Raw genomic sequence first — 72089 nt, 5'->3', positions numbered from 1 at the left:
GGTGGGAGAAAGCGGTCAACACAACGCCTTTTTCCCACCATAATCCAGTAGAGACAGGAGACCGGGGATGAGAAAACGACAGCAGAAAAGATGGAGGAACGGAGTGGCGGGAGGAAAATGGTAGAACGTGGTAGCGTTGCTCGTGGGCTGCAGCTGGCTGGCAGGCTTTTCACAGCATTGACCCCATGCGCAGGCCAGCCCTAGCCAAAAAAGGCTTTTGGGGCTATGCCCGGCAGTTGCTGCGCATCACGGACGCAGCGATACAAACATTATGGCGCCTGTAAAGGAAATAAAAAAAGTTAAAAAATCAAGAAGAACAGTAGTGGTAGTGCGCCGCTCAAAGTGGAGTCACTTTCATCGGGGAGAGCTCGGAGTTACAACGGCTCCTCAGCGGGCATGCGAAGCATCAGTAATGAACCGGAGACTCGCTAAGCCGTGCCTGGCGGCAAGGGCGCCCTATTACCGTCGCCCAAAGCGTCAAAACGAGTCCGGAAGCGGGAACGGATGGCTCCGCCGTGCACCCCCTACCAGCTACTTCCACCTCGGGGCCGGAAGAAGTGTCCGGACCACCTATTTCCGAGATGAGGCGCCGCCCCCTCCCTGTCTTTCTTGCCAAACTCACCGCGTTTTCTCACTGCCGAAGGGCCGTCTTCCTTCACGTCCCTTATCTAGCCCCAGCGGGAGGTGTACGTACGTGCTTTGTCGCTTCTTCTAGTTCTTATTCCTCGTTTGGTAAAATTCGTCTCATTGCTGCTTTAGCCCACTTAGCCGCCATTCCTCGGCTCTTCTCTTATTGTTTCGGCTCCCCAGTGCGTCTCTGTCGCGAGCGTGCTCCCGATAGTAAACCGCCGTGCCCTGTTACTTGCCGTTAATATGGATTGTGGGCTACGCGCTTAAGGAGCAACACCGTACTCGGGCTCTGGTCCTAATTTTCCCTGCATGATGGAGGTTTCCGCCCTTCTAAGCGTGACACTCATAAAGGTAGAACTGCTAGCCTGAGGAGTAGGTGACCGGCTCAAGGAATGGGAGGCGTGGAGTGCTTTGTTCTGATTGAAATATTTCAGCTGGATGGATCATTGTCTAAACGGAGATGTGAAACAGAGAGCAAGTTCAAGTTTAATCATTTATTCATTCATTTATTTATCCGTCTTCTGTACAGGATTAATTTTCTGGTCAATCTAAGCCCGCAGTGCTTGTAAAGTGACCAGGCAGCTGGTGAAACAACACATTTCAATTATATTTCATAAAAAGTAACGGAATAATACTTTCGTATATACACTGAACACATCGCAGTGCATGAAACGAAACAACACATAAAGCGAAAACACAAAAGCAGCGTTTACTCGCTTCCAAACATTAATCAAAAGAAATGCGCACGGGTTCAGCGATTGATAGACTTGAATGCTTCTGAGTTGTTTTGCCGGCTTTCTCCTCTAATAAAGAGCCTCTCTCTCTCTCTCTCTCTCTCTCTCTCTCTCTCTCTCTCTCTCTCTCTCTCTCTCTCTCTCTCTCTCTCTCTCTCTCTCTCTCTCTCTCTCTCTCTCTCTCTCTCTCTCTCTCTCTCCTCTCCCTCTCTCTCCTCTCTCTCTCTCTCTCTCTCTCTCTCTCTCTCTCTCTCTCTCTCTCATTTTTCCGCATAATCGCACGCGCTTACTTCAAGCGCGAAGAGAATGACCGCAGTTCGTTGGCGACTTCGCATCTGAAATTTCTGGACGCCTGACAAAGTACAATAAAGTTCGAAAGCAGGGAATAGAAACGTGCTGAAGCATTAAAGCTCCTTATAAAGTTGCGCAGTTTTATCACATCCGCCGTGGTTCTCTTACCACTTCTGTTCTCCCCGGTTACGCTGCAGTTCTGGTGCGTTCCTCCGTAGGTACCCAGCAAATTTTTTCTAGCGAATTTAACTCCAACAACCATGAAGTCGTCGCGGTGCACACCCGCTTACCTAGCGGTAAGGCTATGATCGTGGCCACTGCCTATTACAAACCTGTCAATTCAACAAAAACTAACGCCTCTTTCGCCTGGCTTCCTGCTCTCATGGCCCAATTTCCCGGTACCCCAATCCTTCTCGGTGGTGACTTCAATGCACAGAGCACCACATGGGGCTATGCCCACACTCATTCTCGTGGACAAGCGCTAGAAGACGCCGCCGAGGCCTCAAATCTCATTTTAATTAATGAACCAGGCATGACCACTCGAGTTGGCCTTCATTCCTCGCAGCAAGATACGACCCCTGACCTAACCTGGGCTACTCCTGGCCTTACTCGCAAATGGTTACCGTTCTCTACAACTTGGGGCAGTGATCATCTCCCAATACTTATCCACCTCCGTGGGAAGAAGATCCGGCGACGGAAGACCATGAAGCGAATTGATTGGGATGCCTTTCGGGAGGCTATAATTAGTGCATCCCCACCAGCCTCATTACGGGACTTCTGCTCCTTAATCACCACAACATCTACCCGGGCACAGGAGGACATCGAATGTGCTATGGAAACACCGCACATGGACAACCACATGGCTAACCTTTGGAAAAAAGTACATAAGCTCACTCGCACCTATAGATCTAATGGAAAATGCCAGAAAGATCTCCAAAAGATTCGGAAACAGTACCAACTTATTACCGCTTATCAAAAAGAGCTCAACCAATATTACTGGACAAATCTATGTGACACCCTCAGTCACGCGAGAGGCTTACCGGCGCTTTGGCGTCTGCACCGCAGCCTCACTCAGAAGACTGCCAAACGAACGCCTCTTTTCGCTACCCTAACCCTCAGCGCAGACCCGTCAACAGTGGAGCGGCGACTTATAAGTACCTTCTTTCCCCATGCTTCCACCTCTCCCCCCTCTCCACTTCCAATTATTCATATTCCTCAGCCTGACCCTGACTTGGAGCTACCTTTTACAATGGCCGAGTTACGCATCGCAATCCGCCAGGGACGGCTTCATTCTGCGCCCGGTCATGACGGTGTCACGTGGCAGCACCTCCGAAACCTCCCATCTGAGGCCTTGGAACAGCTTTTATGTCAGATCAATGACCTCTGGGAGCACGGCCACGTGCCAGAACACCTTAAACTAACGCTTATTTTCCCTATCCCCAAACCCAACAAGCATTCCAGTGAAATCAAGAACCTTAGGCCGATATCCCTCACGCCCGTTATTTGCAAATTGATTGAGCGCCTCATCAACAATCGGCTCACACATTATTTGGAATATGTCCAACCGTATTTTCACCCAGCCCAAACAGGTTTCCGGCCCAATGTTGGTACGCATGATAGCCTCTGGCTTCTGCGTAGGGTAATTAACCGCCCCCACTACCATCGCGGCACTCCTGACCTGATCATGGCGGTTGATCTGCGAAAGGCGTTCGACAACGTTAGCCACCCGGTCATTCTAGAGGAACTTGCTCGTGCCTACCCCAGTGCCCGCACGCAAAATTGGATTCGAGCATTTCTCCAAAGCCGGCCTGTACGCCTTCACGGTTCGCAGCCTGGATGGGAACCTACAACTTACTACCTCGACCGCGGTGTTCCCCAAGGGTCGATTTTAGGCCCTCTACTTTTCAACCTGGCCATGACCAGAGTAGCTCGACAACTTGAAATTGACACAGGCGCCCGCTTCACCATATACGCCGATGATATCACGGTCTGGACTGAATCGGCCGACTTTGATTCTTTAGAGGGCCAGGTTGTTGAGCTACAGGCCGCGGCTAATAGCCTTGAGCTCACTCTGGCTCAGCTAGGTCTAGAACTCGCACCTGAAAAAACCGAATTTTTGGCAGTATATGGCTGTAAGCCACCTGACCCGCCCCAAGAAATTGTAGTCAACCTAGTCAACTGCGATGTATCTGCTTCAACTGAGCCCATTACACTCCTAGGCCTTCCAATTGGAACAAAAAACAGTCCTGGCATTTGGCTCAAAAGATTAAAACAGAAATGGAATGCCATACTGCACTCCATTCGTCGACTGTCGAATAAATATGGTGGAGCATCGCAGAAAGCCATCTTGAATATGGCCAGGGCTGTCACTGTGAGCACCCTCACGTACGGTGCAACGGCTTACGACCTCAACAAGACGAACACCAAAACCATTCAGGTGCTACATCGGGCGACCCTCAGGACAGTCACTGGCTTACCAAAGCACACACCCATTGGTAAACTGGAGCAAGCTGTACCTCTTCCTCCTATTGAAGCCATCATTCAGGAGGCCAAAGCCCAGGCGGACTTCAAAAGACCCCTTACACACCAGGGACACGCCTTAGTAGCGTGGGACGCCAGAAGACCACCAGTATTGTCAGATTACCCAGTCCCCATAGCACCCTGGCAGCGACCAGCAATTGATACTTCTACGCACAGCAGACCTATAGAGCGTGCTAATACTCTATTGCGACAGCGACGAATCCGACGCCTCGAAAGGGATCGCCTTCAGAACGAAGTGGACATTTTCACGGACGCAAGCGTAAACCAGTACGGCGCGGGCCTTGCTTGGACATGCCCTGAGGCACCGGTTCTCTCAGGGTACACTACCATACTTGGCAAAGAACTTTCCAGCCTCGATGCGGAGCTGTACGCTATTAACAACGCAGTGTCAGCTATCGCTTTTGACTGTGACCCACCTCTACCGCCCTCCATACGCATACTCACAGATTCGTACGAGGCCCTCACAGCTTTGCGATCGTATGATTCGACCCACCCTGTCGTCCACGAAATTCTGTTTCAAATTCAACTTCTCAAACGGAACAACACCAACATCCGCGTCGACTGGGTGCCTGGCCACGAACCATTTTCTTCAGGCAACCAGGCGGCTCATGTGGCCGCTCAGGAGAGTTCCCCCTCTTATCCTCCACTGGTGCCTGGGGTAAGGCCGTCGCGGTCCCCCTCTACCTCCCCAGCGATGCGTATTCATCAGCACAAGAAGGACCGACGCACACGTCTAAAAGCCCTAACTCCAGCTGGCTACCTCAGCCGCCTACCTCCTATTCCCCGCTCAGGCGAAATTTTTATTAACAAATATATTGCAAATTCAGCATACACACCTGAAACACTTCGCAAGTGGTACACCCCTCAGCTGCCCCCTCGATGTCCTTACTGCCGTGCCACCACTCCATCAGACCTCGCACACCTAGTTTGGTGGTGCCCAGCTTTCGCCACGCACCGTACATTTAAATCTCCCCAACCCCATCCCGATCCACAACAAACTGATGCACAACTATTATATGAAATAGCGGTTTATTCATTTAAAAGCGGTCTGGCACGGGTTGTTTGAGCGGGTCCTCCCCCGAACGAACTGGTGTATGTGCTCTAACCCTATTGCGATCACCATGAACTGGCCCATGAATTGCAGGTTCTAAGAACTGGCCCAGTTATTGAGTCTACTGAGAACAACCAGCATTTATTTGTTTTTTTTTCTCTTACCCTCCCTCCCCATTCCTTTCCCCCATCGTGACCAGTGGTCATCCTTTTCTATTAAAGGCTGTCTCTCTCTCTCTCTATTTTTCACCTCTTTATGAGGTATTTGCTAGAAACACCTAGAAATACCAAACCGCAGTTCCGAACTGGTCAATACCGTAGGCAATTGAGTTAATTGGTAGTCCATTATGAACAACTATTCAGTGAAAAAGCATACAAAGGACACCACACAAAGGAAAGTAGGGCTAGCGCCACTTCTTCCGGATGACGTCCTTCGTCTAAACATTTTACGCGCTGAACGGTGGTTGGACATGGTTAGGCCTGTTCTGCACAGCGCGCCGTACCGAAAGAGAGCTGGTCATTTGCACAGGTTAAATACCCGGCCATCGTGGGAATGTTTTATGCACAGATGAATCGTATTGGAGCAATACCAACAATCTCTTTAAATTGGTATAATATTTTTTATCCTGTAGTCGGTATTCACCTTGTGTTGGTCCCTGTGACGAAATGAGGCGGCTGCCAGAGACGGGCCCCTCCTGAGATATGGCTGAGAACCACAAAATATTTCTTTTGTAGTGGTGTACGGTGCTTAGGGCTTCCTGATGCAAAAACAAGTGCTCCAATATCCTATACATCGCGGATAACAATTTTGCCGATTTTTTGTTTTGCTGCGAAACAAACGGATAGAACTTTGGGGTAAGGTTGCACAGCCAGCCACTGGCAGTGAAACTCGCAACGTCGGCGAACTATCCCTTAACTCTCGTTTAACCAGGCACGCCACAGCTCCGCTAAAGGGTACGCCACTTCCACGCAAAGGACTCTGAACTTCCCACTTAGCAGTTAGCGGCATTACAACCACTTAACGCTATTACGGCGCGATGGCATAGGAAACACAAGGCTTCGAGAGCAGTGAAACGCCACTTCATGAATGCGTAAACAGACACCGAGCACGCCCGGGAGCATGCACTAAAACAGGAAAGAGAAAAAAAAAAGTGTATGCTTCCTAAGCACGGAACGAGAAGCACACTGCACTCGGTCGTGAGGAAAAGAGGTAAAAGGAAGCTATAAATTACTTCCGCTGTTTATGCGTGCACTGGGGCCACCAGCTCTGAGCCCAGCGCCAGGAGAACTTCTTCACGGAGTTCACGGACTTCTCGGAGCGCGCTATCACCCTTCGGGCAGTGTTGTAAACCCGCAAACCGCCCGGAGACGCGAAACGGAATGCCAGAGGACCGAAAGAGAAATAAGAGAGCGGATGGAAAAAAAGCCGAGAAGCGCACAGCGGGAGGAAGCAGGATGGAAATTCAATCCCGGGAGCACCAGTGGTGGCGTCTCCAGAAGCAAAGCTTTTGCGCTCAGAAGGCACGCGGCAGCACTTTCCCCGCATTTATTCCTTTCGTCGCTCCGGATTCTCAAGCAGCCTGCGGTCTCAGCAGGTCTCCCTGTCGGTCTTTTTTGCCCCTACCAGGCATCAACGCTGGCTGTCTGGATGACTGCCTTGCCGTCTTCGCTCTCTTGCGTTGACATCCTGACTTGGTTCTCACTTGGTGGATTTTTCGTTATTCCCGTGAAGAATTAGTTTCAATGGTTTCGACTTGGCTTATTCATTCACAGGAGTTTTACGCACTGGCCTGCGTACGCTGACTGACAGAACTGCTCGCAGATGCACTGTTTAAACCAACTTAACGACGTGAAGTCCACATAATACATTGACTTTGGTGTTGCTGACTACGTCAGTTAAAACAGCAGAAAACAAACCCATGAAAACTAAACATTTGTTTTCACCCAGTGTAAAATCTCCTGAAACAGCGGATCTGCAGGTTCTTTTTACGAAGGTTCCACTTGCCTTAGGGTTCCTTCATGTGCGTAATGTTAGAATTGTCTTAGCGGCTGCTTGCCATATAATTTGTTTCTGGACAGTTCTGGCAGAACGACACTTACAGGCATCTTCTGTAACCGTGCGCCCTCCAAAGATGCACAGCAGACAGTAATTCTGTAACGTTTAAAACTTCCCTGTGAACTAACTAATTAGGACAAGCAAATGAAACCAGCAAACTGGTAGACTCTTCTCACGGGATAATTTTCGTGCAATTTGTTTCGGGATAATTTTTATGTCACAAGTGTAAAATCTGTTTTCTATAATCATACTCCCTCCGTTGATGACCATGCTTCATGCGCAAGAGGTAATGGGAAAAGCCTGCGTACAAAAACCAGCTTACATTGATTGTCCTAAGGTAGGCTTCACCCTTACACACAAATGCAGTGCCAGAAAAACATTTTTTAGAAAAATATAAGCCGTTTTATGTCAAGTTATAAAGGCCGCAGGCCATTTTTTATATTTGATGTTTTTTTTATATTGCGAACCGGTTTTTTAGTGTTTATTTTGCCACAGGGCGTAGATAAGGTGTATGATATGATGATGAGGAAAGTTCATTAGATCAACATGAAAATGTTCGCTTCGCGGATAAAGTATAGGAGCGAACTATGATGGGGTCCATATATCCATGCGTTGTATGCGGATGCGCCGTCTACACGGAGACCCGCCGCCGCAAGATGTCGCAGTCTCGTAGGACCCAAAGCGAGGCAAGCCACAGCAAGTGGTGTATGTCGGCTATTGCATCGCTGCGGTGTCGAACTGGGCAACCATGGTTTGTAAAACAATCTTGTAAGTGAGGCCATTGGCGGATCACGGGGGGAGTTAAGGCCACCTCCATCCGGATCCTCCTAAGCGCAACCTCTTCGGCATGGCTAAGACCCGGGGGGAGGGTGGCAGCACATGGTGGAATTACAGCTAGTGTGCGGCGCCGGAGAGGTGCTCCTTTCTAATCAGCAGGAGATTCGAATTATCATGCTTTAACGGGGAATGGAGATGGAATGGAGGCTGCTAGCCGTGCTGCTACATCTGCCTCGCAGTGGGCCGTCGGTAGGTAACCGGAACCCATTCAATTAGAATCTTGTGAGCAATTCGTGCCGCAAGGTGGTGAATACTCTAGGCCAGCATATATCGGCTCATTAACCGTAGTAAGTGGACTGCTTGAAGGGCTTCGTTGCGAATTACGATGCACGCCCCGGGCTGCAAAGTGATTCCGGTTACAGCCAGCAGAGCCTCTCTAATGGCTACAAGTTCCCCACAGAGTGATGCTGGAGGTTCCGTAACCTTAAAACTTAATTTCTTAACTTAGGGCTGGGGGGCTAGTCCAATGAATGGCAGTGGCAATCACAGTGTCTTCAATACTGGCATCTGTGTATAATATGGTGGAGCCGAGTGGAAGGTTCTTGCTCTGTGCAGACACAACCTGCTCTATAGAGGGCGCGACAGGAGACCAGCAGAGACTGTCGTCAATGCCAGCGCTAGACCAGCTGTGCTGTATAAAAATACCCAGAGGTTCTCTGGAGCAAACATCCGGCATATGTATCGGGACTGGTTGTTTTGGTCGCGCCAAAGAATGGGTGCATCATGCGTTTTACCGTAAAGCAATATGCTTGAAAAGTTTGTTAAAATCTTTCTAATCATGACTTTCCTACCCTCTCGAAACAATCGTTTTAACCATTGCTTACACTGTACCTTCGAAAACAGTAACAAGTGGAATTTAATCCGTTGTATATAACCGACGTTTGACAATGCCACACGGAGCTGATGACCAGGAACGTCGTGTAACAATTCCTCTAATTACACTCCGTATGGAAGCTCTAGAAGACTGATGTTTTGATAATGATTCGGTGCACGAATGGTTAAAAGAATGGTTAAAGCCCGTGTTAAATGATAACTCACAAGAAGTTTAGCATTTCGACATTTGTAACTTGGTACGCGGATACGAGTATGAGACTGCATTCCCACCAAAATAAAAGATTCCAAGAAATCGATTCATGGCGGGGCATTTAAAAAGCCAAAGCTCTGTTTCCTATGGTGCCCCAATTCAACGTTGCCACACTGTCTCAAGCAGGGCTTTCAAAATTGGTCGCTTCAGGGTGCATCTGTTTCGGCCTTCGGGATTCTGGCCACACTTTTGTCGATTAGACACAGAACGCCGCTCAAATTTCCACTGTACAAAAGCTAGGCGTTCATCATGATTTCATTTCTGACGAACAGTGCTTTGTACTGCACAACACTTTTGCAGAGCCTGACATTCTGAGGTTTTCTGAAGCTCTTTTTCTGTTAAAATATTTGTCCAGCTGTGATGAAAGTGTAGCCAATGCTGACTACAAGGCTCCTTTCAAATAGTAAAATGGCATCTATGAATTGTGTGGGTCCAGGAGCCAGATAATAAACAAGGAATGTTTTATATATTTCCTTTGATAATGCACTGCAGTTCATGGTTGGATTGGTGCTTCGTGCTGCATTGTTGCTTTCCGGAATCCTACTGTAAGTTCTGAGGACAAGCCAGGTGTTTTTTAAATATTTTTTTAGAATGGAGGAGGGTCGTCTACCAGGATAACTTGGTGGTAACTACAACTGATGGGTTTTCCCACCTGACCCTATAGATGGAAAGGCTTTATCGCCGCCTGCGAAGGTTTTTCACACTTATACCCTCGTAAGCCATGCAAGACAGAAAATGCATGAAACAGTTTTCCGGTTTAACGTTCTCTAAAGCCAATTACTCCTCAATGCTCACAACGCATTAAAGGAGCCATGAAGAGAAAACACAAGTTTGGTTCATTCAAAAGATTGTCTCGTTAGAATCATACTGACACCACTTTTAACGTAAACTTCGCTCAAATAAGCTACATAATTAGGAAAAACGGGAATGGTCATGCGACCCACCAGCTCATTCCCCGCAACAGAACCTGTGATGTCACATGGGCTAAGCTCTGCGATTGGCGGAAGCTGGCAGAAGCAGACGCAAATTAGGTAGAGCTTACAAACTAGACGAACGAGCGATTTGCGCTTAAATTTAGGGCACATTCTTAACAAAGCAATAGGAATGATGGGACAAACAGTGGAAGTTACGTAAGCACATGTAAACATAGAAGTACTGATGCGTTCTGCTGTTCGTACTGCGCACAGCATGCTTTGGTTTAGCTGCACAGCACTATGGGGCTTGGGGTTGTCTCAGACGACACTGGCCGATTGACGCAAGCAACGGTGTCTTACGTGACCCCATTTGTCGAGCGAGCACTGTTTCAGGGAACGAATATTTTCTCCCAGAACAAAAACAAGCCAGGTTTAAATGCGGGCAAAAACAAACCAAACGCTTGCCACGGTATGATGGCGCCATCTAGGTTACAGAACGTAAAGAAACGCGGGAACAAACCAACACCGCTACAGGGTGGAGACAACCTTTGAACGGTCCCGTGCCGCCGCAATTGGGCCAACGGGCTCAACGCGTTATTCTTTTCGTTTCCCACGAGACCTAGCAACGCGAAATAGACAATATGATTCAAACTTCTTCAGTAAACCGCGTTGCGGCGATAATTTTAGCGCGGTTTTGACACAATGACTTGCTTCGGCGGCGAGCGAGCAACCGAACATGGCGGCGCCATCGTTACGTGTCTCTACCCTGTACGGCGGATGCGTGAATGAAGGTACTCTAGGCTGCAGAGCGGTCGGTTCCCGTGATGTCACTTGGGACCACGAAAACGCACGATTGAGCGGGAAAATCAAAATTTTAACCTAAATTGTTTAATTTCTCAGTGAATAAAGCACCGTTTGTATCCGGACAAGCGCTGGGGGCACTATAAAACACGAAATCTTTCGAATAAAACCAACTTGCATTTTCTCTTCATGGCTCCTTTAATGGAGCCAAAGTCCAGCTTTGGCACTGCAGATTGAAGTGTGGCGAGAACACATTCCGTCGCAGGATATAATCGTATGGAGTGCTTGACCAACAGGATTAGGCCATCAAGGATGGGGGTGCCCGCAAACCTGTTGTGAACAGGACAGGTTCGGCACTTTGGTTTAGAACGAAAACGGTTGCCGGTACTCTCTGCAGAATCCTTTCCGCTGCACGTGGGTACAAGAAAGGCCTCACCAAAATGTATCTCTCGAACTGAATCACCAAGTGCCTTTTTCACGTGCAGCAAATGCCCTATAGGGCTATATTCAGTGACATACTTTAAATGTCTGCGCGTGTATTTGTGCCCCCAACGTGTACGGCCATGCATGCGTGAAGGGACGCTCTCTACTCAAATTCCTCTCTCTTCCTCAATCAATCAATCAATGCATCCATCCATCATCCGTACTTCCGTCCATCCATCCATCCATCCATCCAGCCAGCCAGCCAGCCAGCCAGCTGTCCGTCCGTCCGTCCGTCCGTCCAGCCGTCCGCACGTCCGTCCGTCCATCCATCCATCCATCCATCCATCCATCCATCCATCCATCCATCCATCCATCCATCCATCTGTAGCACCAGCTCCAGCGACATCGCTGGATCGAGCGCCGCTCCTCGGGCAGCAGCCTGATCGACATGGTCACAGGCTGTGTGGCCACTTGGGCGCACGAGGACACGGGGGTCTCGCCGGTGCTCACAAAATAGAATCTGGTTTTGCCTTGCGACGAACGGTCGTCCTGCCTGAGGCTCCTTCCTCTCACCCGACATAGCGCCCTACACATCCATCCATCCATCCATCCATCCATCCATCCATCCATCCATCCATCCATCCATCCATCCATCCATCCATCCATCCATCCATCCATCCATCCATCCATCCATCCATCCATCCATCGTTTGTGTGGTTTCCTTTGCCCATCCCATGCTTAAGTCTTCTTTATTCTTCTTCACATGCTAACACTCCGGCGCATGCCCAGAAATATGCAGAGACTACAGCTGGTGTGAAGACGTCGAGGCCACTAACTTGTTTGGAACATTTTCAGAAGGAGCTGACATCAAAGCCAGAAAGCTTGATAAGCCTTACAGATATAGTCTTGTGAGCAGAGTTTGGAAGGGACGTGTAGCCACCAATAATTATGTGGGCCCAGTAGCAAATCTGTACCTAGTTGAAATGACCAAATGCCGGTCCTCCGTCACCTTGCATGATTTCCCGTAGGTTCTGGTTGCCGTGCCTAATTCATTTGAGCGGGTGAATGCCTGTTGTTGTAGTGCATGGTTTCTGGAAGTGCGCAAGCTTGGTTGTTGATTTCAATGCAGGGCGCGTAGATGAGCTGGAATAGCAGGGTGTTGACGACGTGTTTTAGGCTGCAGATCACTGTAGTGATATGTATGCGGAGGTGAAGGATGAAGACTATTGGGAGGTGATTGTTCATCGCACGGCATCATAAGTGGTTTGATGTTCCTTCGAGGTATGGGTACTTACAGTAGAGGTGTGCGATAATCTGCCTTCTGAACCTCGGTGAGCGCGCTCTACTCTTCCGTGAGCCCGCCGGTATTTATCGCCCCGGCACCACCGCACGAGGTATAGTCATCGCCTGCAACCGTGTCATTCGACAGTTAAGAGCCCTTCACTTTACCGTGACCCATTTGCGCTTCTCAAAGCAGCATAGAGGTGACTGTCGTATACAGAAAAAATAAAAAGCAATTTTCCTATAGAGCCATAGTGCAGGCGCATCGTGATGAACCAGAGAAGCCAGCATGGGTGATTCTGCATAGGTTCACGAGAGTACCGCCTTGCATCACGGAATTTCGCTCGTGAAATGTTCCAACTTGCGTTATTTTTCCGGGAGCTAAAACGGCTCCTGTGTGCTCAATCAGATGATACTCTTTTATGGAGCTCATTGATTTCCATTGAACAGTAGTGCACGTACTGGCGCTGTTCCGTAGGTGAACCAGAGCAAAAGAAGATGCGCAATTAGGTCAACCGACCATTCAATCACAGCGAAGAACAGATGAACCGTACGTTATGGAGATCAGTTTCGCTACATACTACCCCCTCGATGGTGCCCTACGTATAAGGAATTTGCCAGCCGTCGTGTCCCAGCATTCAACCGACATGTTGCCCTAGCTGCCTCTTCGCAAAATGCTCATTCGCTACTTTGGATCCAAACCAGAGAAGGAGAAATTTACGAGGAAACAACATTACTGTTGTGACTTCCTCGTCTTCACCACTTCTAGCAGACGACGCCGTTCATCATCATTTTCATCATGCTCTTCACGAGCTGCCGCATGCTCTCGTGGCTGCGTCGGCTTGCTCCACTTCTTCTTCCAGATTTCATTAAAGCCTCATCGGATCACGACGTGTCGCTCCGCTTTCTGAGTATTGCGCCGCAACTGGAGGACCCAGAGGTCCAACACATGGTGCCGAAACCCGGGACTTCTAGCCGACGCCAAGCACATCGACGCACGGAGCCGCGAATGCGGAGGAAACGACGCGGCGCCTGCGATCTTGGCGAGAGTTCCCAGCTGCGTGCGACCAAATGGAACAGCAACTTCGACGAAGCCTCCGACTACGGGCGCAACTGTATGGCCTTCTAGCGCAAGTGGAAGGCCACATCAGAGGAAATCAAGAGGCGACACCATCTGCAGTAGGTGTGATTCTCAAGCGAATCGGCGCATTCTACACACAGATTGAGACAGTGGATGGCGCCATTTTTGAGGAGATCCCAGACGACTTGCTAGAGAGTGAAACGTTAGACGCTGGAAAGTACCGCGACAAAATTGTCACCTTGGCGGCTAGTCTTCGTTTCAAGATGCAGGAATGCCGGTCCTCGGCGCCACGCCCGGCGACCGTTCATGCAATACCAACAGGCAAGAGCACATGCAAGCAAGCAGGCTCTATCATGCTTCGGCAGACTCCGGAAAACTGCGACCCACCGACAGCGCGACTGCCACCAGGCTCTATATGCGTGGACGATCCCCTCATTGGATTCGAGTTCCCTCCTGAAGAAGCAATGGAGATGCACCAGAATGAGATCTTCCGAGAAGCTTTAACTAGCACACGTATATTGGCTAGCAACGAAGCTGTTTTATTTGCCGCCTCGGAAGAAAGAATGGCTTCAGCGGAAAAATCCTTTTGCTCTCTTTCTGAAACCTCAAAAGAGCTACGACTTCAATGCAAAAAGCGGTCGGATATCTTTTCGCTCAAGTCCAAAATCATCCTGCACTCCAGCGAGGCGTCAAAGGATACAGGAAATCTTCGCGAGTGGACTTCTACAAAACTGACCGAGTCAAAAAGAGAATGCAAAAAGAAAGCACGTACCAGGAGACATCATGCCGTGCACAAAGTGAGGCGTCAAGGGAAAATTGACGCGCTGCATACACGGAACACAGCGGAAGTGACGACGCGAAGACTACCAGGGAGGAAAACACAAAGAAAAAGCAGCAAAATCACGCCCTCACAGAAGTTCCGACAAGTGCAAGAAAAGTTTTCGTCTACAGCAAATTTCTCTGCTTTAGAAAGCGTTCCTTCTCCTTTCCTCACAAATCGCCTCTGCCTAGCAAAACACCCTGGACAAATTGCAAGCAGCAGGTTAGGCGGTATAAACACCGATGGCGGAGAAAGCGCTCCGGAACGAGGAACGAAGAGGAACGAAGCTCGGAAATTTCCCCTGGAACGTCTCCCAAAAAATGCGGAATCATTGAAGGATAGAATGCTACTCGAAAAAACTCGTCCAAGACATCTGTAGACCTTGGCATGAACTGAATAGTTGAGATCGGCGGACGGGACAGAGTCTTGAGGTCCAACAATCTACGTTTTCCTTGCGGCACTCCACTCAAGCGCCCCGAACCCCGACTTTGCCGTTCCGAATCCACCTAGCGTCATCTGTCGGCGGGGGAGGCTGTTGTGACTTCCTCGTCTTCACCACTTCTAGCAGACGACGCCGATCATCATCATTTTCATCATGCTCTTCACGAGCTGCCGCATGCTCTCGTGGCTGCGTCGGCTCGCTCCACTTCTTCTTCCAGATTCCATTAAAGCCTCATCGGATCACGACGTGTCGCTCCGCTTTCTGAGTATCGCGCCGCAACTGGAGGACCCAGAGGTCCAACAATTACCGTACAGGCAATGCGTTTAGAAAACAAGGAAGGAGTTAAGAGAAACACTTCGAGAAGTTTGCTGCGGGGTTCGGGGATCTTGCTTTATTTCGCCATCGCACCACTGTCGCGTCATATATTTCTGACGCCACATTTACGCCCAAGGGCGAAGCAGCAACCATTTTTTTACGAGTCCTGCTGCCTCTGTAGCGTGGGTGGAGGCTTACGAGACACGGCCAGGTCATCGTTTCCGGCGTCTGCCTAGAAAAATAAATATCAAGGCAAAGCTCGAAACCGTGAAGGTCCAACGCCAGCGAAGCTGTATAGAAACACGAGAAATCCTCAACTACTATATGCTTCAGAGAGGAGAGTACAATGGGGTGATGTCGGTGCTGTACAGACAAAAGACGGAACCTTCGTCATTCCTTTACGTATCCTCCCACACCCAAATCTAACATCGGGAACTTTGTGCGACGCACTTTGCGAGGATGCAATGTGATCGACACATAGCGGCGTTGTCACACGGGCGAGAGACCAGTAAAAAACGAACACTTCTCACTCACCCCTCGTACCTATCATCTCTATCCGACCACAGGCGTGTAGTAGGCGTACGGACGAACCGCACTAACATGCATCGCAATGCTTTCATTCCTAAAACTACCAATGACTGTAACCTCCTTCTTGTTTCCGTTGTCGGTATACCTCATTTTGCTAGCTTCAAGATTGCTGTACGTGACTCCCTCATTCGACAATGTGCTTTCTTAAGTGCGCAGCACTTTGGCGCCGAGTACAATGGTTTGGCGACGGCGACGATGACGGCAAAGTCCGCGCAACAGTGTGAGCAAACGAGACACCGAAGGCAGAAAGAAAACGAAGGAGGAGCGTCTGGAGAAAGCATGAGAGGGAGGTTGGCATGCGCTGATATGGCGTCACCACCCAGCGCGTCGTAGCGACTCACCATGTCAGTCTGCCTTTCTCTCACACTTTCGCCATACGTTGACGCCGAGGAGTGCCCTCGCCGTGCACTTTCGCCAGGTGCTCCTGCTTCATTCGTGGATCATCCGAATCACGGGCCACTTGCGCGGGAGGTACAAACACGATTGCAGCAACGTACTCGCCGGCGGCGGTGCGCTGCGAGATAACGGCAGCGTAGCGCGTGCCGCCGTGCGTTCGCTGATCACGCAATCACGTCCTGAGGCACAGCAGCTGCTGTGACCGAGAAGACTGCAGTCCACGCGGCGCGCAAATTTCGCATTAGGAAGTATAGTATTCATCAGTTACATTTATGCACGTATGACAATTGTACCAACCCTTCTGTAAAGCTCCGGGCCTTGAAAGTATACTAAATAAGTAAATAATAATGCCTTTTGCATTACATATCATTGACAAAAATTGCCTCCATCTCCCCGCGAGGGAACCCTGGTGTGATGCGGCGCATCTGGAAGTTCAATTGCCATTTCCATTGGGTTGATTCCCAACATCGCATGAAACGTATTGGAGAACGCGTAGGATGCCTTCAATCACATACGGATGTTCTCATACACGGGACAATGGAGGCAATTTTACATTTTCATGCACATGCATACGCGAAATGAGAGAGTACACGTGTTTTAGCGGCTGTTGGTGGCTGTCTCCAAATCAGACAATGTGCAGTTTATCCAATGTTTACTCTGGAAGAGTTTGGGCAAGAAAAGGCCGGCATTCCCATCATTAGGCGGGAACCTCCAATAATTATTAGTCTATCCACGCAAAGTTTATGTTTCACTAGTGTGTATGAGCCAAGCGCTTTCTTGTCGTCCGTAACTTCAATGTGGATCTCTACATATTCGAAAATAAGTGCTTCACTCAATTTATGTTGGTAGAGTTGACATTAGAGGAGGGAGGTAGACATTCCTAGTATGCATATGCTCTGTCCGTTTTGCAAATGAGAGAAGGGCACCCTGCCGCACATCTTGGCAGGGTGCACAGAACTCAAGACCCCCCTCCTTCCCTTCCCCACAACACCCCCAGTCCCCAACCCCTTGAACGATGGGAGACCTTGTTGTCCAGCCCCGCCCTGCCGACTCAGCTCGCACTGACAGACAGGGGCCAGGATCTTCTGGGAACACATGGGTCCCGTAACTAGGGAACCACTCCGTCTGGTGCCAGCGTGCACCACTGATTGCTTTTTGGGCTCAGTAAAAATGGATTCCTCTTCTTCATACGTGGAAATTTAATTATTGGCCAATCCCAAACAACTGTACATTGCGTGACTGGGTATGAGCCAGAGGCTATTTCAAAGCGAAGCAGTAGTGTCCTCACTGAGCTTTCTCTGAAGATGGTGATGCATGATCGGTGGTGAAGTGAAAGAAAAAAAATTAAATCCGTTTCACTCAACATGAAACCTGTCGAAAGTGCCTGTTAAGTTCGGGCTCCTCATTTAATCATTGAAAGCCGCCGGTGGCTCATTTATCGGCGTCGCCTCCACTGGTGGCTGTCACGCGGCGTTCCTTTCATGCAACCGCGGGGACGCGAAGTTGGGGGCCGCCGAGTGAATGTTTTGAGCCCTTCCTTTTGTGTGGCAAAAGACGGGGGTGCTTAGCCCGAGTATCTCTGTTGGTATGCGGTCGGTCGGTTTTTGAGAATTTGCGAAGCCGGCGTCGGCACTGTTCGTTGATAGGTCGTTCGCCTCGAAGATGGTCGCCTGGGCTTGGAGCGTTTCTCCCCGTAGGGCAGACGGCGGGCAGCGGCGCCCCTTAGTCTGGGAGGAGATTAGCAACGACTCCTTTGTCCAGGCGCGCGCGCAGACGGGGCGCCTAGGCGAGGACGCGGGAAGATGTTAGCCGCGTGAACACCGCTCTAAGGCTTCGGCCTGGCTTTTGAGAAGATGCCCCCCCGTTCAACGAAATGGTGTGTCCACTCCGCGTACTATGAGTGCATGAGAGAGAGTGTTGGGTCACGTGACCGCAGGTGGGGATATGTGTGGGATTGGCTGGTTCCTGTGGCCAATCAATGGTTTGTATTAATTGTTTGGAAAGGCTTTTCGCTCTTTCTTGAACGCCCCCTTTTTGGAGGTGGGGTTTTTGGCATCAAAACAGGAGTGTTGGGTTTGGTCCAGGGTCGGTCGAGAGGGATCTAGCAGTATAGATCTCGGCCGAACAGGCTGCTGCTTGCAGAGAGACAATGTAACCGTCATTCTGACCTGATGTAAACTTGGAGTAATGCAAATAGTGTAAATAAACCTAATTTCCAGCAAGGAAGGCAGTCCTCATCCCTCACCCGCTTCAAGAATCGGTCGTGGTCATCGGAGCGAGTCGAGATCGTCCTCTCGGCTCGCGCAGCAAAGAACATCAATATTTCGTCTGCCTCGTTCACCAAGAAGATGGAGAGGTGAAATCTGACTGTGCATAGCAGTGATTCGCCTTAATAGGCTGTGGCGCCGTTATCCGCTAACTGCTACCACACAATGCAATTCAAATTTCCTGCTTTCGCAGTGCTCGCAGGCCCCCTGCCTGAAACTGCGTCAGCGGGAGTTTTGTTCTTTTTGTGCTCGCTTTTCCTCCCTGACGTACTGGAATTGCACTGTCGCTTTTTTCCCCTAATATCGTAAAAACCAACCTAACGAGCGTCCGTAGCTGGCGGGTATTCGTATATTTTGCCTCAAATGTACCTGCAGTTTTCTTTGCGCTGAACCACGCGGAAATGTATCCCAAGCGCCAGCGTTCACAAGGTTCGAACGCTTATGACTATATAAACCGCTTGTACTTCGAAGCATCTGTGGGACGCGGCGATGACAGAGCACCGTGTGGCTCTACTGGAGTCCAGCGAGCGAGCTACGGCGACAAGGCGAGCCCTGTGCTCTGCACTTAAAAACGCTTCCCTTGGCCGGAATCAAACTTGGGTCCCTCTCGTTACGAAGCCGGCTTCTATTCAATTGCACCATATCGACATGGTCGAAGCGAACGCCAAGCAGCAGGTACCGCCAAGGAGCAGCTACCGATTCGCGCCGTACACCCCAAAGCGAAATGTTAGGCCTACGGAGTGCGCACCCGAAAGTTGCTGTGGGTATTCTAGAAAAGTCGTGCGTGCCTCGAGATTACACATACTCGGAGTGTGGGATTGACCAACCCAACAATCCATCACGAGAAAGCTTCGCGTTCAACCATCGACGTAGTTAGACGGCGTGGTGCAAGATTTTTATAGCGAAGCTTTTTACGTCTACCCCACAAGGATTCGGTCATGACCGTTGGTGTCAACACAAAACTCCCGCTAACAAATAATAGAAGGTACTGGCACCGCCAGGTATAGAATCTTGAACGAATAGAGCAACGAAGCGAGAGCCCGTTCTCTCACCGATTGCGCTACCAGCCCACGCGGAGACGGGGGATAGACGGCGCACTCACCGAGCATATCTGCGTGTTTACTCCCTTCGTTATCGCTGAATGCCACGTGATCACGCGACTTCTCACGCCGCTTTGGCTCCTCCCACGGCACGTGTATCGGCCGTGTGCTCGCCTTGCGCATGCGCTAGGAGTTATAAAAATTAAAGGAAGCCCACACCAACGCATGGCATCTCACATCTCCTCCGTCTCTGCCGCCGACCTCGTCGCCTCCATCGGTGGCGGCAGAGACGGAGGAGAAGTGAGATCGTCTAACACCGGGTTTCAGCTTGCATTAAATTTATAAAAATAGTTTCCACTCGTGTGCTTCACCCATACAATTCAACCAACCACCGTTCATAATTTAACCTTAGCAAATAATATATCTTCGAGGTAATAAAGGGTGTGCTTAAGTAGTTTTAATTGTCTGTGCTTGCACTCTTTTTAGAGCCACGTGTGGGAATTCAAGTGACGTCGCATGGGTAATCGTTGTTGATGTCGTTTACAGCTTTGCTTTTCAACCACCTTCGCAGGGGTAGATTGGCGCGCATCTTTTGTTGACGGGTGGTTGCGAGAAAACTGTGCCGTCCTCGAGAGCTTCACTTTAAAAGAATTCACCCTGCAGGTCACCAGAGGTGGGCCTCTGATTGTCGCCTATCACCGGCAGCAGAAAGCAGAGTGAATCCGACCCTTAAAAGACAAAGTAAACTGATGTGTGTTCAACAGCCGCCCGGTATAACACCACGGACACATGCATAAACACGTCCAGGGGGCAACGTCTAAAAAATTATACGAACTGAAAGTAAAATGGATAACACTACTATCGTAGGCAGCTTGTACTTTAATACATATTGAGACTGGTAAGGAAAAGGGGAACACCACTAATATGGGTAGATAATCTGCAAACTGACGAATGCAAAAACTGGGAACTGCATCCGAAAGGTGCCTTTTTTCAAATTTTGTTAAAGGTTCGTGATCTCACACATGCTTCATCACACCTGACGCGATAATCGGAGCCCCAGAGTGCGTGACTAAAAAAATGACCGTTTAAGAAGCCTTCAAAGCTTGTTAGAGGTGTCAGAAAAGTACATCATCATCATAATAATCATCATCATCCCCAACATCATCATAATCGTCGTCATCGTCGTCGTCAAAATATTTTCTCATCACAATGTTTCTAATCCCGATTTCCCAGCCCTGGGACACCCCAGTGAACCAAATCTGCCATTTTCGGAAAGCGGACTCATTTTAAAACAGTAACCCTACCTGCAAATAAAAAAAAAAATGTCGAATGTGTTGTAAAGCGCTGTGAAAATGCGCCGAAAGGAAATAACACCAAACCGATTCTCAAGTTAATTTGAAAAAAAATGAAGTGAAAACAAAACGCTTGCTATTAAGGCGTGCAGTAACATTAGGTAAGCGAATAAAAATTTTTCTACCACTTCTACAGCGGCATTTCGGAAGAAGCATAGCCGGTTGAGAGGTGATTACGGTGCAGAATACGAGTGCCCACACGGTGCAATGGAGCACTTAGTTGTGGCCATCGCACTGGTGAGCTCCCATTTGCCTAAGACGACTTGCGCCCAGGGCTTGTCGGAGAATAAATGTTAATGGTGCGATGCAAGGTTCAGGAGTTCAGGCGCGTTTTGTAGGCCATTACACAAGGGAGATTGTGTGTCATGGCGACAACAGTGTAGAACTATCCCTTATGGAACCAAAAAAATGAGTTCGAGAAACATTCCACGGGGTTGTAGTTAACCCCACTGGATAAACCCCGTCACCCTTGCGGTGTTCCGTGCTGTGCTTATCTTCACACCTAAGCCAGTGTGCCAAGTGCTGCTGCTTTGAAGTTTTCGATGACCTGAACCACCGCAAAAATACGCGTGTTGTTTGACTCAAGCAAAACCTTTCGAAAAAAATTAAGGACGCTCACACTAATGCGTACGACTTGAATCCAGCGAAGCTGTCGCAACCGTAGCGTTTTAAGTGCGAATGCACTTCTTAAAGGGACCCTGCAACACTTGCCATCGACTACTAGTACTGTATTTTGGGATAAAGTCTATTGTCCCAGAAATCTCCTCCCGCAAGAATTATGAAAATCCGTTCACAATTAACGAAACTACGGGCGATGAGAAATCGCGCATAATCATTCCCTCTCAACTCGAGCGCGGACAAGGCGACGAAAGCTGCGCGCTCTCTCCCGGAGAGGGAGGCGGCTCGCGGCGTTCTCTTCGGCGGCCTTCGATATATCACATGCCGGGTAGTTTTCTCCTTTTCTCCGCACGCAGAGGGGCCTATTTCCGGTCTGGTGCCACAAAAAAGCAGGCATGGGTGCCTGCTCGCAAGTGCGCGCTCGGGCTGGTAGGGCGTTTTTGAAGCAATAAACGTTTGTAGTCGAGTGGTCCCGTTGAAAGGGAAGTATTGAGCTCATCACTCAAACTCCGCGCGCACTCAAAACACAAAATAAACGGCAAAACTGTGCCTACAGGTTCAGGCATAGAAGAGGTTCGTACACAGCGATGACGACGACGGAAATGGGAGAATCTAGCCGCGAAGTTGACCAGTGACAGCCGATCGGGCAGCCATGGCCTATGTGACGTCCCTTAGGCCATGCATAATGAGGACAACTGAAGAGAGAGCGGTTTGTTTTTCCGCGTCTTTCCCATCGATTTGCGCGCTCACCGCTTCACGTGCACGTCTAATATTTGGCTCAGGTATTCCTGGCAGTGTAATCTAAACGTCGCGCAGGTTTACTTGTACTGCTCAAAGAGTGTTGCAGGGTCCCTTTAAGGGAGCCTGAAGCGTCCGCCGCCGTCCGCATCCCGCCGCCGTCCGCATAGCAAGAGCTGCGGGTGCGCGCGCTCCTCGTCTTCCTTGGCAACGGGGGGAGATGGGCGCGCGCTGCCTGGCCGCTGACATGGCACATACCCACGTGGGGGATTGGCCAGGAATCTCCTCGTCTTCTTTGGCAACGGGGGGAGATGGACGCACGCTGCCTGGCCGCTGACATGGCACATACCCACGTGGGGGATTGGCCAGGAATCTCCTCGTCTTCTTTGGCAACGGGGGGAGATGGGCGCGCGCTGCCTGGCCGCTGGCATGGCACATACCCACGTGTGGGATTGGCCAGGAATCGGGCGTGAGAAGGGCTAATGCACCCGCTTAAAGGAGTACTGACACGAAATTTCAAAGCTGAGATCCGCTCTAGCAATCAAGTACAACGACAACACAAATAGGTGTCTGTGAATAAATGCATCTTTCTTTCTTTGTAGTTGTGTGTGTGTGTGTGATCTCTCTTTCGCGAACATTACCGAACCGCGCAAATTCAACTCATGCATTCGCACTTTCACATTCTTCCCCTCGGGGAAATGCGGGGAATTTTTTTCCTTGTTTTCGCCTCACGGCGTTGTTGAAGCATCGCCGCTACACGAGAAACCACAGCTGGATGTTCGTCTTCCTCTATCGAACAAGATTTTGCGGCGCACGTGAACGCATGGCCTTCCTTCGGGGCTCTCACTTATTGCTGCGGCCTCCTCGCCTTCCTCCGCCACGTCCCGAGCATGGGTCCCTCGCGCGCCTCCTTTCCCTACTAGCCTAACTCTCCCCTGCCGCCTATCTCTTCTCGTTATCACGCCGTTGCTCCGTGACGGGCGCTTGCGGGAGGGGGTGTGGTTTGACCTCTAGCCCTCAAGGGCAAAACTGGTCACCCCGCAAAGACTGCCCGCGTTAGCGTAGTGTAGCTTGCGCTACAAAAGTTGTTGGTAAGCGTGTTCGGAATGTGGTTGGCGTCCGGTAGGACGCTAACGCATGCTCCGCTGGCGTTCTCATCGTGCCAATTTCAACTTTCGCTAAATTTCAGTCTGAAAATGGAGTCAGTTTAGTGTCTCTACCCTCACAATGAGGGCTAAAACCACAGACTTTCTCGCCCTCTTTTTGGATTTTCACCCTCTTTTTGGGAACATGATCCAGCTATAGCTCTCGATTTCTTGTAAAAACACTGCGCTGAATTGAAATTACGAAGACGAAAGACAACGGAACAAACGATGCAGACTTAAGTCTGCATCGTGTGTTCCGTTGTCCTTCGTCTTCGTAATTTCAATTTAGCGTAGTGTTTTTGCGAGAAATAATGTACCAAATAGTCTAGAAGCAAGCTCTCTTTTAAAGCTTTTGAGTTTACACACCAGGTGTGAAAAGTTGGCGACATATTTGTTTCGACTAGGGTCTGGTCTCCGCCTCGCTCATGGAACATAACAGTTTTTCGGATTAAGGGTCCCTTATATGTTTTTTGCTTAAAGAAGCGCCGTTGATTCGTTCTACCATGAGCGAGGTGGATTGGATTACTAAACTAAAAGTGAAAGTTAGTAGTGCATATAGACTGCTTTGGGAATGGCTCATTTGTAACAATTTTATCTCTTGTGCGAGTTACCACATAGTTACATCTTTACTGTGTGATATGGAGATTGATTTCCACTATTTCTTGGCGATGGATTGTATGTCTAGCACAGTGAATCATCGGGAGAAAAATCTAATATTGGTGGCGTTCCGGCTGCCGTTGGGCCCAATTAAGGTAAATGCATTGAAACAGTTTTGAAAAGCCTTACTTATGCATTTACGTAAAACTTGAAACCTTCACTACACATGTCCCATGCAACACAATATTTAATTATGTCGAAAAACACTGCCTACGGTAGGAAAAGATATACATCGTTATCCAGGCAAGTAAATGCTTTCCACAGGAGGTTAACTTCGCGATGAAAGCTTCGCCATATAATCCTCATATGCGAACCACTCGGAATGTACAATCTCAGGGAGGTGAATAGGGAAGAGGATGACTTGTGCAAACTTGAGCCATTCCATTGCAGTCTGCCTCAGTGAATCCGCCAAGTTTGCGAAAAAACCGTGATGTATTTATTATTCCCGCAAAGAGTCATGCGGTCAGCGTATATATTTGCCAGTTCAGCTCTTAATGAACCAGCCTGGAAACGGCGCGGTCTCCTGAACAAGTCTTCCTGGATCCCATAGAGATAACCTTAATTTCCTGCGTTGCTGCAATCGGTAGACCGCGCTGGCCAGGAGGCGGGAAATGCATAGAGCAGGAAAGCAGATATCGACTCGCCGGCCTTTGTCGCACAGCGTCACTCACTCCGGCCACTTTAATACCCGCCGACATGTGTAGATGTTGTCCCACGGGGGTGTCTAGTCGCTGCGAGGTTAGTTCGTGTTCCCGCATGATGTAGGGCTAGATTCGCTTAGATCTCGGTTTACTTTGTCTGGACGTGTGAGCCAGCAGTCCACAACGGCCAAGCTTTCCGCTCCTTTCTTTGCATTGCGTGTGTCGCAAAAAAGTGTCCCCCGGTGTGTCAGACTCAGACTAACCAAAAAGAAAAAAGGTGGTGGAAGGAGGCAAACTGTAAAGTTATGCTAACAAAGTAAACAAAACATACTGAAACCCGACAAAGCGAATGCACACTGCGAAACGTCCGAACTGCAAACACAGCCTTGAAGGTTCTTCGCCTCAATGTGTGGCGGAAAGGTTCTTGACCCTGGTGGATTACGAAATGTAGACAGATGCATTTTAATTTGGGTTGTTTGCCAAAACCCCGTCGTCGACGCTTTCAACACTGATACGGCACCTTATTGTAGACCGGGCCTTGCTGCTCTGAAGCGGGTTTAGAGATGCGCAAAGATATTGTCCAGTAAGTCTGCGGTTCCCATTCGCCAGGGTAGCGGTTCTCAGCCATGACTGCCTCGGGAAACCATTTTGGACCTACGGAAGTTTTGGGCGACCCCTCGATGCAGGACATGATGATCGGTGTCATAATGTCAAACAATCCGCACTTGCAGCAAACGTCACCCACACACTTATTCAATGCATGCCTTTTTTGCTGGACGTCAAGGACAATGCGCGTCATAATGTTAAACAATTTTCTCTTGAATCTAAAAGTGTTCTAAACACCTATATGCTGCCTTTTCTGTGTCTGTTCTTTTCTTTTCTCATAGATGGCGTGTTGTGCAAAAAGCAGGTGTTAAAATATGTGCTACGCGGAGAAACTAACCGCACATGTAATGCGGTGAACCCATGTTTTGTTTTTTAATGGCAAGCACGTGCTGGCAAACATCGAGAAAATAATGGCAGGGGTACGTTTTGAGGGAGGCTTCGCGTGCCTCTCAAATGCTCTCACGGACTCCCTCCGGTCCGCGGACCCCAATTTGAGAACCACTGTCTCTGTGGAACGTCCGTCCATACGGTGCTCGGATTCTTCGTGGAGAGAATCGCGACCACGTGTATTTGCATTCGGCTCATTTTCTTCCAATCCTATGGCTTCAATGTTTACCGATGCGATAGCTTTCCTTCTACAATTTTGCTGCGTTTCTTAGCATAGGGAGTGTCTAACCATAATCCCCAGTCCCGCAAGCGTTTGTGACGAGCAGTCACGAACGCTTGCGTGCAGCATTCGTTGGACGTGACAATGGGGATAGACTGATTTGTCAAACTACGCAAATACTGACTTGCTGAAATATTTGCGTCCCAGTGAGGGCGAAACTGAGGCTTCTTTTGGGAAATCTGTACTCACTGGTTAGGCTTTCGGTGCTCCGGATAGTGTCTAGTAGAACTATTTGTGGGATACTGCATCTAGCAGCTGTTGGTGTTAGAGTTTGCCACCCCTTCAAGCTGCAGTGTGGTGCCCCCGTGCTCTTTTCGTGTTGTGATTTTTATGTATTTTCGTATTTTATTAATGGACTAATTGCTTTTTCTGAAATCAATAATTTGGGCGCTTGCCCCTGTTCATTTATATCTATTTGGCTGCAAACCTGCCATAGCTTTGCTTGTGCGGGTGTTCTTCCTCACCTTTTTTCTTGTTTTCTTTTCGGAAGCAGGGGGGGGGGGGTGGGGGGGGGGGGGGGGGGGGGGGGGGGGGGGGGGGCACGGAAAGCAATTGGAACTGGAGAACACACAAGGGGTAGGGAATCCGCTGGACCCTCCAAGAAAATAAACGATGGCTGAAACGCGGAGCTGTCTGGCGTGCGAAAATCAAATAGCGAAGTACAAGCGCCAAAGCCGCTGCAATCCAAGTGAAAGCATAAACTATCAATGTACAAACCGCTTCAGAGTCAAAGTCCCACCGTAAACGGTACAAGTGCAAACTGCCCTCGAGTCAAAGTCCAAACAGCAAACGAATCCCTCACGAGAAAGCATAGCGCCCCCCCCCCCCCTCCGATATGGGAGGGGGGGGGGGGTGCTATGCTCTCTCGTGAGGGTCTAACGACGGTCTGACGACAAATATTCGTCGTCAGACCGTCGTTGTCGTCCAAAATCCAAAGCGAACTCCCGCGCAACAAACCCAAAGGAAATGTTAAGCGATCCTAATGCAATGATGGCGCGATGGAATACACGTTGGCTTCGTAACGCAAGTGACCCAGGTTCGCTTTTGGACCACGGGGAGAGTTTTTTTTTTTTTATTTTCTTGTTTCATTATTATCACCATCATAATCATCATCATAATGTGACCGCCTACTGCGTAAAGCCGGCTTTTCCGCAGCGCGTTTTGATTATGACGCCACCATCAGTGAGACCGGGAACTCGGTCTCACTGAAAAATTGGTTTCTTGTAGAAAATTGGCCTCTTGAGATTGGTAACTTGGTCTCTTGTAGAAAAATGGCTACAAGATAGCTTAATTGCGATTCTAAACCAGCAGCATAACTGAATGACGGAATCTCACCCAAAGTACCGGGGTGACGAAGGTGTTGCGCAGCTGTGATAATAAATGCTAGTGAGATTCCCGACCGCTGGGGCTGTGTTTCTGAGACGGAGAATGACACAAATGTGATCGCATAAGGCGTCACTCTGCGACAGAGCGGTAACAAGACGAAGATAACACCAAATTAATAAGTCATGCTGAGTTTGACGCAGTCGTTAAGGAGAACGAGGAAAAATTCACTTGGGCCTGCTTAGACACTGTAAACACACCCCACCGTTTATGTGAACGTCTGAATGTGAATTTTGGGATGTGGGTTTCGAAACTATCACGAACGCCAAATGCGGAAGTTCGATCTGATTTATAAGTTCAAGTCAGCGTACCTTAGTAAAAGTGAAAGTTATGGGAACCTGACGTGCTGGTCGCAAATTCCAATTTTGGTTTTTTAGGCGTTGTCTTTCCCATACTTGTAATCTTGCCTCGTAGCAGAGGCACTTATCACTTTGGTGAGAAGGCTGCGCTGGCATTGCCCCTTTCACACTTTTCAACCAGTACGGGCCCTGTGTACGGCAGTATGTGTTTGTGTGTCTTCTCTTTCCTTTATGACTTCTTTGGCTGACTGTTAATTGTAAGCCGCCTCTATTGCTGTAATGAAATTTTGCACATGTTCTTTTGCGTGCTTTCTTTTCTAGTATTATTTTCGCCTTAAACTGGTAATTTCAGAACTATGAAATGTTCTCAGGCGAGTGCCCTTGACATGTGTTAAACAATTGCGTTCACCTCTAGCTTTTGCGTACATATTTTTTTATTCTCGCCATAATTATGCATGCATATACATGCACTTCATTCTGCTGCTACGTCTCTTCCACTTCGCAGATTTACAAATCAACTCGTACCCCCCCCCCCCCAATCACAACCCCGATGCATATAGAACCCTTACCCCCAGCACTTTCCTCTCGCATGCCTAATAACTATTTACTGGCGGGTTTTACTACTTGCGACTAAGGTTCATTTGTGAATTTTTGACCGAGTAAGGTGTAGCCGCATTGCTACCTTTTTTAACAGCGAAACTGTTTGAATCGAGGTTTGAAACTGTTTGAAACTGTTTGAACACGCTTGAATCTAGGCGCCCTACTTCAACGTTTATAAAACCACGTTGCCCTAGTCCACGTGAGTTCCAAGCAGAACATGGAACACATCTACTGGAACCTTTCGTCACTGTTACCGCTTCATTTCTTAAAATGCCACCAGAAGCGACAGTGGCGCAGGCGACAGTAGGTGACGAAGGGATTTTTTTCCGGCAGTGTATTTAATATTTCATGTCCCAAAAATCAAGTATCTATGAATTTTTTTTATAACGGTACACTGTAAATATACATTATGTATTAATTTGATGTCTTTAATTTGCGTAACGTCTGGTTGTTTTTCAACAAGACAACAACAATGTTGACACGTATGAACATTTAAACTGTACTTATACGTTTAGATTTGTATGTGAGTATATAAAACTATTGAGCATGTTTTGCTTCACTTTAGCCAGATGACTGAATCGAGTCACAGACAGACAGGCAGACAAACAGACATACAGACAGACCAAAATTTAGGGGTTTTAACAGCCCAAGAAAGACTATCGTCTTTAAAATATGAGCCAAAGCTCAAAAACAGCAGGTTTTGTTCCCGTACAAGTGAAATTGTCGCGCGGCTTTATACAGCAACAAAGGTACAAAATGTATCTTTCTAAATATACCACTAGTCAGCCGGTATTTTATCTCCAATATCCATATTCTTTCATTTTGCGTATTCTGATTGATATTTTAGTGTTCTTATTTCATTTGTCTATGACTGTAGATCCGGCAAACGATCTTCGTTGAAGGGTCTTACATACAGCGTACAAGCAGCTTGTACGGAGCTCACGTGAGTGAAGCTTGTATGACGAACTTTTGGCAAACTTCTGAATGAACTTTTCGCCTGATGTATTCGCTATGAAACTCACACTGATGAACGCTTCACAACATTTTTTTACATAGCGGAATTGTGGAAGCATCACCATTGTACTAATAAAAGCAACTGGAAAACAGTGATCTCAAGGCAAGAGTGATTTTCATTGTGGGAAGCACGAAAAAACCTGGCCATCTTCACTAACGTGAAAACTGGAGAGGGGCGAAGCATGCAGTGTATAAGTGTATTCAAAGATTGTAAGTCTATCTCTTCCCACTCGGCACGCGCTGAATTGAGCGCCGGAGAAGCGCCGGTGGGAGGAGCAATCGCGAGCTTGCTGAGGCGGTGGCGCCCTCTCTTGCGCTCAACCGGATTTAAGCAATTGAATGAGAGACAGATTGGCCGTAAGTTGTCTAGGTGTCCCACGCCGCGGCATGCTACAAAGGGCGCTTTACGGGAGGAAACCTGGCACTTGAAACCAATTTCGAGGTGGAATTTAGGAAATGTCTCTTATTAATGCCATTAAACCATAAATATTCCTTTATTCTAAATTATTTTAAATCACTTTAGTTTAAAGAATAACCGTTTTTATCCAATATACACTTGTTTTGTGACCAGCGTTTGACAATTTGATTCACAGTGACGACTTGAGACGACGAGAGGAGACGCCGACGGGAAGAGCCCCTAAGGTGCTCTGCCCCTAAAACCTTATTCTTTAGGAGCAGCAACGCCCTTCGAGAATACTTTTTTTTTTCAGCAAACGAATAGCGACCATGACGGTATGTACTCGTGCACAGATTCCTTCCCCTTCTCGCAACCAACAACATACCGTACACCATAAAATCTCTTTTTTACAGTCTATGAAAAAATCTTGGTTGCACAAAAATTGTAGTGCTTTCTGCTACTTTGCACTATTATGCCTGAGTCGCGGATTGATGTTGCTCGTAGCTTACGCGCTGGCGTACTCATGCTCATCTCATGTTGATGACCCGCCTGAATGGCCCTGTTCCGTATTTAGAGTGCTGCTTCACAGAGCGTCGCAGGCACTGAGCCTGCGTTTCTCCTCTTGCTCTTATCCCCCATTCATCATGCCTGCTCACTTTATTTTCCATTTTCCATGCTCACCAGAAGACATTCCTTGATGCGGAAGAATCGTTTTTGAGCAACCAACTCTCATTTTCCTGCGTCCTTCGTTGTCGGTCATTTTTCTCTCGGTGCTCTTCCCTACGACATTCATTTTTTTTTCAAGCTTCATAAACCCAACTTTCTCCCTGGATAAAAACAGATAAGCTCTGGTTCAATAAAATCGTATAGTAGCAAAAAGAATAGCGTCGTACGTAGCTACACAATTTCTACGTTCCGAGTGACACAGTGGGTTTTCCAGCTGTAAGTGTACTTTGCGCGCACCGGCTTTACTTCCCGTCCAGGTAGACCCTAGGGCCTTGGAAGTGCCCATGATTTGGCTGCAGCCCCATGACCATCCACGTTTCATTCCTTCGCACACTTGCTATGGCCAGGAGGATATGCTAGCCGACGAGCCACCGCCCCTTCGCCGTTATTTTCTTGTTTTATTTTTTCACTACACGCACTGTTCATGGCCACCACGTGTCGAGCATTGTTCGTAGCACTTATGGCTCAGAAGGTGGTTCACTTATGACGGAAAAAATTGTTACCTTTTCTCAGATTCGTTTATACTCAGTGGGATGACTTACTGCTTTTCCGGCTCCTCCGCGCGCATGTCCCTCTGTGCGTGCGTGCGTGATTGAAGTGGTTTACAGAATGCGTACATTCAGCACACGCAGTTTACTGGCCGGCCAAAGAGATTATGATGGTCACTCTTTTTACATGACCACAAGTGAGAGAGCATGGTACAGCGCCTTATTCTCTGAAAGATTGGAATGAAAATCTGTCGCCTTGATGGGGATACGGCGAAGACCTCTCATATCTGCGCTATGGAGAGAATTCTTATATTGCACACAGCACACTCTTGTATAAAGGTTTGAAAACGCTCGGGCTCATCGACAGATACGAGGTAAAATTAAAGCTACGTAATTCAGGGAAGCAGAATAGTGCACAGCGCATTCTGATCTAAAAGTTTAAATTACGTTAGTCCACCCGGTCAAAAGATGAGCACTAATATGTGAGCTTTCATTATGGGAGGAATGCTGAAATATAACGGGTTGTCACCTAAGAAGTCTGACTTACATTCGGCTATGTCGAAGGAGATTCTGCGCATTTTTTTAAAGCTATATGTGGACGAGGGAAGGCGGATAGAGCACGGCGCATTGCCTTCTAAAGAGTTCAAATTACATTGGGCTGCCACGACAGAGAAGCTTCACGGTTTTTTTTACTACGTTACTGTGGGAATTCCTGTTGCGCATGGCGTAGTAGTCTGTGAAAAGTTCAAGTTACGTCGGGTCGACTGGTCAGGGCAGCTAAACTAATGTCGCTTTTTTCTGCGTCCTTTTTTCCCGCAGTCATGTACACAATTGACAACGGAAGCCGGAACCAACATGGAAAGACTGGCATCAAGAAAGATAAAGTGTTGAGCTTGAACTCTCGCGATGAAGCTGTACGGTTCACTTATTTTACTTCCGCATTGAGATTGCTGCTGTCTTGAATGCTTCCTGATTCGTTCTACCTACACGCACGACCATCATTGTGACATATATCAGAGTTTTTTCTCTTCTTCTTTTTCTTTCTACCACGTCTCCTTCGGCTTTCTTTTGCTCTCTAAAGCTTATAGATAGAGAAGAAGGAAACAGAGTGGACGATGCTACGCTCGTACAAAGGCACCAGTAACCCAGTCTGCGATCTCCGACGCGGGAAGCTCCAATTTCGAGCTTAATCGGCTTATCAGGCGCCTCCTTTTCGGCGCGTTGAGCCGCCCTAGGCTCCGGTCGTTCAAGCTGAAGTCAAAAGAACCGACCCCACCAGCCTAGCTTTTTCCTTATTTTATCTCACCCAGCTTTCTACTTTCACGTCTTCTGTATTACGTCGCGCTGCCTTTGTCTGAATTTCTTTACGTTCTTTTCCGATGAAAGCTACCGATGCGATTAGGTAACTAGATAGCAAGGCAGGCAACTTGTTATTTTCCCTCTCGTACAGAATACCATTGTTGAGAATGTGAAAGCTCACGTAAAAGTCGCCTTATTTTAGCCAAGTTCGCCGTAACTGTTTCTTTGCTCGAACGCAGCGCTACTCTGGCGACAAGTTTCACATTATTACAGCAGACATGGTAGCTCCTGGAAGCGGGCGCCCTTGGGTGCTCTACGCAGTTCCGAAGCTTATCGCGCGGACAGTGAATGCTATGCCAGGTCCGGTTCGTTTTAAATCTCGCTGGCATCAATCGCTATGTAATTTAAAGCAACATAGAGAGAGCAAATATCTGGCTAACTAAAGCAAACACAAAAGAAGCTATATGAATCGGGGTATGCACTTCTGAAAAGGCATTATGTGCAGCCTTGTACCTCACTTATGAATCTGAAGGGTGCAACTTCTTGTGGGTTTAGTTGGCACAGAGTCATCAGAGCCTCCTTTTTAACGATGTAAATAATACGATAAGAGGCTAGAGATGCAAGCGGAGTAAAGGAGGGGGGTGTAAAGAGGAGGTTGTCTTGACGTTGTGTTTTGAGGTACGCTGGGTCATACATACCTCCGCAAAGTTGCCGCGGCTCACTCAAACTAACTCACAAATTTATTTTGGAATCACCACTCACTCAAAGTCAGACTCACTCCTGAGCAGCACATCTTCCTTTACTTAAACTCAAACTCAAAGTGAGCCCAAAACTCAGAACTCACTCGGGCTCAAAACTCAAAATGAACTCAGAACTCCAATGTACTCAAAAGTCAAAATTAACTCACAACTCAAAAGGGACTCAAAACTCAAAACGACTCAAAAACTCAAAGTCAAAATTGAACTCTCTCGGACTCAAAACTCACTCGGACTCAAAACTCAAAATGGACTAAACTCAAAATGGACTCAAAACTCAAAATGCAGTCGCAACTCAAATTGAACTAAAGGTCAAAATGGACTGAAAACTCAGGACACAAATTTTATACTCAAAACTCAAAATGGACTCAAAACAAAAAATGAGCTCAGTACACAAAATGGACTCAAAGCTAACATCACACAAACCTCATAATGGACTCAGAAGTCAAACGGGACACAAGCTAAAAATGGACTCAAAACTGAAAATTTACTCACAACTCAAAAGGGACTCAAAACTCAAAATATCTGAGAACTCAAAATGGAGTGAAAAGTCAAAATGAATTCTGAACTCAAACTGACTCAGAATTCACTTGCGCTCAGAATTTACTCGGGCTCAGATGGACTCAGAATTCATTACCATTCAAAGTTTTAAAATTCACACGTGTTAAAAAAATTGGCTCCAATCCACGCTGTGAAGGTTGTTGGAAAGCAAAGCTTTAAACAACACCTACAACCATTGCCCATGCGACGCAACTTGAAATATATTCACACACGTGGCTCTACAAAGAGTGAAACCAGAGATTCTGCTAGCCGTTACCTGGAGTTCACGGGGGTGGCGTTCGAACGCAGCAGCAGCCAGACAGTTTCGGGTCCCTTTCCCTCCCTCAACCTCCGCCCCCCCCCCCCTCAAAACCTATTAGCTTAGCTTCGCGTCGGCCACGGCCGGGCTACAGCGGCGGCGTTCGCCGCTGTATCCCGGCCGTTAGTCGGGGGCAAGAAAACGGAGCTGGACGTCTTTCGAAGAGTGAGAGCGCGAACCTAGCCATCCTGGTGTGCTAGCTTGGAGCTACACCACCGCGCGACACAATCGCAGACACTGAAACGCTTCGGCATGTGAGCTTAGTGATTCCCATTTATACCGATTTAAACTAGTTAGTTTAGTAAGTTTCAGAATTGCGAGAAAGCTGAGGGAACTCTTATAGTCGCTATTTATCAGAACCACTTGCTCCTTTCGCTTTTTGTAATAACTGTTAAAGTACAACCAAATTGTTGTTTACCAATTTCGAAAACGGAGGCCCGTTCGTTGCAAGCAGTGCGCATAAGGTAGCGTTTATCTAGTGGCCAGGTGTCTGTATGTGGTTTGTACATTTTGTTTTCCCGCCCTGCAAACCAATCCTTAACGTATGCTTGCCGTGTGACCACTTAATTCCGTCGGGTGCGCGTTACCCTGGAGCGGCTGTCGACCAAGTTAATCAAGCCGTGCGAAGGGAGTGCGCAATGGACACGAAGCTGCGCCAAAACAGGTCCACAACAACATTCGCTAAAACTGGCGACAAAGCCGTACCGCCGACGACGCTGCGGGCCAGCAGGAACTTCCACGCGGGGAACCCTGGGTAAATTCTCCGCATTATCTCCAGTGTGCTCCGTGACTGAAACCCTCCGCCCCGATTCCCTCCCCCATCCTGCCGCCGCCACCGCCACGTTGGTTTTCTGTTGTTCCGCAGGCCACGAAAGAACCGTTGCCTTGTGGAGCTAGGAAGCTTTGTTTTCAAATCATTCGGGTGCCGATTTGTGTGCTCAAACTCTTGCATTCGGTGCGGCATGATAGCGCAACTACTGTGAAGTCGGGAGGAATTTTCGCTGCAGACTTAATGCAGCCATACCTGCTGGTCATGATGATTAGCGCTGCTTGCAAGCAATTGTGCGCGTTTATTGGACACCAAACCCTTGATATAGGCTGCATGTTTGTGTTCATGACAGATGGGGTCCAGACTCGATGGTGTTCGATGGGTCCAGACTCGATGGGGAGAAACAAATATTGGGTGAGGGGACGTGCGCTCACTGCTGAGTTCATTTACAGCGAAGCCGCTTAGGGTTACGGTTCCGTGCATTCTTGCTCTGCATCCCGAAGAAAACGCCTTTTGTCAAAGCAAACTGTACCCGCGAGTCCGAAGCGTGAGGCGTTCATGGATGTGCCTTCGGTTTTTTAATGCGTAGCATTCTTAGTACCTCGCCCCCCCCCCCCCCTCCCCCAAGGAACGTGTAATATGCCGTGCATGTCCACAAAATTGTGGAGATTCCGGCAATGCACCCAGTGGTCATTATAATAGCGTAAAGGCCCGTTCACACTAGCGACGAAAGCGAGCGAAAGCGATGGAAGCGACGGAAATTTCTGTCGCTTTCGCCGCCCTTCATCGCTTTCGTCGCGCGACGAAAGCGATCGGTCTCGACCAAATTTTGTCGCCTCCGTCGCGCCGTCGCTTTTGAAGCGGAAGCAGGAGGCGAGGCTTCCTGACGTCATATCATGCCAGAGCACCCGGATGCTGTTTCTCAACAAGCGGCGAAGCTCCCGTGAAGTCTCACTCCGAGCGCGGGACAATAACAAGAGGAGGAGGAGGAGGAGGAATAAACTTTATTTATGCGAGCCTTAGGTGCTGCTGTCTGGGCACCCGCCTGGTGGGGGGTTTCCTCTAGTCCGGGATACCCTGGCCTGCACTGGCCACCCGGGCCCTCTCTACCAGGCTACGCTGGGAGGAGAGGTCGGAGCTGGTCAGTTGTGCCACCCACTGCTCGTAAGTAGGTTGGAGATTGGGAGTAAGGGACGGGGTTTGTTGACACCCCCATACCAGATGGTATAGGGTGCCAGGATGGGGGCAGTATTTGCAAGATGCGGGGTAGAGGGTGGGGTACATTGCATGGAGTAGGGTATTGTGGGGGTAAGAGTTTGTTTGTAGTCGCCGGAGTATTGTACCTTCGGTTCTAGATAGGTTTGGGTGGGGTGCTGGGTATTGTTGGCGCCCGCGCCGGTAGTGGGCGAGTATATCGGCATATTTTCTCAGGGGCGTGGGCTTGAGGATGTCGCCATCTTGAAGTTTGTCACCCTCTCGGGAAACGGCCCGGTGTGTATGCGCGCGGGCGGCGGCGTGTGCCGACTCATTTCCTTTGAGGGCTTCGTGGCCACGTGTCCAGACAATCTGTAGTTCAGGAAGTTGCTTAATTTGTTTTAGTATAGCCAATGCTGGTAAGGATATTCGTCCGATCAAGAAATTGCGGCATGCAGCTTGGGAGTCTGTCAGTATTACTGTGTAGTTTTCGCAAGTGGTGGCAGCTAGGGCGATAGCAACTTCTTCGGCTGTTTCTATAGATTTTGTAATGGTCGTGACTGCGGTTAACTCTTTTCCGTTGGCGTCGGTCACACTGGCAGCGTGCGCAGATTTGTGGGGGTATGGAGAGGCGTCTGCATAGCGACTGAAGGGGAGGTGGTCATACTGCACATGGATTGCTCGTGCTCTTGCTGCTCGTCGTGCCTTGTTATAGGTCGGATGCATATTACGTGGGATTGGAGCCACTCTGATGTGTTGTCGAATTGGTCCGGGGATGCGTGTCTTCTCGTCTGGTTGTTGTGGGGTCGAATACCCTAGCCGGCGGAGGGTCGCTCTTCCCGTGGTGGTGAGTTGGAGGCGTGTGAATTGAGAAATTCGGTGCGCTTCTTGGATTTCTTCCCACGTATTGTGGACGCCCAGTTGTAGTAACTTGCTTGTTGCCGTTTTAGGGGGCAATCCTAGTGCGGTTTTGTAGGCTTGCCGTATCGCGGTGTTCAGTTTGTTTTGTTCGGAGGGTTTCAGGGCTAGGTAAGGAGCCCTGTATGCAATCCGGCTGATAAGGATGGCTTGGATTATGCGCAGAGTATCTGATTCTTGGAGGCCAAATCTTCGGTGAGAAACTCGATGGATAAGATGCATTAATTGTGAGAGAGTACGTTGGAGTGGCAAAATTGTTTGGGCACCCGACCCGTCTTTAGGAATAGTGAGTCCCAAAATTCGGAGGTGGGGGACGTTAAGAACGGGTTGATTATTGATGCTGAGTTCAGGATCCGGTATAGAGTTGGCGCGCTGTTTAGGTGTTCGTTTACACAGTGTAAGTAAGGCGGATTTTTCTGGGGCACATTCCAACCCCCGGGCTTGCAGGTATTGTTGTACTACTTGGATGGCACTTTGGAGGGCGTCTTGTTGGTCACCTATGGAGCCCGTAGGAGTCCAGAGTGTCAGATCGTCGGCGTATAGGGCGTGTCGCAGGTTGGGGATAGTTGTCAACAGAGGAGGTAGATCTTTCATACCGATGTTGAACAGTAATGGAGATATCACTGAGCCTTGGGAGGTCCAGAAACTTACGCTCGTAATTTAAGCCAACAATAACAAGAAAGGCAAAAAATAGTCGTCCCCCGTCGCTCGATGTCGCGTGCAAGTGTGAACAGCAAGGGTGGCAATCGCTTTCGCCTTCGTCGCTTTGTCGCGTCGCTTCGTCGCAAGTGTGAACGGGCCTTAAATGGAGGCAATTGATCCAACAAAATTTTGAAAAAAAAAATAATAAGGAAGATGGTAAAAAAAACGAAAAAGGGCGAACCGTCTAACGCGGGAGTCATGGATAGTCACAGATTGGGTTAAAATTCGAAGTGATGTGCGGCTAGGGCATGTGAGGTATCAAATTAAAGTTCTCGAAGAGGGAAATAATGTGGAACAAACGAAAAATGCTTCCTAGTAATTATTATGACCTAATTATGGTGAGCGATAATAACGGTTTGAGTTCATAATGATGACCCTTAGGCATCTGGAGTCGGAAATTAAAGGTTTCGATTAGGGAGTCAACGTTGGACCAATAAAAAGCACATCCTTGTCGTAATCATGACACAGTCACGGTGAGTCATGAAATGGTATAAAATTCGTTGCGATGCCGTTAGGGTGTGTGGGGCATCGAATTGAAGATCTCGGTGTGGGGATTTACGTGGGAGAAATAAAAATTGCTTCCTGGTTATGATCATTATGTAAGTGAGCTTCGTTCATTTTTTGTTAACTGGTTCCCCCTCAAATGAACTTTTGGTTTTCTCCTCTGAAGTCCTTACACTTGGAGTTTACTTTAAAACCATTACCTTTCACTGTGTTTTCTGTTCTTACGAATTCATTCGAAAGATGACTGAACCCTAAATGTATTCTATCTTCTGCTTTCTATCTTATGCTATCTTAGGTCTTGCTTAATGCTCTCGTGTTTGCGCGTATATAATACGTAACGCGCCTTCACACGCCGAGGCTCTCCGCTTGGCAAAAGGCGCTCGACATGCGCTCTCTCACGAAATCGGGCAGCGGAGTAAAACATTTCTGTCAAGGCTTTCAAAAGAAATACCTGCGCTTGTTCCTTCTACGAGATGAATTAGTTCAGGGACAGGTAGAGTGGCAAAATAAAGAGTCAATATTTGTTTGGTATTTACGGCTAGATTTTTCCTCCTGAAATTCTGTAGGCTCGAAGCCACCACTTTGTTAGTGAACGCCGAGAGAGTGGAAAGTTTTCAAGAATTTCTGAAAAGATCTAAAAAAAAAACAAGCATCTTGTTGTGAGTTATGAAGAAAAAAATAACTATATCATCTAATTAGTGCCTACATTATTGCTTAAAGGAGCCATGAAGACAGGACACAAGTTTGGTTCATAAAAAAGATTGCCTCGTTAGAATCATTCTGACAATACTTCTAACGTAAACTTCGCTCAGATATGCTGTATAATTAGGACAAAACGAAAAGGCCATGCGACCCACTCACTCATTTTCCGCAACAGAACCTATGATGTCATACCAGCCAGCTCTGCGATTGGCGGAGGCCGGCAAAAGCAAACGCAAATTAGGCAGAGCTCATAAGCTTGCCGAACGAGCTATTTGCGGTTAAATGTAAGCCACGTTCTTTTTAAAGCATCGAGTAAATGGAGCTTTCAATAGCTCCCCGGCAGCACCGTAGTATAACCGGTTATACCCAGTTGCAACAATACAAAAAAAGGGCCAACCGGCAAAGAGAATTTTGTCCACCCGAAGGTGGAGATAAATTAACGGGAAAAGCTTTCCTGCTACCCACCGCCAGGGGGACGAGCCCGGGGGGACCCCCCTTGTCTCCCCTAGGAAAAAGCCAGATAGGGTGGGTTGCTGGGAACGGGAACTTGGACATCTGGTCGGACCGACAATGGAACTTACGAAAGCACACCTAAACATAGAAGTGCCGACTCGTACTGCTGTTGGTACTGCGCGCACTATGCTTGGTTTAGCTGCAAAGGAATGCGGGGCTTTAGGGTAGTTTTTGACGACACTGACCGATCGACGCAAGCAACGGTGTCTTACGTGACCATATTCGTTGAACGAGCACTCTGTTTCACGAAACTATTATTTTTTCTCTTTACAAACACGCCAGGTTAAAATACGGTCAAAAAAAAAAAACAGAGGCAGAAAATGGCTTGCCATGGTACGGTGGCGCCATTAGGTTCAATAACGGTACACAAGGCTTTCCAATAGGCTGCACAGCGGTCGGTTCCTCTGATGTCATTTCAGACCCGTAAAACACACAATTTAGCGTGAAAATGAAAATTTTTACTTCGATTGATCAATTTCTCAGTGAATAAAACATCGTTTTCATCCAGACAAGCACTGGGACACTATAAAACACGAAATCTTTCGAATAAAACAAGCTCTTATTTTGACTTCATGGCTCCTTTTAGACTGCGCTACAAGTAACGAAAAAAAAGGTAATGCATGAGAACTCGTTAGTACAATCAATAAATAGTTACAAATATTTTGCTTAATTGTTATACAGTATAAAAAGCTTGTCCCTGCACCGATTTACGAATACACGCCCTTATAGGCCCTTTACGCGTGGTATTATGATTGAGTGTTGGTTCATTGAACTCAGAAGTGCACGACGGGTAGGATATAATATTGTTAGCATTCCTGACCACACTCCCGGCGGTGGAGAATTCTGGAGGAGAATGCCCGCGCTTCGTCTTCATCTGTACGTATTCATCAGCAAACGGATGAACATTTCTTCTTTTTTTTTCTGCCGATTCTCTCATCATCGAACAAGGCTGCTTGAGGCTCCCCTGCGACGTCTTGGACTGCCACTAACTTTGCCAGTGCTTTTGTCTTTTGGGGGCACGAAGCTAGGCCACTTCCATTGGGATGTTTCCGATCAGGCTTTCTCGTTCCTTTTTCTTTTTCTATTTCTCTCATTTTTTCTTCGAACAAATTATTTTGCCTTATCTGGTTCTTAATAACAAAAAAACCTTCTTGGCCAATCCTTCTGAGTGGGTATGCGCCAGTTTACGGGCCACCACCATCACCAGCCGATTCGGCAATATTTCTTCATCATCTACGGACATGATTACCATCATCGTGTGTTTGGGGTGCTTGCTGCTAGTATGCATGAATGAACGCCGTTCCTGGCCCTCGTCTCTCAATATTAAGATCGCGGGCATGGACTAATCCCAAACGTTCCATTAGACAATGCCGCTGTGACAAATTGCGCATACTAGCTTTGACTGGAAGAAATAATTCGCGTGTTGTTTCTATTCCGCACTATTTTGCGATTGCGATTCTTCATCGTGCCGTGCAAAAGCACCGCCAACATCCCCTGTAGAAATAATCTGGGCTCCTGCGCACGCTGGCCTGGAAGGGAATTAAGTTGCCCTCAGAATGAAGTTGCACTCAGAGAGCTCACCATCCGAGCCGGGGCCAGCTTGTTCCCTTACCATGGCGCCAGATCTGCTGGGGGCCGGATGACCACGTACAATGAAATTACCACACATTTCTGCAACTGTCGCCGTGTATTCAACCCGGGCACTGGCACATACCCAACTCACCATCCAGCAAGAACACACACGGCTTCTATTACAGACGAATACATTTCCCAATTCCAAAATTACAGTTGATTCATCCAGCCTTATCATCATCATCATCATAACCAGCCTATCTACGCCTACTCCAGGGCAAATGCCTCTCCCATTAATTGCGTATTCATGGGTTCTACAGCCGTTGGGTGTCATGAATGGCGTATCCAGCCATATACCGTTTATCCAACTGCACTGTCGGCCAGACCGTCGGCACCCGAGATGTGGGGATGCTCCAGAGAACCATGTCCAGTAATTACCTCGTCTGAGCAGTGAGAGGAGGCGTTGCGTTTGCCAGACCAGGAGGCTCCCGCTTCGGTGGTTGCTAGGGCGACTGCGGTCGCCGCCAAAACAGCGGCCACCATAGTCGACTAAGTGCAGTGCTCGACATAAATGTGTTTCTTCTTCTTCATGACATCAACCTACGTGTATACAGTTAAACCTGGATGTAACGAACCTTTTATGTAATGAATTCTATAATTTAACGAAGTTTTTCAATTCCCCATTGCCATCTTCGTTGAAGCCCATGTGCTTGCGACCTCGATGAGGAGGGAACAACTTTTATTGTCCATAATCAGATGGAGCGCCTTAAGCGGGTTACTCTTCACGGGTTCCATATGCTTGCAGGGCTTCCTGTCCCCTGTGGATCAGTCGGAGCTGGTCTTCCAGGGCGGGGCTGGACAGCAAGATGTTTCATCGCTCGTCAATGGTGTGGTAGTAGGGCGATTTGATCTCGTATATTTTGGGTGCGTTCAGTCCTGGAGACAGAGGTGTGGAAAGGAGACTGCCTGGATTTGCCTGTACATCGCTTCCTCGGATCTAGTCAAGGAGTGGGGGGGATATCTGTGTAACTGGTAATAGGTTTCCATCCGGCTCCCTCCACCACTGTCACCCTGAAGTAGCGCTCGGGCGGCCTGCCGATGTAAATTAACGCCACGACGGTTAACGTTGACGTAACGAAGTCGGCGAGCTGACCAGTCAGTTTCTTGGCATTTTACTTAAAAAAAAGACCGGAGAAATGAACCGATTTAGTGAATACTAGCACTATACCGTAAGGATAAGCTGCTATGAAAACGTCTGGAATAGCCTGAACACGAAATTCGTCGTGTTGATGATGATGACGAACGGCTGGGATAGCACCATCCCCCGACTAACGTAGCAGTCACTTCTGGTTCTGCTTGTGTAGCGTGGCACCACACCACCTAGCAAGAGTAACTACCTTCACGTTTTTTTTCGCCCGCACCGCAAACTACCTTGTGCTTTCACGGGTGAGCGCGATTTTGTTCCATAGTTAAGTTTTGAGGTGCTAGGCCGTCCAGATGGCGTGTAGTCGCGCGTATCCACTTTCTATCTGTGGTAACGGTTCGTAGGTGATGAGCGTTACTGCTAGAAAACTAAAAGTTGTGTCTTTTCAAGAAAACGCACAATTTTAAAGGGCATCTCCGCTGGCGAGAAAGAAGAATGTTGCCGCCTTGTATAGTACCCGAGTTAGCACAATCTCAACAATCTTGAGTGCGGCAAAGAGCATCAACTTCGCAAAAAGGCACCCTTCTAGCATAAGTTCGGTTCTTGTAAAGCGTTAAAGGAGTACTGACACGAAATTTCAAAGCTGAGATAACTATGTAAAACGCTTCCTTTTTATCAGGAGATATCTCCCAGCAAGTTTCAACAGCAACCGTTCAGCGAAACATATTTAAAATCCATTTTAATCTTCGCCCGCACGAGAAAGCCCAGAGCGGGCCGACGTGACATCATCTGCTACGTGCCCCAAACTGCCGACGTCGGGGCTCCCGTGACGAAGCCGACGCGCTGGCTGTGGTTGGCGCGCGCTGCTCGGGCGTGTGTACACGTCATGGTTTTAGGACTGACGTCATGCTGCCCGGGCCTGTGGGGACGGCGAAAACCTCGGCCGGTCTGGGCGCGCGCGTGCGCTCGGTCGCGCGCGCTTCCAGAGAGGCAGCGATACGGCAAGAATGGTGACGTCATGTTATACATGCTGTCATGGCGGCCGCTCGGCGTTTTTCAGTCGAAACCGAAACTGGCACGAATAAACGACGCCGTAAATGAATGTTTACGCTGCTCTCGGCCGTCTAATCTGTCATTCTATGATTAGTGGGCTGGTAGGCACGCATAGCAGCGAAAAAAACGTAACATAAAAATTTCGTGTCAGTACTCCTTTAAGGCACTGAAAAGTGCCACATGCAAAAGTGATACTTAAGTTACGTTTGTTAATACGGTGATAAATAAACCTTGCTACTTTGGATCACCCTGTAGTGCCTAAGCTTGTGCAAAAGCAGGAGGCGCAACTCACGCAGTTTTTCAATGTGAAATAAATCAATGAAGGGTGAGCTCGCCATCACTAATGTCTAGCATTTTGGATTCATTTCTGTTTCATTCCCGCGACCCTACTCACCTCAAAACATTCATGCAACGAAAAGTTGGATGCAACGAAAAATTGAGAACTGTTGTCAACTTCGTTACATGAAGGTTTAACTGTACTCCTAATACGTCTGTTCGTTGGCTTTAACACAACGTAGTCAGCGGTTATGACTATCCTAGGAGGAAATCAGGCTATGGTGATGCCCAGCATGCGAGCTAAGTAAAAATTACGGGGGACGCTTAGAACTCTTTATCAATGTGAAGGCCAAAGCCAATATTTCTTTGTATGCTTTCCAACTTTTGTTGAGCTTTGCGGCTGCGCTGGTTACATCTTTACCAGCCCCATCCGAAGCTGATTTCGCTCGCTCGCCATCGCCAGGAGCCTGCTGTTCGCCCCCCTCGGTGTACCTTCACTACTCGGCGGCTCGTTGGTGGAGCTCCAGACAGCCCTTCATCAAGGAAATCGCGTTCAGACCCGGGCCGCGATGGGCTCATCTGAAATGGAGATCTTTATCGATGCTACTCTGGACCAACACCGAATTGGCTTCGCCTATCGTGGCCCAGCGTCACCCGACCACGACGGCTCTGTTACTGAACGTATATTCTCTCCGTCTCCTACTCAGGCCGAATTGCGTGGCATTATCCATTTACTTGGCCATTCTGTATACAACGTCGCTCCTCCACTACCCTCCCGTATTCGTTTCCTTACGGACTTTAAAACTGAGTTCCACAAGGCCTTCTGTTTTTCTTTGTTTCGGGTGCCCTAACAGATAAAATGTCGTTCAATACAGATTTTATTCACCCATTCATCGTAAAGGACGGAGATTCACAATAGCCTATTCCCGAAATGATACTTTTTGGGCCAATCCCCAGCGTATGCATGTGCCACTCTTTGCGGCAATAAGCGAACCAACCAATCCGTACATTTCATCGACATCACATCCTATCGGGTACCAGCGTCTCGCGCGGCAAGCCCTTTGCCTTGAACGTACGCCCTACGCTCGTTGTTACTTCAAAGCTTCGATCCGGGAGCGATAATTATTCGACCAAGCCTCTTCCCTTAGCCCTCATGGAGCCTAAACAGGTGTCCCGTCACCTTTACAGTTCCCCACAGCAACATGACGCCACTGCCGACAAGAAGAAGGGGACAACTGGCATCAAGAGCAGGAGTCGACCGATGCGACGAAGCCAGGGCAAGCTGACACCCCGTTCCCCGAAAACAGTTAAGCGCCCTTCGTCGCTGAGTCCCGGGTCTCGAATGAGCCCCATGATCGCGACGGCTCCGGGCTCACTCCATGGAAGCAAACCGACCTCCCCAGAAGGAAGCATCGCCGCCTCTCCGAAGGCGCCTGGCGGTCTCGATAGCCCAGGTATTTACTTAATGGGCTTGATGCATGCTTTATTCACTAAAGTACTCGCTCAAGCCAGCAATTGTGTGTGTAACCCTCAAATCGTTTATAGCGTGAGCATTATATTGGGCGTGTCGTCAAAATTTTATGTGCCGCCGATTCATGAAGACCGAGCGAAAGAACAGTTGACGACAGAGTGCGTATGCAATGGGGGACGTCAGGTCGTGCTCCGGCCGGGCGCTAGCGGCATAGGTTGCGGTGGCGCTCCGCTCGCGAAGTCGAGGTGCTGCGGGTTGGCTTTCTCTGCTCGCCGCGTCCGTGGCATGCTGTCTCGACGGGTTCTGTGACTCCCGACCAGTGCTGCCACTGCTACTGATTTATCAGTAGATCTGCTGATGTTGTTCAACTTCTGCTGATTTAGTGATAAGAGTGCAAAATCTACTGATTTTTTTGCTTTCTGCACACCGAAAGCTACCACAATTTTGACCTCAGCTCGAGTTAATCGGGGCGTTGCCATTTTTCCGAGAACCTATTCTGATTGGCTTTTCGTCAAGAACTCAAAGCCAACCAAAAAAAAAAATAATTGGCTCCAATCCACGCTGGAAGGTGGTTGGAAAGCAAAGCTTTAAACGACACCCACAGCTATTGCCCATGAGAAGTCACTTGAATTCACACACGTGGCTCTACAAAGAGTGAAACCAGAGATTTTGCCAGCCATTACTTTGAATTCGCGGGGGCGGCGGCGGCGTCCCGAACGCAACAGCATCGTCGGCCACGGCCGGGCTAGAGCGGCGGACGCCGCCGCCTCGCCGCTGCAGCACGGCCGTGAGGCGGGAGAAACAAAACGCAGAGGAGCGTCTTTCGGAGGGTGAGACAGCGGAACCTAGCCATCCTTATGTGCTAGCTTGTGGCTACACCACCGCGCGACACGAGCGCAGACACCGAAACGATTCGGCGTGTGAGCTTAGTGATTCCCATTTATACTTATTTAAGCAAGTTATTTCAGTAAGTTTTAGAATTGCGAGAGAGCTGAGGGAACTTTTATAATCGCTATTTAGCAGAACCAGTTTCTCCTTTTGCCTTTTGTAATACCTCTTAAAACAATAGGTATTCACCAATTTAGAAAACGGGGTCCCTTTCGTGGCAAGCTGTGGGCAAAAGGTAGCGTTTCTGTAGCGGCCAGATGTCCGTATGTGGTTGTCGCCCTGCAAACCAATCCTTAAAGTATGTTTGCCGCACGGCCACTTAATCCAGTGGGGTGCGGGTTACCCTGGTGGTGCGGTCGAACAAGTTAATCAAGCCGTGCAAAAGCAGCGCGCAATGGACGCGAAGCTGCGCCAAAATATGCCCAAAAACAACCGTCGCTAAAGCAGACGACAAAGCCGTGACGCCGACACCGCCGCCAGCGAGCAGGCACTTTCGCGCGGGGAACGCTGGGCAAATTCGCCGTGCCATCTACAGTGAGCTCCGTGGATGAACCCCCCTCCTCCCGCCGCCGCCTCCGCCGCGTTGGGAGTTTGTTGTCCCGCACGCTACTAAAGAACCGTTGGCTGGCAGAGCTAGAAAGGTTTGCTTTGAAAATGTAGTTTCCGATACGATTTTATTGCGAACCCCTCAAAATTCAGTAGGAATGAAGCAAATGCGTGTTTTATTGTAACAATGTAATTAACATAATGGGTATAAATTAAGGGTATAAGGGGTATAAGTGGTATTCCGGTCAGTTTAATGAAACTCACCGGAATTAACCTGATAAAAACCGACGACAGTACCCGCAGTATACAGTTCAGCTGTTTGCGACGCCGACGCGCACAAAGCATATAGTACTTGAAAAGAAATAAAAAGGAAAGAACCATAGTTGCATTTGCGTATCTTCCCCCTACGCGGCGCCACCATACACGTGCGCGTGCACGAATTGGCTAACGAGCGTTAAAAAAGAAGTTTGAAATGGAAAGTTGCTCTTTCTTACTTGTTTTGAATAGAAAAATCTGCTGATTTCTGCTGAATTTTGAGCCAAATTTTAATGATTTCTGCTGAGTTTTCAAGCAAAAATCTACTACTACTTTTTCTTTGCCTGTGGCAGCACTGCTCCCGACGCCTTGTATGTACTGTAAAATGAGCTGTGCAGGCAGCGGAGGCAGCTGAAAGGAAGGGAAGCGAATGACGGCAACGAAACGGCGAAATGGGTGAATACCAGTTGGAGCGGCAATCAGCCAACGCCGCTGCTAAAGCGAGGGAAGTGACCACTGAGATGCGAGGTCCGGTTTGAATGGCATTCGAGGCGTGGCCGAGAAATGTTGTGGCTTCGAAAGCCGCAGCGAGGCGTTATCATCGAGCAGAGCCTTACGTGAGCGAGGTTCGCTAGTTGGCGAGGAATACAGGAGCACAATCCCGTTGTAGTTGGAATTTATCGACCACGATAATGTGAATGTCGAGCAGACAATTGCTCCAGTGCTAATAGTCCAATTTAAGCATTGGAAATAAGTGGCTGTGAGTCGACGTTAGCATGCCGGTGAAGAAATGCGTATCAGTTGAGTGCCAGTGAAATTCCTGCTACGATTAGTGATTTGGTCTCACTCACAGTGAATTGTCTTACGTGTATGTAGGTAGAACAGGTTACCGTAAACGCCCTTGTTGTCACGCCCCATGGAGTACTCCTAACCACGCGTGGCCGTTGTCGGTTTCTGCTGAAGGATGGTTTCATGTTTCCATATACGCACATACCTGATAACTCAATGGCCGCATAGTCTATACGTTTCATGGCAGTGACGGCCTGTTTACGAAAAGTTGCGTGCTCGGTGGCAGTAATGAGCTTTGCTGTGATCGTAGGCCTGAATTATGATCAAACATACGCGGAACATTTTTATCCCGCATAAATTCCACCTGCTAAAATTGTTTTCAGCCAAGGTTGTAGTACATTTATGGCTATGCAAAGAAGTCCCACAGCACACTAGTTGTATAATATACTATCATGAATATTATTTCATAGATTTCCAGAGCGGCCGTGTCTGATGATTCTAGATATAATGTTTGCGTTAAATAATGACTTGCATTAAATAATAACTCACGCACACACGTCTTTGGGTACAAAGTGAAGAGGAATTCTCAGCAATTGCAAATCCCATGGTCCATAAACGATTCCTCGTGCAGCTGTTGATCAATGATTCGCCCAGCACGATAATTCTCTATATAAGCAACATCGTAAAAGGGTGAAGCGCATTGCAGGAAGAGGGGTGGTTGTAGAGGGGAACACTAAATTGGGAGGAGTACCATTACATACAGGACAGGTTTCAAGCAAGGCGTATACGATTTCATGCGTCGCAGCGAGGATTTCTTGAAGACTAGCCAAAGACTTCAGCTAGCTTAGAAAACTGCACACTTGACCGTGTAACGCTTTCACGCCCTCTTGCTTGACTCCAGCCAATATACTGCCACTTTGGTAGCCAATCAAGCACCCTGCTCCAATCGTTTACCCCATAACAAGTGCAACTGTTACTGTGCAACTGTTCAGAGCACATCAGACTTTGCAAATTACGGTGCGCAGGGCAGCCGGCCGGAAATGAAAGCCTTCCTGTCCCACACCCGGCTAACAACGACAAGTCTTCTGGCGCTAATGCCCGTGAAGTCGCGCGGCCGAGCTCTCCTGGTACCGAAGGAGACGAGGTTGCCCAACGCAACTCCCTGTCATCACCACCGGCTTTTCTCAAAACACGCCTGAGCCAGAGCAGCCGCCTGCTCATGTTTGAGTCGCCACCGGTCGTGCACGCACCCGCTCTCAACCCGCACCGAGCGAGCCCGGTGAGTGAGGGCCTCACGCTTACCGGAGATCTCGATACTGTCAATTGTCGATTTTTATGTTTGCAGTTCTCCCATTTTTGTTGTTAGGATTGCCAGTCGGTTGCTTCAAGGGCGGGGTTCGATTCTTTCTGCGCCAGGTCGCTTTTACGATGGAGGCAAAAACTGAAGTGCCGGTGCGTCGAGATTTCGCCGCACGTTTGTCTTAGCCCTCGGCATACGTATGTGCGGGGCTTATCATAGGCCGGGTATTGCTTAGGCGCTTGCAATCCCTAACAACGCACGCTGCAGTCCATTTCTTACTTCGCAAAGTACACTGGCTGGTGGCGGGTTCTTTCTTTGATTATTCTGTGGCGCATCTAATCGGCATTCGAGAACATTGATTTTATTTTTCTGTCTCAATTATTTTTTGTAGATGCGCTCACGCACTCCAGCGAATTTTCCCAAATGAAACCATTGCAGGCGTTGAGAACAATGGACTTGGACCTAATTTTTATTCCGGGATTGGGTAGTATTTATTGGTTTTCGGGAAAATCATCACAGCAAGGAAGAACAAGTGTCAGGTGCTGCGGTGGCCACGTCAAGCCATTAGCACGTTCGAAGAAAGGAAGCACGGCAGCATAAAAGATGAATCAATACAAGCATCACATTGGTTAAGCGTGCGACTAATTCGTGCAAGTAAATTATTGAACGTTGCGCTCGGGCACACCGCTGTCTCTGCGGCCTGACGTGTGAGATTATCGGCGCTTGGACACCAGGCTCGCTGCACGGGGAGATATCTTATTGGTCATGCGTATAGTGGGCGGCCATCAGTAGCCAAAAAGAGGGCTCTGTCTTTCATAACCGGCGATGTCTGTAGTGGTGTGTGGAATGGTCGACTTCTGTCTATGAGAACAGGGTCCGAACGCGCCGTTTGTACTCTGCTCACCAGAAAGAATCTGTCACATCGGAACTCTACTGCTAGCGTGAAAGCGTCTCGCACTTTCTCTTTTCAACGAGTGGTGAAACTAATGGCGCAAAGCTCTCACTATGACAAGCGTGCAGCTGCGTAATGTACGGTTCACAGGCACTATTCATATTCAATAAGACACTGTTCACACACAGTGGGAGATTAACTACTAACGAATAAGCCGAGATCCCTGCTACAGTTGCTCATTATGTTCGAAGCGTATAGTTATTGATGCCATTGCTTGAGATGATCCCCCTCAACGGGTCATTAATTTGTTTCAAATTAGCGATATCATGTGGAATGCCTACCAGTAGTTTATTCTCACGACTCACTATGAGTGTAATAAAGGAATATTCGTCCTCGTTACCACCATCATCAGAGTGAGAATGAGAGCATTAGCGTTCACTGCAGGACATGGCTTCCCCCTCATTCGTCTAGCCAGTCAATACCCTAATCCACCTTTTGCCTCCCCATTTTGTGATTTCGTCCCTACATTGAGTGAATGGTCTACCTTTACTGCTAGTCCGGTCTCTCGGCTGTCACTAGTTCTGATACCCTGATGGCCCACCGGTTTACATGCTCGCTTTTAGAAGGGCCAAAAAGGCTGCTCTAAGGTAATAACGTTGTTAACATTCTCCATGTTAGCAGAACATTTATGTGCACGCCATTATACTCTGTTTCACATTAACCTCATTACTGCGACACATGCGACGCTTTACCGCCACCGAATGTCCGACGTCCGTATCTGTAGCTGCACGACCGCTGGCAGCTAGGGCGACGGTAGCCGCCATTGGAAGCCGTGCTTACGCCAGCTCTCGAACGTAAAAATAGAGGAATTCCTGCCCTTCTATTTCTGCACCTCACTGTCTTAAAGTTAGTCAACCACGATGCGATACTTGCTGCCTTCGCATTTAGTACAAACCGAAAATGACCCTGATCTATTGTGGCGGCAGTTTCGTGCTGCTTCATAATTCGGTATTGTTCATTTTGTGCCTTCTAAAATACGACAAAAGCATCGTCAGAATCCATAGATTAGTAGAGAAATAATACCAATAGGGTGAAAAATCAAGCGCCTCCGAAAGAAAAATAAAACAGGATCGCCACAGTATGACGATTTAAAAAAATAATTTACCGAGTTAAGTCAGGCACTCTCGAAACCAGTGTTTTAGTACCAGTCTAAAAGAATTTATCAAAACAGCCCCCTCCAAAGTTTTCAAGGTATCTAAGTCCGGCTAAGAACGAAATCAGAAAGATAATGATAAATGAAAAAATTATCATATGTCCCAAACAAATAACTACACAATTCAACGCGTATGTTTATACGGGCTTCTCTTATATGGATCCCTGGGAATTTTCTGAGTACTGCTCTGTCTCAATTGAGGTTCTACAGGTAACTGATGAGGCAGTCGTTCAAATGTTGCTCAAACTGGATGTAAAAATGTCTACAGGAGCGGATGCCATTACAAGTGACTTTTTGCGACGATATGCGGAACCAATTGCAACGTTTTTGACACATTTGTTTCATTTTTCAATACGAACGGCTGATATACCTGATGACTCGCGTATGGCATGGGTAGTCCTGATATTTAACAGAGGGAACAAATTAGATTACAGCAACTACCGCCTAGTTTCTATTACAAGCGCGTGTTGTAAAATGTTAGAGCATGTTGTCGCGAAATATATTAAAACATTTTTATTGGAAAAGAAATTGTTGTCACATTGCCAGCATGGGTTCCGTAGGGGCATGTCCACCACTACCCAGTTGGTTTTAACAGTACATGAGGTTTCCGAAACTCTGGATCGGTGAGGGCAGCTGGATATGCTTTTTCTGGACGTATGCAATGCTTTTGATAAAGTACATCACGGGAAATTGTTATATATGTTTTAAAAATTAGGGGTACCTCTCATTATTGTTAGTTGTGTGAATTCATACCTGAAAAACAGAAAACAGTTTGTGGAACTTAACAAATGTGCCTCTGATATACTTCCTGTAACCTTGGGGGAGCCCCAAAGGTAGTGTGTGAAGTCCCCTCCTATTTCTGATTTATGTCAAGGATTTAGCAGAAGTGAGTAATGTTTCGATCAAGTTATTTCCTGATGAGTGCGTAGTCTTTAAAAAGAAATATCGTCCAAGGAAGATCACAAAGTACTACAAAATAATATTTTGGCAATTGATGATTTGTGTGATCGATGGGGCATGTTGCTCAACAATGAAAAAACAGTACTCCTGCGTGTAACACGAAAGATGGATGCTGTGTGCCTCACCTCTGTAATGCAGTGCAGCCTGCCAAGGTGCCCACCATGGGTTCGAGCGAGCCAAGCCGTAAACGGCCGCGGCGGCCCTCGCCACGCGTGCACAGTCACTCCGCGAAGACGAAGTAGCTCCTCAGAACGTGGTTTTATTCCGGGTAATCCACGGTACAGCAACCAGCCCTGGTCTTACACTCCTAGCCCTGGGGCAGAGAGGGGGGAACCCGCCGACCGTACGCTTCAAGCCACAGAGCCCGACGCGCAGGGGGGGGTAATCGGCAGCTGTTGTTCCAGTGGCGTAAGCCACCGAAACGCTGCGGGTGATGGGCCCGGCAATGACCGGAACCGACCACCAGACTGACTGAGAAGTCCAACTCCCGGTACGTTCGCCGACCTCACGGAAGTGAGAGAACGGCGGTCGCTCAGGCCGAAGCGAGGCGAGCAGCGTGCAAGCACGAAGTACCTGTCGGAGTCGGCACCCAGCCAATCTCTCCCGGGTCCGACCGAAGCGCGCGCCCGCCGCCGCGAGCCCTTCGGCGGGGCCACTACGTCACGCCCCACGTGGCCCACGGGCCGGCGCGCATTGGTCAGCCCGTACCCCCTTGCAGGGAGAGGGCGCGAGGGGCTATCCTCGCCCCTCGGGGAGAGGGGATCGCGGGCTACGTGCTCGCGTAATTGGGAGTAGCCCCAATTAAGATCCCCACATCCCCCCCTCCTTAAATGCCCTCGCCGACCTGGAAGCAGGCCGACTACTACTAACAAAAAGAACAATCTTCATGCAAGTAACAAAGGTAGTGCCCATCAGCCTCTCCTCCAGCCCTCAACAATACACTTCATGCATTTCTCAAACTTAAGATACAACTACTATTGCACACCTTGACACCGTATTCAAAAAACAACACTATACGCAAGAACGTTACAAAGAAAAAAAGCTAAAACAGGTAAAACTGCAAAGTACGACATGCATAATACAAACTACCACAAAAAAACTAAACCAGGTCAAACCGACAAAAGAAGGCTACATGCACAATTTGCTGCACAAAAATAACTAACAAGTCAAAACTGCGAAATACTACAGGGGAAATAAACACTACAAGGAAGACAAACTAGGCAAGATACTACAGGGGAAATAAACACTACAAGGAAGACAAACTAGGCAAGTTTGAATATCCCGAACATTAATTTTACCGGTGGAACCTTAATTCTGTCTGCAAAACTCATTCCTATCTACACACGCACACACACACACTCACACCCACGTACACACACAACGTGGCACACATTTGCAACGAGGAAAAATAAATAAAATAACCGCCACTCGATATCGTTAACCAACACCAATTACACTTCTATATAACACAGCGGCGGAGGGCGTCTCTTTCACGGGGCTCCCGGATTGTTCGGCGCTCGGGGAGCGAATAGGGGCGAAAAAGTTCTGGTTCGGCAAGCGTGAGTGGCCGTTTCTTCGGGGAGCCATGCCTGCTCACCCAAGAGCGTCGCAAAACGCGTCGATGCCACTGAAGGGCTCTCGAAGAAGGTGGAAAAGGCGGCGGCAATGCCGGAACGGGCTCACCGGTGCGTCGAGCAGACTTCGCGGACGGGCAGAGCGAGAGTCGATGAGCCATTGGAAGTCGCCGCAGCGCGGGCACCCGCTGGAGGCCAGGGGTCCGGAATCGGCCCCGATGGATGGGGCACCAGCCAGGGGAGCAGGGCACGAGCTTCAGCCCGTCGCCAGGTCGTAGGATCATGATGGCGTTGACCCGGGAAGCAGGGCTTGCGGAGCATTGATGAGTGCCCCGGCAAGGGTGGTGACGAGCGGGCATGCTGGACGCTCAGCGCCCGCGAGGCAGCAGCCGGACGGCTGCCGATGACGCGATGCGCGGAAACGCCCACTGGACCCGAATGCCAGGCTCCGATGACGAAACACCGACCATCAGCGGGATGCACTGCTGGATCCGTTGTAGCTGGCCCGTACGCGCACACACGCAGTTTTGCACAGCGACACGGTGCACGGGAACACGCACGCACTTCCTAGAGCACAAATCGTCCTCCGTCGGCCCGCGTGCCCACACACAGCACACTTGTCGGCCCCGCACACACGACAAAAAAAAAAAAGAAAAAGACAGGAGCAGTCCCATGCGCATCTCTGCGGCAGAAAGTCCCCATCCGCGTGTAGCACCGCGAAGACGCAACCGAAACTCACTCATTCCACGCACAAAATAAACACATTCACACCAAACTACTGGGACCGAAAGATACGGGCGGCGAGCAGCAACGCTGCCAGACGGTCCACGCCGCGGCTCCCCATGCTCCCTCCCGTTCCGACCCTCCAAGGAAGCCACCGTCGAGCGACGGCAGCCGGGCGAAACCAACCCAAAACAACAAAAAGAATACACCACCCCTCGGAGCTTCCGAGAAAAAGAAGGGCGGCTTTGCCGGACTCAGCCGGGACCCAAAAGAGCGAAGTTTTTGCCTCTCGAAAACGGGGGCCGAGAAAATGCGAGGAAACGCGTTCTTTTGCACACAGTTTAAAATGAACCACACTATTATACTTCCCACCGAATGCGGTTGGCTAAACAGCAAAAATAAGGCATTTCTTTACGCAACTGTACACATATCCTGAACAAACCACTAGTTTCTAAACGCCATGCGACACACACTAGAATTAAAAAGAACATGCACACTTTGCCTAAACGCGACAAAATACATTACACTAAGAGAAGCATGCACTTTTTTACACTCACGTGAAGGGGCTGGAGGCATGATCACTGGCTCACCCGGGAATGCCACGGAGAAAAGCTCGTTGTGAGAAGGCTGATGTGCGCGTGTGGGGCTTTCAACCGGGAAAAGCCCGGTATTAAGCCGGCCGATTTCCCAACTGTGGGCGTCGGCGGAGGGCATACCGATGCGGGGGCCGGAAGCGACCCGACACACCGGGTGTACTCGTTTGCCCTGGCGCGAGGTCGTCAGACCCCGGCTTCAACTCTGCCGGCCTACAATGGTAGGCTTTCAGGTCGGCAATGTGAACGCGGCCACTGGATTTCCCTGTTCGGGGATCCTTAAGCTCGTACACAAGCGGTGAGAGTCGCCTCTCAACTTGGTAGGGCCCAACCCACTTAGGAGCCAATGCAGCGGAAAACCCCTTGCTGGCATCGCTAAGAGCGTGGCTGCGTTTGAGCACAAAGTCACCTGCCTGATAGCAAATGTTACGGTGACTCTTGTCGTACTGAGCCTTTTGTTGGGCTCGAGCTACGCCGAGGCTCTTCCGCGCCTTGTCGAAGGCCAGATTGAGCCGGGCGCAGAGTTGGGACGCGTACGAGGAACAATCCCGGTGCGCGCTCTCGTCCTCGTCTTGGCGTTGCGTGACAATGGTCAGGGGGTTGGCCAAGTGTCTCCCAAAAGTGAGGAAGGCGGGCGAGAATCCCGTTGAACGGCTCTCCGCTGTCCGAACAGCGAACGCGAGCTCGTTCAGGTGGTCGGCCCAGTCCTTTTGGCTCGTGGCAAAAGCCCTGAGCATTGTCTTCACACTCCTATTGAAGCGTTCTGTCAAATTGGACTGGGGGTGGTAGGGCGACGTGGGACGATGCTCGATCCGCAAGGATGAGCATGTTTCACGGAAAAGTCGGGCAGTAAAATAGGAGGCATTGTCCGTGATGAGGCGCTCCGGGAAGCCGAAGCGAGTGAATACCTCCATTAACTTGTCCAGCACAGCCCGGGATGTCACCTTACGCAGTGGAAACAATTCCACCCATTTCGTAAAGTGGTCCACCACTACCAACAGGTGCTGATAGCCGTGCTTGCTTCTGGGGAAAGGCCCCATAAGGTCGCAGGCGGCTATTTGCCACGGCCGCTGGCTGTCAATCGGTTTCATCAGCCCTGGCGGGCGCCCACCGCGCGATTTGACAGACTGACAGGCATGACACGACCGGCTATAGCGGAAAATGCCCCGCCTCATGCCGGGCCAGGTGACAGTGCGACTGATCTTTGAAAAGACCTTCGAGCCGCTCAGGTGTCCGGCCAGTGGCTCGTCGTGAGCGTACCGCAAAAGCGCGCACCTCAGACGTTTCGGGATCACCACCTTGAACGGGTCGATAGACTCGTCGTCAGTGGCGACGTATTTCAGCACGAGCTCGTCGTTGTCCAGCAGGTACGTATCCTCGGGACTACCAGCAATGCAAGCTGGCTCCGGTCCCTCTGCGCCCGTTGCAAAGCCAGCAACGTCACGGCGCTCCGCCTCTCGTAGGCGTCCGAGAATGTCTCGGCAAAAAGGATCGTCTCGCTGAGCCTGAATGAGCTCTTCCCGGCTGAATATAATCCCGAAAGGAGACCAGGCACGGACCTGAATCTCCGGCGTCGTGGCCTGGGGCTGCCCGAATTCGGGGGGCCGTCTTGGCTCACGAGCGTTGCTGGCGTTCCCTCGAGAGGGTCCAGCTTCCGTACACAGCGCAACAGCAGCGCATTCTCCTTTCTCGGCGCGGGGCATGACACAGACGGTTTTCCCCTTCGGCGCTCGAGATGCGCTGGCCTCAACAACAGAGGACCCAACCGCGCTTGCTACGGGTGGTGACAATGCACCAGCTGTGTTCTCCCGTACCGCTGTGCACGGCTTTCCGACTGCGGGCTCCGCCGCAACCGCCTCCTCGCCTGCGCTGGCAGGCGAAACATTCCTCTCGGCGCTGGCCGGGAGCGAAAGCGGGGCGCGTGAAAGCGCGTCGGCGACCACATTGCTGCTTCCCTTCCGATACTGCACGGAAAAATCGTAGTGCTGTATGAGCAGAGCCCAGCGTGCCAATCGCCCCGAAGGTTCTCGGAGCCGCAACAACCAAGTGAGCGCGCTGTGGTCCGTTTGCACGATGAATTTCGTCCCGTCCAAATAGACGTCGAATTTCCGCAGCGCAAACACGATAGCAAGGCACTCCCTCTCTGTCACTGAGTAATTCTTCTCAGCGGGGAGAAGGGATCGACTGGCAAAAGCCAGGGGGTGCAGCACGCCATCGTATTCCTGAAGGAGGACAGCCCCCAATCCGAGGTCGCTTGCGTCCGTTTGTACGACAAACTCCCTGTTCAGGTCGGGCAACCTGAGCTGCGCTGTCTCGGCAATTGCGCGGGACAGGCTGCGAAACGCACCTTCTTGCTCAGGGCCCCAATGCCACTCGACAGATTTCCCCAACAGCCGCGTCAGGGGAGCCTGGAGTTTAGCGCAGGACGGAATGAATGACCGATAAAAAATGGCCATTCCCAGAAAGCGGCGCAGGCCGCGTACTTCTGTGGGCGCAGGGAAGCCCAGGATAGCCTGGAGTTTCTCCGCGTTTGGCTCGATGCAGCCACCGCCCAGCGTGAACCCAAGAAGCTGCACTTGAGTTCGCGCTATCTGCGCTTTCGCCGGATTCAATGTCAAACCCGCTGCCTTGAGCCTACCGAGCACATCTTCCAAGTGACTAGCGTGCTCTTCCAGTGAACGCGAGTATATTACAATGTCGTCAAGGTAGCACATTGCATGTGACCACCTTGACTCCCCAAGAACCCGGTCCATCAGCCTCTGAAATGTTGCAGGGGCGTTACACAGCCCAAATGGCATACGTGTAAACTCAAACAAACCCCGGTGGCAGGTGAACGCTGTCTTAGCCTGATCCTCCGAATTCATCTCCACCTGCAAGTAACCCTTTGAGGCATCCAGAATGGTTAAATACCTAGCTGACCCCAGGTTCCCCACTATCGACTCGATCGTAGGCAGCGGGTAGGCATCTTTCCGAGTGAGGGCATTCAGCCTTCGGTAGTCAACGCACAAGCGAAAACTGCCGTCTTTCTTCTCTACCGGGACTACAGGAGACGCCCACGGGCTGTCGGAGCGCCTCACCACATTTGTCGCGAGTAACTCGTCCAGCGCGCCGTCAATAGCCCGCCGCTTGGCGAGGCTAGTCGGCCTGGGGTAGCACTTCAAAGGAAGCGCATCTCCTGTATCGATCCTGTGTCGCACGAGATCAGTGCAACCCGGCAGATCCGTGAAAAGCTCCGCAAACCGGAATAAAATGTCCGAGATGCGGGCCTTCTCCTTCCGATCCCAACCAGCCACATCGGCGATCAAGGAATGGAGCGCATCGTCGCGCGCGGGCTTGTTCTTCAACCGAGAAGCGGTCGAACAACTTTGCTCCGCCCCGGGGTATTCCCCGGTGCGCAGCACTCCGCACGGCGGCAACGCTTCTCCCGCACAAGCGAGAGCCGGCGAAGGCGGGCTAGCGAAGGGGACAAGGGGGGACAAAAGTCCGGCCCTGTAACCGCCGCTCGCAATGTCGATCGTAATTCTGGACTTCCGAAGAAAGTCGCGGCCCAAAATCACGGGGACACTCAGCCTTGGCAGGTGGATAAAACGACATCGTCTCATCCGCCCGTCCCATCGAACTGTCAACCTTGCGGCGCCGCCGGCGCGCACTGCACCACTGGCAAGGCTGAACACAGCTCGGCACTCCCTGAGGCGAACAGAACGCTGTTGCAAGAGGTTCAACACTTCGTCTCCGAACAAAGAAGCGCTAGCTCCCGTGTCCAATAAAGCCGGGAATTCTCGTCCCGCAATGACGACAGTGATGAACGGCGCAGGCTCGCCAACGGGGCAACCCGGGCGGCCTAGGGAGGGGGCCAGAATTACTTCGGCCGAACGGGCCTTCCCGCTCGGCCGGCCCCTGCGTTTCCCAACTGCGCCGGCGGCTGGGAGCAGTTGCGCATCATGTGGCCCTCTTTTCCGCAACGAAAACAGCGCAGCCCACCACGGGTATTCCCGCGATTGGCATCCCTCGGCGCGTCTCCGCCTGCCGCCGGACCTGGGGGTTGTTTCGTGCGGTTGTTCGCTGCAGAATTGTTTGGAGGCCATTTCCCGGCATTAGCCGTGCGGCGTCCGTAGGTGTATGGGTCCAAAGCGCGTGCGCTAATTTCCCACAGACCTTTTTCTTCCGCGCCGACTGCGTGGGCGGCGTGCGGCGGGTGGCGAGGAAAAGAGGAAGCTCCCTTCCACGCGCAGCGGGGCTCGAGAGCCTCGCTTGCCGGAGGAGGAGGGCGATACGCTCTTGAAGCGAGTATGTGGCCCTGTACCCGCTTCGCCTCAGCGGCTAACTCCCCCAGGTCGCGGAACCGAGCGCCGCGCAGGTACGCCGCAAAAGTGGGGTGCGCCTGCCTGATAACCCTCTCGACGCGTTCATCGTTCGGGGCTGTCGGTTCGGCGATTTGATATAGCTCCTCCATGCTCCGCACAAACTCTAGGAGCGATTCCTCGGGAGCCTGTGTGCGCAGCTCCAGTTCACGCCGCATCCTCCGATGGTAGTCCACCGGAAGAAATTCGCGGCGGATTGCCGTCTTCAGTTCAGTGAACGTGGCGGCTCGGTGACCGGCAAGCCGGTACCACTGCGCTGCTCGCTCCGTAAGCGCGACTGGCACGACACGAGCGAGCATATCGCTGTCGCTGAGCCCCATGGCTGTCTGGTAGTGCGCGAGAGACTCAATGAAGTCGGTCACGCTGTTGGTATCCTCGTAGCCGCGGTAAACTGGCACTTCTAGCCTCACCAGCGGCTTTGACAGCTTCGGTGCACCCAGGGAAACCTGGAGAGCACCTGAAAGGGACTGGATCAAGCGAGTGGCTTGCTGCAACAAACGAAGCATCTCCGTTATGAACGACTGCGTGCGCGGCGGAGGGATCCGCGTCGGGGCGAGAAAATACTCGCGGGTCGTTCGGCGGCTCGGCGGCCGGAGGGAGAATTCGTGTGCCCAGCCCGCTGGTGTTGGCGGGGGGGTCTAGGTCTTTTCGGTACAGGGCGGTTCGGTACAGGGCGTTTCGGTACGGTCTTTTCGGTGCACGGACGTTTCGGGACACGGGCGTTTCGGGACACGGGCGTTTCGGGACACGGGTGTTTCGGTACAGGACATTTCGGTACAGGGCGGTTCGGTACAGGTCGTTTCGGTGCAAAAACGAATTCGAGCGAGCGTTTGAGGCGGCCAAATTCGCGTGCGTTGTTAACATGGGAGTTGCAAGTACGCAAATCGAACCTGTTTATTACAACTGTTGTTGCTTGTATTTCTGCGTTACTTTAGTCCAGTAGAAATTTATGCGGTCTTGCCAAAAAAAATGCCTATTTGCGTAACCGTAGCCAGAAAATGTATACCTTGTTCATTACTTCGTTTCTTTAGCGACAATATCATCATGTATTTTCTACCCGCCGCGGTGGCACAGTGGCCAAGGCGTTGCGCTGCTGAGCACGAGGTCGCGGGTTCGATTACCGGCCACGGCGGCCGCTTTTCTGATGGAGGCGAAAAGCAAAAACGCCCGTGTGTACGAGATTTCGGCACACGTTAAAGATCCCCAAGTTGTCAAAATTAATCCGGAGCCCTCCACTACGGCGCGCCTCATCGCCTGCGTTTTGCGTCGGCGCGTTAAACACTACAATAAAAAAAGAAATACTAAATATTCGTCCTCTCGCGGGGCTGAATTTTTTATTTGCCCCCTCGCGTTTCCCATACCGTCGTCGCCCACGTGATCTCTTGGGCTTCGACACATTCTGCTAAAAAAAAAAAAAAAACATGCCTTGGTACCCCGAATGGTTAGCGGCATGAATGTCAGCGGGAGCCCGATCTTAGGGCGAGCGTTTTAGGCAAGCTCCGCCGCAAGCCATGCACGTTCCTCCCCCACACTCCGTGCGTCCAGAGAAATTCTGGTAAGACAGGTGACTGACCCCACGGGGAACCTCCATTGGGGTTCCGCAGCCCCTTCGGTCCAAAATTTTGGTCCAGAATAAAAACATTACGGGTTTAAAGAGTTTTCGCTGCATGAACATATCAGTTAGTTCTTTATTTTGTTTTCGTTTTGATTTGATTTTGCACAGGATCTCTAGGATCTATTTTTAAGACGGCTTCTGAGCTCATATTGTGATTATTTAACGCCTACTTACGAATCCGCATGCTTTTCAAGCGATTTCTCCTGTAAATATTTGTTGAGGATAGTTCCTCGTTCCTGTTTCATTTGTTTACTTTTCGCATAAATGTTCTTTGAATCGATTATTCAATTACTTAGACATTCTTTTAAATTTTGTTCTGAGTAGCGAAGTTCTTTGTCACAAAAGTACCGTACTTCAGAGGTACTACCAATGAGCCACGATCCAACGTGGCTCCTATTCGGGGACGCTGCTTTGACGTGCATGTTTGCTGCGGGAAATATTTCTTACGCACTAAGCGCTCTTCAGGGCTGTTACACTAAGTAAACACCTATCTTATAAATAAGAATGAGATGGTTTAACAGTGCAGTTAGAAACATTATCCGTCGGAATAGTAGCGCTAATGTGTTACACTGGGTTTTTCACTTACATCATATCCCACGCGATTTGAGTTGCAGCGGCTCATTTTAACCTGCAGCATGCCTGTTGCAGTCGGCACTTGTTTTTTTTTTTTTACATATATGCCATGTATAATGTCATGCCGACACCTGCTTCTGCGAACATCATTTTAACGCTGTGCGGCTCAAAAAAGTACTGATTATGGGGAGCAGCAGGTGACATTGGTCTCAGGTCACGACCATATTAGCAAAACGCCAAGAGTTTCAGATGAGCAGTCCTTGCGAAGAAGAATAACTGTATGTATGCTCCATAAAACATTACAGAGTGCTTTCAACGTCATTACAAAGCATTTCCAAATTTGATTCACAAACACAATAAACCCGCCGCAGTCCCTGCTAACTACGAATAAGTCGGGACGGAAACGTGCGGCAAGGTACAATAGGTGCCTTCCGTAATGCATTGCTAATAACACCTCAAGTACTTGCGTTATCAGAAGAAAGCAACGCACACAAATGCACAAACACAAGAAATTGCAACTTCTTCGACATTACGTTATAAAGCGACAGGTTCCTTCCCCATGCGGTGGGACTCATTACCGCAACCGTTGTCGAAGGGTTTCCGCAAAGTGCAAAAAGAAAATATTTACCTCACTGATTTTCGAAAAAATAAACAGGTGATAATAAGTCGCCAAAAAAACGAGTGAAAAACACGATGATACTATCACTGATTTGTTATATAACATTCTGGTGATAATAGGTCGTTAAGAAACAAAATAATGAACACTTATAGGTTGTCTGAATGCTACAAATATCGCAGCTAATATTTAACAAATCAACAGAGGTTTTTTTGGGAAGGCCGCATAACCAACTGCTGGCCTAAAATAACGCAGAATTTCGAACAAGAACATCTGTAATAAATAGGTACAAATTCCGTGCTTGTAACCACCCCGTAAACAACGCTCGCAGCCTAAAGCGCTCGCCGAAACGAAACGACCTGTACCGAACCGCCCTGTACCGAAATGTCCTGTACCGAAAGGTCCGTGTCCCGAAACGCCCGTGTCCCGAAACGCCCGTGTACCGAAACGCCCGTGCACCGAAAAGACCGTACCGAAACGCCCTGTACCGAAACGTCCTGTACCGAAAAGACCGGAGCCGGTTGGCGGGTGGTGCTTCCCGAGCCTCCGCTGCCACCGCGTAAGCGATGACAGCGGGGTCTCCTGCCGCGTTGCTCCCGAAAACGGGTGGCCTGTGCGGCAAGAAAGCCTCTCTGGTGCGAGCCAGGCTTTCAGCGGCGACGCAGCCGGTGTGAAACGGCGCGGGGCTACCGCGCGCCCCGAGAGTGGCGACGGGGGCGGTTTGCCGAAGCCCAGGTAATCCTGTGGCTGGCTGGATACCAAGCTGGCCCCCAGTACTAACTGGGAGCGACCTGGCACTTGCGGCTCTCGGACCGTCGATGAAAGTACCGGCCGGGGCTTGCAATGCAGCTCGCCCGGCATGAGAGGCGCCCAATACGCCTAAGCGCTCGCGCGCAGTCGCAGCCTCGCTAGCGCGCGCGCCACATTCCGGGGCTACTGAAGCACACCCGGGTCGCTGTGCGTACATAACAAAATCACTAGCATCCGGGGCTACGGAAGCACACCCGAATGCATTCAATACGCCTATGCGCTCGCTAGCGCGCGCGCCACCTTCTGGGGCTACTGGAGCACACCCGGGTCGCCGTGCATACATATCAAAATCACTAGCAATCGGGGCTACGGAAGCACACCCGAATGCGTTCAATACGCCTATGCGCTCGCCATCGCGCGCGCCTCTATCCAGGGCTACGTGAGCACACCCGGATTGCCGTGCACATATATCAACATCACTAGCAAGCGGGGCTACGGAAGCACACCCGAATGCGTTCAATACGCCTATGCGTTCGCCAGCGCGCGCGCCTCCATCCAGGGCTACGTGAGCACACCCGGATTGCCGTGCACATATATCAACATCACTAGCAAGCGGGGCTTCGGAAGCACACCCGAATGCGTTCAATCCGCCTATGCGCTCGCCAACACGCGCGCCTCCGTCCAGGGCTACGGGAGCACACCCGGATTGCCGTGCACATGTATCAACATCACTAGCAAGCGGGGCTTCGGAAGCACACCCGAATGCGTTCAATACGCCTATGCGTTCGCCAGCGCGCGCGCCACCATCCAGGGCTACGGGAGCACACCCGGATTGCCATGCACATGTATCAACATCACTAGCAAGCGGGGCTTCGGAAGCACACCCGAATGCGTTCAATACGCCTATGCGCTCGCCATCGCGCGCACCTCCATCCAGGGCTACGGGAGCACACCCGGATTGCCATGCACAAATATCAACATCACTAGCAAGCGGGGCTTCGGAAGCACACCCGAATGCGTTCAATACGCCTATGCGTTCGCCAGCGCGCGCGCTACCATCCAGGGCTACGGGAGCACACCTGGATTGCCATGCGTACACATCACTATCGCACAAACCGTACCGACTATTATCTAGTGAGCACACTCGCCGGAGTCCCGGCTGAACCAGACGCGGCGTACTACTCGGCACACTCCCCGCATAAGCTGAGTGCGGCCTCTCACCTCGCTCTACAATACCGGCGGAGGCCGGAGGGGCCGGGGCCCAGAGAGCTCTCCCGGCTAGGAGCGGCGTCGACCCAACACATGTGGCCTCAGGCGACGGAGGAACGGCGAACTCGGGAATTCCCGAAACTCGTACATCGCTTTGGTCGGCGTCCACGCTCGGTGAAGCGCGGAAGGATGCGATGTTCGCTAGCGACGCCCGCGTAAGCGTCTCCTCAAGGCTAGCGTCCATGGCGCGAGCGGCCTATTGCATGAGCGAAGCTCTGCAAGCTCGCTAAAGGGAGGCAACGATTGTAAGAACAAAGGCTGCCCCACGTTGTGGCGCCAGATATGTGTGCCTTACCTCTGTAATGCAGTGCAGCCTGCCAAGGTGCCCACCATGGGTTCGAGCGAGCCAAGCCGTAAACGGCCGCGGCGGCCCTCGCCACGCGTGCACAGTCACTCCGCGAAGACGAAGTAGCTCCTCAGAACGTGGTTTTATTCCGGGTAATCCACGGTACAGCAACCAGCCCTGGTCTTACACTCCTAGCCCTGGGGCAGAGAGGGGGGAACCCGCCGACCGTACGCTTCAAGCCACAGAGCCCGACGCGCAGGGGGGGTAATCGGCAGCTGTTGTTCCAGTGGCGTAAGCCACCGAAACGCTGCGGGTGATGGGCCCGGCAATGACCGGAACCGACCACCAGACTGACTGAGAAGTCCAACTCCCGGTACGTTCGCCGACCTCACGGAAGTGAGAGAACGGCGGTCGCTCAGGCCGAAGCGAGGCGAGCAGCGTGCAAGCACAAAGTACCTGTCGGAGTCGGCACCCAGCCAATCTCTCCCGGGTCCGACCGAAGCGCGCGCCCGCCGCCGCGAGCCCTTCGGCGGGGCCACTACGTCACGCCCCACGTGGCCCACGGGCCGGCGCGCATTGGTCAGCCCGTACCCCCTTGCAGGGAGAGGGCGCGAGGGGCTATCCTCGCCCCTCGGGGAGAGGGGATCGCGGGCTACGTGCTCGCGTAATTGGGAGTAGCCCCAATTAAGATCCCCACAATGCAAGTACATTTTCCTACACTCTTCAAAACAATGTCATCGCAGAAGTTCTAAAATAAATGTACCTTGGGGTTACCCTGTCTTCCAAACTCAATTAGTCCAATCATGTATCTGATATATGCATATTGTCGCTTCGTAAGCTCTGGAGTCTAAGGCGCAGGCTCAAAAATGCTCCAGCAAACGCTAAACTAATGGAGTGCGATGCATGTGTTCGAGAGAAATTAGAATATGCTTCAGTGTTTTGGGTCCGTTTACTAAAAAAGACATTTCTCAGTCATAGAAGCTGGAGAGAATAGCCATCCGATTTTTGTACGGGAAAATACAGTAGGCATGACTCACCATCTCTTCTGATGAAACAAAATAACATTCAAACGTTACATGATCCCAGACGGGTCAGTGGGCTGATATTTCTGCATGATTGCTTGTCAGGCAATATAAATATACATCTCCCTGTCTGCGTTAAACCACGTGTAACTACGGCTACCAGGAACACTCATGAATTCTTACTGACACCTATTTTCAGTCAAACAGGTGCCTTCAAAAGTAGGCTGGAATTCTCTACCTCTTGATGTTTTAAAAGCAAAAGATTTTGCAAAAGCGGCGCAGTGTCACCTTTTTTCTTGGTAATGTGTTCTGTCGTGTTCCTAATGTAATGTGTGTATAAGATGCAGTGTTCCATTAAGTTTTTCTGATAACATTTATTGCCTATGTTTTCTTTCGTACTCATCTCATTCCTATGTTTTTTATAGCCCCTCCTGCTTCGGTCAAAGTTTTGACCTACAGTACCAGTAAATAATTAAAATATATAAATAATAAGCTACAATGTGTGCTTGAGAGAAGCAGCTACTTCCTAGCCGGAAGGCCTACCATAAACACATTCCAATGCATTTTGTTAGAGCTTTCATTTCTTACCATAGCTTTCTAGACATGTCTACCATGCGAAGGAGTTACATAGCTCGTTGTAGAAGTCACGTAAAACCATTGCGGCGCTGTTAAGAATTTTTTTCCAATTTTTGCTGCGTCTGTACAGCCAAAAGCAACAGAGTGTGCTCAAAAAGTAGTGACATGACACTCTGAATGACTGAAGTGAAACCATTGTGATATGCCACATCGTGGTTTTCTATTATTATTGAAGCTGTATAAGAAGCATCAGTGCATGCTTAAAAACTACACAGTACTCTGAAGGGGTGCCATAACCCATTTCTACCTGCTACAGAAGTGTTTACAATTATTACTGCAGCTCTTCAACCTGAACCACTTTCAGTCACTGTTTGAATGTTCTCCAACTGTTAAGTAATTGTCCCAGTTGTTCGAACAATAAAAACATCTTAAAGTTGGAAGCGGTATTAATCTAAGTAAATATATGCTCGATGGGAAGACGCTCAAACATACACCCCTCTCTGTAAAATGACAACGGTCTATCATGTCTGAAACGCTGAAAATCTGAAGGTCTGCCAATACCATTGTAATGCTTTTGTTGAAACGTGAACGTAACACTAAGCACATTCATCACTACACAAACAACAAAATGCAGTCATAAGCTACGGTCATCCCTGTGAAACACAGCTGCAATGGACAAATTTTTATAACTCAGAGGCCATCACACGGACTTTGCAGAACGATAAAGGGAATATAAACTGTTGGTTCATTCCTTCGAAATGCATTCAGCTATTCAAAAACAACTTTAATAGCTGGCGACACTTCTCAGAGATTCCAATTCTGCAGTCAAAAGACAAGGCAATTGGACCTTGAGTCCATGCATAGCCGATTTTCCTGATTCTCTTTTGTTAAGCGATGGGAACATACGTACCATAAGCTTAGCAGGCATAATAAAGCGCTGCGTGCATGTGTATTTTTGGCAATGTGTGAAAAAATACGTGGTCATGTCCCGGGGCCACACACTTACGGCTTTCTTGAATGGCGGGGTTTGAAGTCCAGCAATTATACAGTTCCGGTGTTGATTTCCCCTCTTATACCTTTGAAAAATGCTACTGATGATTACGACCAATCAGAGTCCATGACTGTCAAAAAACGAAACACCATCACATTTTATTATCTTAGCAATACTCGCACTCGTTCACACTTTTCGATGTGCGATAATAGGCCCATTAGCATAAAAATGCCGTCATAGGCACCCGTCTCTCGCAGGAAAAGAGGTTCATACTGTTCTTTTTTAAAGCTACCCAGTGCACGAACTTTTGATTCTTCGCAAGTATCTACAGTAATGTTGTTATCATACCTGTTTAGCCAAAAAAAAAAGGGACACGCCACATCCTTGCTCCGTCCGTACCCCGACAAGCCAGAGCAACGCGAATCAGTAAGGAAACATTCCTTACGTTGTAAGATTTGACAATCGACTTAATAACGCGTAAAACTGTGCGAGCAGCCGTTTCCGACCACAAAACCGCCACACACGTTTGCACAATCCGCGTCGTGCCAGACGGACACCAGGTATAGCCTGCGCTCAACATCGGGTGCTGCCTACGTTCAAAGAGAGAAACGAGAACGCTTGCATCTTGTCACGGCTACTGCCGTCAACGAAAACAAATCGCATTAGTTCCCCAAAGAGGTTGCGTTATAGCGACATAATTTCTGCAATCACACCAGCAACAGATGCTGCCTCGACGCTTCGACGTTCTCAGATCAAGTTCGGTGACGACATTTCGCATAGAAACAGTCCCCCACGATTTCCTCAGGTAAACCATGCCGCGGCAAGAAATACACGGGACAGACGACGATAACCTGCTTCTTGATGCACTGCAGCGCATTCGTAACACAAATCGCATAAAAAGCTTTTTGTTTTTGGTGACCTCGTAGTCGCTGGACGACGCTGCAGCGGCAGGTATGCGAGCACCGCCATATTGGAAGTAGTTCTCTCAGACGTACGTCGCAAGCGTCACACAAACGGCGAGACGCCACTGGTTGCGGATTAACACAAAATTCCTATCATGTTGCAAAAGCCAATAAAGAGTTAAGCTGTCATCAACTATAGTTAGACAACCTATGCGCTGCGGTCGCAACAGGTTCACAACCACTTTCGTTGTTCAGGTATTGTTTGAAAGTACAGGTCTGTTATTTTAAAATAGGCATCAGCGCCTATGTTCAGCTATTGCGTGTAGGGAACTGACTATTAATGGAAAATAGAAAAAAGGGTAATCGCAAGGGTGGAATCAAGTATACAAGGGAATTAAGCGACTACAAAACGATGAACTAATCAAAATTAAATGACCGCACTACCACTCAGGACACTAAAAGCAGATTGTAATATCTGTGCTGTAATCCAACACTGAGCTTAATTCCCCACGAGGAAACAAAATTATCAATCCCCGTAACTAGTAGATAAATGATAAGTGTCATCTCATTGCATCGATGGGTTAGTAATTTAGGCAATAATTTTCATTATTTAGTTCTTGGCTTCCTCCAATATCATTTGCTTAGGCTATTGACCAGGTGTACTAGTGAAATATTGACGCGCACTACGACACAAAAACCGCTCCATAAAAAGAAAACAGGTTAACAACCGTTACCCTGGAATCAAAAGCCTAACTCATAATACCTGCATGCACATGTCTGTTGCTTTATCCAGGCCCCTTCAGATACGACGTCCAAACTACATCGCCTGCTTCTGGCAAGTGCAAGCGTGGTGTCCGCAGTGCTACTGGTGATCGTGCTCATCAAGGTCAGCCAGGATATCGCGGGCCGAGCACCGAACGCGTGCCAAACATTCGCCTGCGCCGACTACTCGAAGCGCCTGCAAGCGTCCATTAACCGGTCGGTGAACCCTTGCGAAAGCTTCACGCGCTTCATGTGCGACGGCTGGCAGCGCCACCACCGTCTGAGCGTGTGGCAAGAGCAGTTTCTTCACGATGTGTTGGACAAGCTCATGCTGTCGCTTAATCGCGTCGAAGTACCCGAGAAGGGACAGACCGACGAGCAGAGGGCGGCCGCTCTGTACCGAAGCTGCCGAGACTTGTTCACGGGCAGTGTCGACCAGCTACCGGTTGTCAAGCAGGCGTTGGCCAACGCTGGTATCGTGTGGCCGCAGTCATCCCGAGGAGCGGACGCCCTTCGAACGCTGCTCTACTGTTCGCTCGAACTGGGCTGGGATATCTTGCTGGACTTCGAAGTCAAAAACACCGGCGGACAGTCCAGCCTTGTTCTGAGGCCTGGCAAGCACCGGAAGTTCCTGCGATCAAGGTACTTTAGTGTGGCACATCCGCGGGTGGAAGAAATATATTACCAGTTTCTGATGACAGCATTCAGGGAAAATGGTTCAGTAGGGGGGGTTTATGAAGTAATGTCTCTTTGCGACAAGCACGCAGTGAAACTGGTAGAGACATCCGACTCCTCATTGGAGAGCACCAGCCTGGCTGAAGCTTCCGCGATTGTGCCTGATATGAATCTTACTGAAGGCCGTTGGGTTGCGGCCCTGGCCGCATTTAATCATAGCCTCACGCAACCTCTTCTGTTTTCGACTCCGAATGGGAACTATTGGGAAACATTGCTGAACGTCTGGAGAGAGGAAGGAGAAGACAACTTCCATTTCATTCTGTCATGCTACACTGTTCAGGTCGCGGCTTTGTACGCGAACAAAGACCTTATCCTGAACTACTTTAACCAGGACGTGGAAAAAGCGAGCGTCTACTACGGAGCATTCTGCATCAGCAGAGCCGCGACGTTCTCTTCGCAGGCGCTCTTTGCGAGATACGAAACCGATTTTCAGGGAAGCGTCGAAGCTACGGCCAAGAAGATCGCGCTATCCGTGAGGACAGCTTTCTTCCACCGCCTTTCAAGCTGGGACCATTTTCACGAAAATATCATCCCGAAACACCACTGGGACTCACTGGAGGCGATGTTCCGAAGCTTCAAACGCAAAAACCGAACGGAAATTGTCGCAAGGCCCTCATGGCCGGACTTGACAAATGACTCCTTTGTCAGCAACTGGCGAAAGTTAGCACACGTGCGGAACAAGTTTCAAGACCACAGGCTGCAAGACGCACTAGCTGACTTGGAGACTTACCTTTTTTTTAGAAGAGGAAAGAGACTTTCAGCTGGTACCGTATGCTTTGTTTTATCCGCTCATTGATACCGGGCTTCCCGCATCAGTCAACTACGGAGGCTTAGGAGCCCATGTGGCTATCGGTGCCAGTATAATGTTTCTTTTCTCCTACTCATCGACTCCGAAAGCGTTCTTGGAAGCGTTCGAGATGTTCCACTGCATGCAAAATGGACCCTTTGCTGGCAACGTTTCCCAAACTGATTACTACGCCTCCAAAACACTCGGTTTTAGAGCTCTTGCAGATGCGTACAAGAACAGCAGTCTTGATACCGAGGAGCCCCTGCCGGGTTTTGAGAGCTACAGTGGACTGCAAATGCTCTTCATGGCGGCGTGTTACATGAGTTGTGACGTCGAACACAGCAAAGATGGGGAATCTGTTTGCAACCTGCCTCTCCAATATGTGCCAGAGTTTGCGGAAGCGTTCAACTGTACTCCAGGAGAACCGCTCAGTCCTTTACAACAGTGCCATCTGTTTTGAGCATTGTTTTTTATTGTCATATTTTTTGCACACCAACCCCACATGATGAAACTACTAACATTTGGCCTTCGTCAAGCACTTCATTTTTCTGTTGAAATTATTGGAATTTCAATGCTGCCCTTTTTTTTCGATGGGCACTATTTGCTGTGCAGCAGAAAATTTCTCTGAGTGCGTATGTGGGAGCGGGTGGGGAGCTGAATTATTGTGGCAAATTGTCTTTATGAGCTCATGTATCCTCTTTCCGTTTATTGTCGTCTATTCGCTTTGAAAATAGCCTCGATTGCTTCTATTTTATGGATAAAAGCGAGTATCAAGTTTGTAGGCTTATGCTTGTATCGAACTCGCCAAAGTTCGGTGCCAATATATTTGTGTGATTGCCCATACCACCAGTATGACCTTTTCGTGTATTCCTCTGGTATGTGCAACGAACAGCCGTTGCACTTTTAGCAAGACACATTGAGCATTGGATTCATTTACGTGGAAGCTGCCTTTGTTTCAGGGTAAAGTTTCTTTGCAGCAATTGTCTTTGGATGATAGTGTAATTGTGGGATTGCTTTCAGTTTGCGGAGCTTGTGACAATTTTAAAAGCGTTGGTCATTGATGAAGTTCGATGCAGCTTTTTTATTGCCTCGGTTGCCGAGAGCCCCACCGGAAGCCATTACGGGAATACTTCACTTCCGTAATGAATTTGGAGATATTAATTTGTCTCTATGTCTGTTCGTTGTATTGTTTGTTGCACAGTAAAACGAACCGTATATATTATGCACACGAGCAGAAAACTGTGTGGGTGTTGAAGCATCAACTATCTGTTGTTGCTCTAGCTAAGCACAGGTTCGTTGTTTGGTTGCTAAAGCAAGCGTATTTTGTAGCGAACAATGTTACGTACCCCCCACCCCAGATTTCGAGTATTTTCTCAGTTATTCAATGCAGAAGCCATTGTGAGGCTGAGCTCATTGCATACCATTGGAGGATTGCATACCATTGGATATCATTGCATACCATTGTGAGGCTGAGCTCATTGCATAACAGGCTGAGCTCATTGCGACGTGTAATGCGTTGTGAATAAACACTTTGCAACGTTTTTTCATTCACTTCTTAACATACTATTCCCTGGTCATTTCTTGCATGGTATCACGTATTGAAACAATATGCCTTCAGCGTTTGAAGCACCAATTATTGGAGCTTCCCGAAGTGCTATTTTTATGTCTCGTAGCACTGCACTGTGTGCAAAACGGGCGTGCGCATAGCATGGTGAAACCTGTGGGACGGCTGGGAGCAGAGGTCTACAGCGAACGAACAGGCAAGCAACAGCTACATCTCCAGTTTATAATGAAAGCACAAGCAGAAAAAGGCTAATTAGCAAAGCTAATAAACGTAATTACTACAATAGTGTACATGCAAGTCATACTCACAAAAAATTACGGAGTGAAAGTTATCTACCTTTACAATCGTCGTCTGTCAGAAGACATGAATACAAAGATCAAAATATTAAAAACCGGAAATTCAGAACCAAACCGCAAAGGTATGCTCAATACAGCGCGGTCACCCAATTACCTAAAAAGAAAAAAAAATGTATTAAAAAGACAGAACGGGCAAACGAAATTTAATATAAAGAACTCACGTGATTAGCTGCACAAAGAAAAAAAAAGCAATCAGATACGTTTTCTTGTCTGTCATGTTCTTCGAAGGCCACTAAGGAAACATTAAAGTTGGTGAATCGAAGGAGGGGTGTGGAAGAATGTTTGCGCATAAGTAGAGAACTATACTAGTTTCTGTACTCTTTCATTTGAAGATGATAGACGAAAAAAAAAGAAAATTGTGATGAATTGGTCGAAGCACCAGTTGCCCTAGGTTACGAGTTTCCCTAGTGCGAGATGGCCTATGACGACGTGCCCTATGTGACGAGTTCACCTATGACGAGTGGGCTGTGACGAGTTCACTTTTGACGAGTTCTCCTAGACCCACATCAAGGTATTCCTGTAGAAATTAGAGAGTTTT

Source organism: Haemaphysalis longicornis, unplaced genomic scaffold (assembly GCF_048455015.1).
Source record: "Haemaphysalis longicornis isolate Haplotype H1 unplaced genomic scaffold, Haemaphysalis longicornis Haplotype H1 scaffold_2, whole genome shotgun sequence".
NCBI classification, from domain to species: domain Eukaryota; kingdom Metazoa; phylum Arthropoda; class Arachnida; order Ixodida; family Ixodidae; genus Haemaphysalis; species Haemaphysalis longicornis.
Note: the sequence above shows the minus strand (reverse complement) of the source record.